The sequence below is a fragment of the Impatiens glandulifera genome, chromosome 4 (assembly GCF_907164915.1).
Source record: "Impatiens glandulifera chromosome 4, dImpGla2.1, whole genome shotgun sequence".
In the NCBI taxonomy this organism is placed as follows: Eukaryota; Viridiplantae; Streptophyta; class Magnoliopsida; order Ericales; family Balsaminaceae; genus Impatiens; species Impatiens glandulifera.
In genome coordinates this window covers 15149175-15221263 of record NC_061865.1, presented here as the reverse complement: position 1 = coordinate 15221263, position 72089 = coordinate 15149175, and the positions used below count along the sequence as shown (strand labels likewise).

The 72089-nt window shown below is 31.5% G+C and overlaps 1 pseudogene; it reads right to left on the bottom strand.

Moving 5' to 3' along the window:
- Positions 1–27016: 27016 nt before the first annotated feature.
- Positions 27017–55702, bottom strand: LOC124934800 (annotated as a pseudogene).
- Positions 55703–72089: the final 16387 nt, after the last annotated feature.

Below are 72089 nucleotides of genomic sequence, written 5' to 3'. Positions count from 1 at the left end.
TATTCATTGACTCTGATAGTATAAATGACGACGACGATGATCCTTTCTTGGCCAAGAAAACGTCATGGTATTACGAACTCGAAAACTTTTGAAGACAAGAATAAATCTTAAAAGATGTTGTCTTAAATTTTTTTTCACAAAAATGTTATCCCCTCCCACTTGTTATGAGTCAAATTTTTTATGCATGCGTTGAAAGAATTGTATATTCTGACGACATTCTCAATAAAGAAATAATTTCATATGACATTGCATATTCAAACGATGCATCATACTATTCCGAATTGTCTTTTGAAATGAAACTTTTTTTAAAAAAGAAAAACGAAATGTCGTTAGTAGAAAAACGATTTAAATTAACTTGAACATGACAGATGATCCTCAAACAATTATAATAGGACAAAGTTTAAACGAAAACGAACGTCGCGATTTAATTGAACATTTAAAATTAATCAATGACGTCTTCGCGTGCTCCTATAAAGATATGTTGGGAATTGATCCTAAGATCGTCCAACATAATATCTCATTATATCTCGATTCAAAACCGGTTCAACAAAAATTTTGCCCAATGTGAGACGACATTGTGGATAAGGTAAAAGAAGAAGTTAAAAAGAAACTAGAGATAGGGTTTCTCGAGGTGTCTGAATATCCAAGTTGTGTTGCAAATGTGGTTCATATTCCAAAGAAATAAGGAAAAACTAGGGTGTGCATTGATAATAAAGATCTAAACAAAGCGAGTCCTGAGGACAATTTTACACTATCTTATATTGAGGTCTTGGTGGATCATGTCTCTGACCATGATGGCCCCTGAAGACAAAGAGAAAATCATGTTTATCATCGAAGTATGCACTTTTTGTTAAAGGGTCATGCACTTTGGCCTCAAAAATATATTTACAACGTATCAATGAGTTGTCACCATAATCTTGCATGACATGATCCACTAAGAAGTAGAAGTATACAATGACGACATGAATTTAAAGTCCAAGAGCAGAGAAGGTCACCTACAGAACCTCGAGAATTTCTTGCAATGAATTTGAAAGTTTCGAATCCAATTAAATCCAAAGAAATGTACTTTCAGTGTAACAGCTAGTAAGATGTTGGGATTTTTAATCACTCAACACATGATTGAGGTATACCCAAGTAAGATCAAAGCGATCACGATCATGCAAGTTCCACGAAATATAAAGGAGGTTATATATTTTCTAGGCTGAATTTAATACATTAGTCGGTTCATTAGCAAACTAACGTCCACGTGCGACCCCATTATTCAAGCTGTTAAAAAATAATCATAAATTCGTGTAGGATGATGTCTATTAGCATGCTTTTGGCCGAGTCAAAGACTACATACAATCGCCACTAATTATCATACCTCCTATGCCAAATGTTCCTCTAATCATGTATCTCACGATAAATGAAACCTCTATGGGGAGTATGCTCGCCCAAAAAGATGAGAACAAAGTGAAAATAGTTGTGTATTATATTAGAAAAAGAATGTCTGGGTATGAGCTGATTTACTCGTTGATCGAAAAATTGTGTTAGACACTAGCATTGGTCACCAAGAGACTAAGACATTACATGCAAGCTCACCAAATCAAAATAGTCTCGAGATTAGACCCCATTAGTTCCTTTTTCAAAGGACGTTGCTATCTCCAAGGTTTGCAAAATAGATGGTGATGATCACAGAGTACGATAACACTTATACTGTCCAAAAGTCTATCAAGGGGAGTATAGTCGTAGATTTTCTAGCGGATTAACCCGTTAAAGTCAAAGACGACAAAGAAATAATATTCTCGGATGATGAGATAATGACCTCTAAGATTGACTCCTGGAGGGTTATGCTTGACGGCGCTTCAGGAAAACAAGGATACGATATTAGAATAATCTTGATTGATCATACTGGTACTATTACCATCCATACGCTTTTGCAGGTTGAATGATAACTTTGGGTAGGTCAAAAAAATTTCTAAATGTTTTATCTATTTGATTTTGTATTTGGTGTCTTGAAAATGAAATCGAAAAAAAGAATAATATGACCATTTCATGTGTGTTAGAGGTTGAAGACAAATAACCTATAACCATCCTTTCGACCGAAGATCTTCACCTAGTTTATTGTCTGGTCGAGTTGACCCATGCCTAGAATCCATCTTGACCGTGAGACATCAACGCTCGACCCTTAAATTGATCGAGGATGAAAATCATGTGTTTGGCGTTCAACCGAGAAGCCAATATCCCCACCCTCGCGCCCACTCATCTGCACCTACGCTCCTACTCATACGTTCTTGTATGTCGCTCACTTGCTCACCCACCTACCTATGCATGTTGACTGAAGCATTCCTCCCGTTGATTTAATCCCCACATGCGCCCATGCATAGATCCGCTAACTCGTGAGCAAGTCGGCCCGACCCAATTACCCTAGGGCCTATTTTCTTGCCCCTTTTAATTTTTTTTATTTATCTTATATTTAAGTGTTTTAAAAATATCAAACAAATAAAAAACACTTTAAATAATTTTTAAAACAAAAATATAAAAAAATATTTTATAAAAGACTCGTTTAAATATATTTTTGAAATCTAACATCTTTAATTTATATTTTTAGGTATCCATTTACGATCTTCGACGTCGACTATAAATATCGACTCACTTTTATCATTTTAAAATTAAAATTTCAATAATATGAAAGCCTTGACACATATTCAAAATTTGGGGAAATTATTTTATAAATAAAATGCAAAATCAAATTTTCTAAAATATAAAAAAAAATAATTAAAAATAGTCGTCCTTTGAACGAGCATAGATGACATAACGTTAATGTCATTTTATGAGTGTCAAAAACATCAAACATATCAGAATTTTCTGAAAATACGTTTTTGCACGCAATATATTTCTTTCTTGGTTTATAAATTAGAAACCATGTAATGACTCTAATAAATTAAAAACTCAGCCTTTTACAAATGTCGATTTATCTTTTTTCAAAATATTTTCTATAACTGAATCTATCATAGTTGTTATTTTCTTTTTGCGAGTTTCGAGAAAAGAGTAAGTTATTAGATTATAACTTTTTTGAAAAAAGAAATATTAAATAATAATCGATGACCATTTTTTGGGCGTTACAATTTTCTTGGCGACTCTACTAGGAATAAAATTATTTAACTTAAAAAAATAAAATTTTAGCTATTTAAGAAAATATTTTTTGCGTTTTCAACCCCCGATAATATATACATTGAAAGGTAGATCGCCTAACAATTTCTAGACTCGTATATATGTTTAGAAAAAGTAAATATCCTTATAGTTGATTAGACATGAATATCAAATCCCCTTTTCTAGCCTACGACAACAAGAGGTAGATATCCTCAGTCTTCCTAAGGTCTTGGGTCCGAGCTCGTTAGACGACAAATTTAGCGTCTAGTTAAATGGTTATGTGTGTTTGCGGGCTATGTGCTTAACTCACGGGGATTAGTCGCAGTCCATAAGAGAAGCGGAACCCAGCATTCTAAAAAAAAGACACGAATAATCAAAATGTAGTATATTGTCAAATATTAACCCTCGGAAATTGACTCGAGTCATTCGAAGCCCCAAAACTTACATTTCTCTCGAATTTTAGAAGTGGGGATGAATAACCAAAATAGTAGGCCCAATTAAAGCTCGATTTAGATGATCGATTTAGACTAGTTTTTTTCTTAAAATCGCCACCCGGTTTTACTCCATGAGAAACTGGAAAAGAAAATATTTTGCGTGTCAATGACACATCTTAAATATTATGTTTTAGTTTGTTGCACTATGTGTCCGTCTGAAGTGCGATCTCTACCATCAATATTTGACAATTTATAAAATATGATATTTACACTTTTTAGAATTAATCAATGTCCCATTAATTTATAAATTTTTAGCATACTTTATTTATATATATTGTTAGGATCTAGGTCGCCGCTGGTGGACCGAGGGTTGGACCGGTTGGCGGTTCTCACTCGTAGGGTGGTGGTTAATCCGGTTAGAGATTAACACCGGGGTTTCAATACTACACAACCTGTCACAAACCCTTGAACTAGGTTCAAGCGCGGAAGAGGTTTGCTTTCAGGTTGAAGCGGTACACGTGTATGATAGGCGGAATCGGTTTCGGATGATGGAGATTTGAAGAATGGTGGGTCGGTTTCGGTTATCTGGATATTCGGTATGGTCAGTATGGAGTTGGTTTGGAGCGGTATGGTTAGGTTAGTCGGTTATGTAACGAAGCCAGCAGAGAGTAAATAACACAACAAATTTTATGGATGTTCGGAGATAAAACTCCTACGTCACCCCTTCCTCTCGAAACCGCGAGAAGGATATTCACTAAGGAATACAAATACAATCCGATCGAGACTTATTTTCTGCTCGATAACACTCTTACAATTCACACCGAAATTGTAGAACACACTTAGAATTTAGCACTTAGGCTTTCTTAGAATACCACACTGTTATTACTTGTAGTAAATGCTCTCAACGCTTCACTTGTCTCACTTAATGTCCCACTTCGTAACTCTTTGTAACTGCGTTTTTCTCAATGTTTTGTCCCGCATTTACTCTTCTGCAACTGCCTCCTTTTATAGGTGAAATATGCCAACGGTCATATTTCGAAACCTTGAATCTGATTGGCTGATCAGAGATGCAGTGATTCAGTGTCTGAGACCTGCGGTCTTCTCCTCAGACCTGACGGTCAATCTCAGACCTGGCATCCTGTTTCAGACCTGCCGGTCTGTAAAGCAAACCTGCTGGATTTGTCTTTTACTCAATGTAGGCACTGTCTGCTTGGACAGTTGTCTGTACTTTGAAGATTTCCTTTCTGGCTTATCCCGAAGTAGAAGGATCCGGTAGTACTGTTTTCTGCAACCTACAGTCTTTCCTCAGACTTGCATGGATATGGAAATATTCAGTCTGTTCCTTTGGTATCATTCTCAACAGATACCCAAAGTGTCTTCTTGTACTAGTCGGCCTCTTGACTTGGCCTAGGTTGGCCATTTGACTTGGCCGAATGTCTTTTGATAGTAAAGTAACCGGACTTCTTTCGGTTATTCTTGTCTTGTGGATGATCGGCTGTTTGATGGATCTGGCTTTTAGGCTTTGGCCGATCCTTCCTCTGTGCGGTCGCGTACCGAATATTCTTGATCGGTTTGGTAGCTTGACCGGTTCGGTTTCTTCAGTTGGTTTTCTTTTGTTCATCCGGTCCGGTTTCTTGTTCCTGCGTAGGAAGTTTGTTTAAGTTAGGTTTATTTGAACCGGTATGAATTTATCTAACAATTTCTCCCTTTTTGATTATTTTATTTAAAATTATCAAAATTATGTAAGTTTGCAACCGTAGGCCGGTTGTTTTGTTTGGCCGATTTTGAAAAAGAGTTAGAGAATTTTTCGAAAAATTTTGGGGGAGGGGTTTTGGATGAATCTCTATCTTTTATCTAACAATTTCTCCCTTTTTGATTATTTTATTTAAAATTATCAAAATCGTGTAGAAATGCAAAATAAGGCCGGTATTCAAAAATAACTTTATATATTCATAGATAACCGGAAAGTACTAAGCAAAAATACTAAGGTAAGTAAGAAGAAAAAAAAGGATAGTCCCTATTCTGAGTCCGTGAATTCGTAGGCACTCTTCTTTCTCTTCGGTGGTGGTGGCGGTTGCGGCTGGGAAGATCGTGGCCTTTTTGATCGGGACCGCAACTGTTCTACGACTTCCTCCTCGATTAGGTCGGCTTGCTGCGAGGGGCCCGTTTCTGCCGGTTCAGAGATCGTGTTGAGCGTCTCGAGAATTCGAACTTTCTTACTAGCCGGCCTCTTTCTTTTCTTTGATGCCGAAGCTGAGGCTGCCGGTGCTGAAACGGAAGTTGCTGGTGCTGAAACGGAAGCGGCTGCCTTCTTCTTTTTCTCATTTTCCTTTGCAAAGTCGGCCAGCCTTCGTGCTTCCCGTTCCAGTCGTGCGGCATCGTCCGCAGCCAGTCTGGCCGCTTTCTCAGCATATCCTGGGAATAAGGCCTCGCCCCTTCTTGCTCTTTCGGCCTCTATTTCTTCGTCGGTCATCTGAGATACTCGCTGCGGCTCTTTGTCCTTGCTGGCTTCGGCGTCCAGCCTTTCTTGGACCCTCTTTGCAACTAGAGCATCGGCCTCTATGGCCGCGGCATCTGCGTTTTCCTTGGCCTTCAGAATTTCGGCCATCTGCTCAGTTAGTGCCTTTACTTCGGCCACGAGATCATCGTTTTTCTTTTCCAGTACCGAGACTCGTTCAATTGTCGGATCAACCCGTTCGAAATCCTTCTGTAATTTCGAAGTGAGACTCTCCAGAGCTAAAATATGATGAGCACAGTTTTCTCGCTCACCGGCCTCTTCCCATAGTCCGGTGCTAAGTTGCTCCAGGCGCGTTTGATGGTAATCCACAACGTTCTTTGTCACATCGGCGAACTACATGGCCGAATCGAAAACGGTCTCGCATCTATCCTTGAGCGGTTGAAGCTTAGAGACGTTGTGGTCAAGTATGCGGTCATCAATCTTCTCTGATATTGAAGTGTCAAACTGCCGGAGTCGGTCCTCAATCCGCTTCGAAACAACTACTTCAAATTTTTGAAATAGGTCATCAATCCATTCCTTAGAAGGAACTGAGACGGTGGCTGCCGGTGGAGGAGTGGGAGCGGACTGCTCGGTCTGATTAGGGTCGGTTCTCTCAACATCGGAGTCTAGTATTTCAACAACCTCAGTAGGTGTTTCTAATGTGACCGCATCCACCAAGTTTAGTGCCGCATTTTCCAGGATCGGTACCTCGACATCCTCTAAAGTTTGTACCTCAACAGTTCCTGGAGTCGGTACCTCGATTGTTCTTGGAGTCGATATCTCAACAGTTCTTGGAGTCGATACCTCATCATCTTCTGGCATCGGAGTCTCGATGTCCCTCGGTGTCGCGGTATCTTCTCTCGAAGTTGATGCCCAGTCCATTTGAAAGTCTTCGATGACCGGAGCAGTATACACCGGAACTTGTTTCTGAACGCAAATTGCTTCTAACCGCGCTATCTCTTGGCGTACTTCCCATTTGCCTTTTTCAAGTTTTTCTATTACTCGCGGTGCTACGGTAGACACCGATCCCCCTTCGGCATATTCTTCCTTAATCTTTCTGATACGCCTTCTTATCTGTCGAAGATGACTTCTCGGTATCAGTAGGCAAGTTCGGCACTGTACCTCATGAATGGTACCGGATTTTGTGAGGCTTAAGATATTGTCCTCTACGTCCTCCAACCTGGCGAAGCAATCCTCTTGGTTCAAGTCCGTCATCATGTTATTATAGTTCGTGTTGAAGCGGTGCTCATGCCATTCCAAGTATAAGTTTATAACGTCCTCATTCCGCCTGATGATGCCCTGAAAGATATTCTGGGCTAATCTTTCGGCCTCGGCATCATCGGCTTCTTCCCTGCTGAGGCCTTCATTATCGGCTCCCTCATGATTCCCTTCCCCACCCTCGGTGGTCTCAGGATTGAAGCTTTGTTCGGCATCGGTCGGACTCCGAGCCGAGAGATCGTCCTCATGGACCGTTTCATTTTCGGTTCCCTCTGAATCGGCTTCCTCATCGTCCCATTCTTCATCCTCTGTTTGTTGAGGTAGGTCTTCGAAAGTCACTTTTTCTTTTCTCTTTCCTCCGGTGCTTGCTTTTGCCGGGGTAGTTTTCTTCGCGGCTTTCTTCTTTCGGCCACCTGTGGAACTGGAGGCCGACTGCTTTCTTGGAAGAAAATGCCTTGATCGAATGATGCTGCGTTTTAGTATTCCAACACCGGGACCGACATTGATCTTTAGATGTAAGAAGATCTTGCCGAGTTGAACTGCATACCCCCAAGACCTATCTGAGTCCGGTCTCACCATTTCCATAAGATTGCCGAAGACCGATCTTGCCCAGTTGATCTCTGTGCCTTCCATTAGACGAAAAATCATTCTGATTTTGTCCTTGGTCAGATTGCTGAAATTTCCTCCCCTTGCCAGTATCGCCCTAGCAAATACGTCACACGCCGGGATGAGCTCCGGTTTCAGCAGTTGTTTCTTTCCGGATGTGGGAACCGGCTTGTTTGTTGCTGATACACGGCGGCAAGCCATCTTAAAAACGTCATCGTCCATCTCTGCTGTTGCGTCCATACCGGTGGTTGGGAGATGCAGACTTTCGGCCACTACTGCTTCGGTAATTTCTACTTGAGAACCGCACACCGTTGCGAGGATCCTGTCATAGGAGATGGTTGCGGTTTTGAAGAACTCTTCAACCGCGTTCTTGTAGATTACGTGAGGTCCCTCCAGAAAATATCCCAGACCGGTTTTAATGAGTCGGTCAATTACGCCTTTTGCCTCGGTTGTTCCATGTTGCCGAATCTCATCAAAGTCCACTTGAGAGTATAGTTTGAACAATACCGCATCACGACCCATGTTTGAATAGTTTGAGAATGAGAGAAATCGGTTTCGAAGGATTTAGTAGCTTAGAGAGAGAAAGTGAATTTCTGTGAGAATGAAAAATATGACGAAGGCCCCCTTTTTATAGGCACGGTTTGGAAGCCAAACCGTCCCATCATGAATGGGCGGGAAATTTCCCTCCAAAACGAAAGGACGTGGTTTCGTGCGAAACAGTGTGCGGTGTCTTTGGGCGGGAGATTTTCCCTCCAAAGTTCTTTGCCTATGTCATCGGTCACGCAATCATTTCTTTGAGACCGAATGGCAGATCGGTTTCTAATAGTGTTTCAGATTTTTGATTGATCGGTGTTTAACAGTTTTAAGCATATTTTATGAAACCGGATACGAACGGTGTGAAGCCGGTTATGTTAGATAGATGCAAAGAGTAAAGAGAAGCGATCAAAACTGAAACAGTATTTTATTAGAATGGAAACCGATAGGATCGAAAGGAAGACATTTAAAATAGAGTTGTTTAAGCAGTAAACACCATTCTGGAATACTTTTCCACCACGGCATCTCTATCGAGAATGTTTGAGGGGGATGCCGGTGTACCCGGTCCAAAATCTGGCCGGTACTTGAGAATCAGCCTGCTGATGTGGGGTGCAAAGCCGAGACCCTTCTTGGTCCGCACCATTTTCCTCAAAGTTTGAAAGAGGATCGCTGCCCAATTAATGGGCGTGTGGTTGTAGATGTGGGTCATCATATTGTAGGTATTCTTTGAAAACCGCTGATTTACAGATTGGCACAGAATGGACCGAGTGACAATCTCAAGAAGTAGCTGAGTGCTACGACCGAGACGGGTCTTTAACCCATGAGTTTCCACCGTATCGAAGGTTCCAAGACAGCGGAACACATAGTAGTATTCATCAGTTCCCTCCATGGCCGGAAAGTCAGAGAACCCTTCTTTAGGCAGATTGAAGAGGGAGGCAAATTCGGCTTCATCAAGCCGGAAGGTATGATTCCTTACAGTGGTTACAATGCGGTCTCCCCAGTTGACAGCATTTCTAAAAAATTCCTTGACATCCTCAGTCAGTATGGGACCGGATTCGTCAAGGAAAGCTTGTAGACCGGTAACAATGAGGCTTTCAAACATGTGTTTCTTTGGGTGGTCATAGTCCCATTCGGCCAAGCAAGAGCCGAAGTCAACACTTAGAAAATTTCCCAAAGTTCGGCTTGGCATGATTATGATGTAGAGAGAGAGAGATTCAAGAGAAGTGCAAGTGATTGTGGATGTGAGAAAGTGAAGGGAGGATGGCTCCTTATATATAATTGTTTTTGGAGGGAAAATCAGAGCATTGATGGTTGGTTTTGTCTTATTAAGGGAAAGAATCTTTTCCTTTCCAAGGTGCATTGGGAAGTGGTGGTTTGCAGATCTCGAGGTAAATATTCGTTGGAAAGTAACTAGATTAGTTGGGAATTAAATGAGCGGGTGGTTGGGAGTTATCTCATTAAATTGGATTATCTCATTAAATGCATTTAACGCATAATGATATATATTAGATGAAGACCGAAGACGGTAGAGACAACACCGAAAATGACATACATAAATGATGAAGTTAAAGAAAGCACAAATAAAACCGAAGTGAACATGGATGAGGCCGATATGGTTAATGATGCATCCGGTACATGCAGCAAAACGACCGGATGCCAGATGAAGTGACTTAACGAGGAGGGTTGAAATTTCTCCTCCTCCATTCTCTTTCAAACCGACTGTAGAAAGAGTCGGTCATTTCCCTAGTTAGGACTTGAGCCTGGTTCAGGCTTTCGCCAGGGCAAGTTGGAACGCCGAGTTCCACCAGAAGGGTGCTCATTTGGGGAATGAGACCGACCGACTGGACGTTAATCATCCAAACTAAGGTGTCGAACAGCACCCGGGACCAGTTTACTGGTGTGCCAGTAATGATGGCGGCCATCATGTTGAAACTTGCCACACAGTAGGTGTTAGTGACATCTCTTCCAAAGATGCCCCTTCCTAACACATCATTGAGGAGCTGGTACTCAGCCCTCAAGAGAGATTTGGAACCATGATCATTGACAGGTTCATCCGACCGGGCAAAGGCTAGGGATACCTCAGCCTTAATGTCCGCAGGAGGATTGAGATCTGTGATCCCTTGCTTGGGCAGACTGAAACACCGACCAAAGTCCTGCTCGGTGAAGTCGAAAATTACCCCCCCAACTTTGGATTGGATGTGGGTCTCGAAATGGGGTGTTCCCCGGAATACTCTGGCATTGTAGTAGAATTCCATAACGGATGCAGGGTAGATGATTTGCTTATCATCCAGAAAATACTGGAGACCAGTATCTTCTAACTTCTTAATCATCCGATACACTTCATAGTGTTCGGTACCGGTACAGGATTCAAAATCTACTTGGAGGATGTTTGGGAATTGAGACATGGTTAGTTTGCCTTAGTGAGAGAGTATTCTTGTGACTTGTGAGTTTTGTGGTGAGTGTTGCCCTCTCTTAAATACTAGTTTAGGGGTTATCCTATTGTCCAGACATTAAATGGAATGACATGTATTAACTGCAGGATAAAAGGTTTTTCACCAAAATGGGTATGTTTGCAGTCTAGGTGTCGGTCATAGGCCTGAACCATGAAAGATATCAAAAGATCTTCACGTCTTTTTAGGCGCGACCAGTTTTCTTTGAAAAGGCAACATTTCAGAACAGATATCTATAAACATTGGTAGTTGTTCCACATCTGTGAAATTCAAATAATCTAGGATGACCTTCTTCCGAACCGGTCAGTCATCAGTTGTTCATCCCGATGCGGTTAGCTGGTGTTTCCACCAGGTAGCCGGTCGGTTTACTCTGTCTGATGAGCTGGGCGGTTCTTCCATAGGCATCTTGAGAATTCAAAGATCAGCAGCTTAAGAAGAACTACCTATTTTATCTGTCGAAGCCGGTTTTCCTTTTAAGTATCCTTAGGAAGGATCTGACTGATGTCGGTTAAACCGAGAGTAAGTCTAAATTGAGAGAACTTAGCTTCCTGTAGAGGCTTTGTGAAGATATCGGCTACTTATTGATCGGTGGGTACGTATTCCAGCCGGATATGCTTCAGCGTGACATGCTCTCGAATGAAATGATGCCTTATGTCGATGTGCTTGGTTCTGGAATGGAGAACCGGGTTGTATGTAATCGCAATGGCACTTGTATTGTCACAGAAAATTGGGGACTCTTCGGCTAGGATGCCGAAATCCTTCAGTTGCTGTTGGATCCAGAGAAGTTGAGAACAGCAACTTCCGGCCGCCAAGTATTCAGCTTCTGCGGTTGATGTAGCTACGGATGTCTGCTTCTTGCTATGCCATGATACCAGTCGGTCACCAAGGAACTGACATGTTCCACTGGTGCTCTTTCTGTCAATCTTGCAGCCTGCATAGTCTGCGTCTGAGTAGCTCGTTAGATTGAATGATGAGTCCTTTGGGTACCACAGACCGACATCAGGTGTGCCCTTTAGGTACTTCAATATCCTCTTTGCGGCTGTGTAGTGGGATTGCTTTGGATTTGCTTGAAATCTCCCACATACACCCACTGCAAACAGGATGTCCGGTCTACTTGCTGTCAGATATAGCAGAGAGCCGATCATGCCCCGGTATGCAATCTGATCTACTGATTGCCCTTCATCATCTCTGTCCAATTTAATGGATGAACTCATTGGAGTAGCCGCCGAGGAGCAGGTATCCATACCGAATTTCTTCAGGAGCTCCTTGGTATATTTAGGTTGACTGATGAATGTTCCTTCCTTGAGTTGCTTAACCTGAAGACCTAGGAAGAAACTTAATTCTCCCATCATACTCATTTCAAATTTGTCAGTCATCATTTTTGAAAATTTATCACAGAGCTTTGGATCGGTGGAACCAAAGATAATATCATCTACATAGATTTGAACAAGTAGGATATGTTCCTTCTTTTCAAATTTGAACAAGGTCTTATCCACCGAACCGATGGTGAAATCATGCTCTACTAGGAATGCGGTCAGTGTATCATACCAGGCTCTTGGTGCTTGCTTTAGACCGTATAAAGCTTTGTTTAGCCGGTATACATGGTTTGGAAGTGCAGCATTTTTGAAGCCGGGTGGCTGTTCAACGTACACTTCCTCACGTATATCACCGTTCAAAAATGCACTTTTAACATCCATTTGAAAAACTTTGAAATTTTTGAAAGCAGCAAATGCAAGAAAGATCCTAATGGCTTCAATCCTGGCTACAGGAGCAAATGACTCTTCAAAGTCAATGCCTTCTTCCTGTTTGTAGCCTTGAGCCACTAATCTGGCTTTGTTCCTCGTGACCAGACCGTCCTCATTGAGTTTGTTTCTGAATACCCATCTTGTTCCTATGACCGATTTATCTTTCGGTCTGGGAACTAAGTACCAGACTTTACTACTCTCGAACTGGTTTAGTTCTTCTTGCATTCCCAAGATCCAGTCCGGATCTGACAATGCTTCATCTATTCTTTTCGGTTCAATCTGGGATATAAAAGCAGAGTTAAAATATCCTTCCAGAAGTTGACTCCTAGTTCGAACAGGTTCTGAAGGGTCACCTATAATTTGCTCAGGAGGATGTTTACTATTTCTTCTGAGATTCAGTTCAAGGGTGTCTACCAAGTTACCGTTTAATTGATCAAGGCTAGACATGTCGGTAGGCTGACCAAGATTGTCAGACCGACCGGCTTCTTCGGGTTGGACCGAAGTGTCAGCTTCCTGCTGTAAAACAGCTTGATCCGGCTGGGTATCAATATTACCCATTAGATCATGGACAAATCCCCTGAAGACCGGGGTCTCATCTTCGCTATCAGAATGAATATCGTTATTTTCCAGTCTGTTATGTAGATCAAAGCATGAAGCAGTGTTGCTTTCAACCGATTCATCGAAAACAACGTGAATTGTTTCCTCCATGGTTGCAGTTCTATTGTTATATACTCTATACGCTTTACTTACCGACGAGTATCCTAGCATAATGCCGGTGTCGGTCTTTGCATCAAAAGCAGTGAGTTGGGTTTTACCATTATTATGAATATAACATTTACAACCGAAAATCCTGAGGTATTTAAGTTTGGGAACTCTGTTAAAATAAACCTCATATGGTGTTTTGTTGTGAAATCTGTTTATCAAAGACCGATTTTGTGTATGGCATGCAGTGTTGATAGCTTCAGCCCAATATTTCTGAGCAATGCCGGAGTCGGCTATCATGGACCGTGCGGCTTCCTTGAGAGTCCGGTTTCTTCTCTCGGCCAGGCCATTTTGTTGAGGAGTCCTAGCACTGGACAACTCGTGTCTAATGCCGGATTCATCAAGATATGCAGTTAGTGTGCTATTAGTAAATTCGGTACCTCTATCGCTTCGAATGCAATTTATGCGAGTTGATTTTTCATTTTGCAAACGCTTAAGGAGGTTGATTAGGTTTGATACCGTTTCACGTTTAGATGGTAAGAATATTACCCATGTATATCTAGAGTAATCATCAATAACTACCATGGTGTAAAGCATACCTCCTAGACTAATGACCTGAATCGGTCCAAATAAATCCATGTGAAGAAGATCTAGGCATCGGCTAGATTGGAGATTTCCTTTGCTCTTAAACGATGACCTAGTTTGTTTACCCATCTGGCATGCTGAACAGACCTTATCCTGGTTAAATACTATATCTGGGATGCCTTCAACTAATTTCTTACCACGAATGTAGTTTAAGGTTTTCATGTTTAGGTGGTTTAATCTTTTGTGCCATAGCCAGGTTTGATCAGTTTTAGCTATCATGCATATAGGGTGTTCTACTCTAGTTTTCCAGTCTACCTTGTAGATGTTACCTATCCTATTTCCGGTTAGTAGTACTATTCCTTGAGAGTTCTTAACTAAGCATGCATGTTTAAGGAATTCTACTGTGTATCCGGCATCACACATCTGACTAATGCTAAGTAGATTAAAACGTAGGTTTTCAACTAGAAGTACATTGTCAATAGTTAGGTTTCCATGGACAATCTTACCCTTGCCCACGGTTTTACCTTTAGAGTTGTCACCGAAAGTGATTGGAGCACCGGTTACTGATCTGATGTCGATTATCAAATTGCTATTTCCGGTCATGTGCCTGGAGCAACCACTGTCCAAGAACCATTCAGAGTTTCCTAGCCGTTTCTTTGGATCCTGCAAAAAGTACATATTTACAACTATTTGGTACCCACATTTACTTGGGTCCACATGAGATTAGTCCCTTAGGTACCCAAACCTTGATAAATCGAACGGTCTTCTTTGCTAAAGTTTCAACTGTTCTCCTCACACTTGGTCTGGTGTATTTCGGTTTCCCTACAGATGACCTAAATGATGATGGTCTTTGGTTTGATGATCTATAGTTTGATCTACGTGGTTCAGGGAAGTCTTTCTTATATTTGAGGATTTCTGCTTTCCTTTTCTCAAGGTCAAGCCATGAATCGGTTGGGCCAACATAGTCATACTTTGTCTTTTCTTCCCTATAATACGCGGTCTCCTCTTCTTCAGCTGTACAGGTGCTCTTAAGGAATTTTATAAAGGGAAGGTTTCCTTTTGTAAGCTTTGCTTTCCATATGGATTTTCGGTTTTTAGATCTGTTCTCTATGTATCCTAGGCCATTCTTACAACGTGGATGCCTGTATTCTTTATTCAGGTTCTTTACTATATCGCTAGATCTCCTATAGGCGGCCATCGTATACTGAAATCTGGCATTCTCTTTCTCGGTTAGTTCTCTAGTTGACTCACTGGGTTGTTCGATCTTAAGGTCTAATTCGGTTTCTAGGGTATGAGTTTCATCAGGTTGTATGGCTTCCGGTTCGGTTATGATGGGTACCTCTGGTTCTACTGGGATAGGTACTATGGGATCGGTTTTGATGTTGAGGTGCTTAGGTAACATGGTCAATAGGTTCTTATATTCTTCTACCATGTCATTCAATGCTTCATATAACTCATCTTTAGTAAATTCATCACAAGGAGAGTCAAATACCTGTTCCTCATTTGCCATGAGGCATGTGAGGTCATCGTCACTGTCACTGTGAGCCCATAGGCTTCCTCCATCATCGGCTATCAGTGCTTTCGGTACTTCACTTCCTTCACCGGTTTGTTGATAGTTGTTCCGGTTATTTTGGTAGTCTGGTTTCTGTGTATCTCTCCTTGGTTTCCTGCATTCCCACTTAAAATGTCCCATACAGTTACAGTTATAGCATCTTACATTGGATTTGTCACCATAGTAGTTGTTTGTCGGTTGGCTCCTTTTCATGAACCTCCCAAACTTCTGTGCAAGCATTGCCATGGCGTCCTCAGTAAACTGTTCGGCGGTTCTGATCGGTGCAGGTGCAGGAATCGGTACCGGTGCAGATGTAGATATAGGGGCAGGAACAGGTGCGGCCGGTTCCGTAGATGTGAACAGTGCTCTGGTTGACGTTGAGGCCGAGACTTCCTCTTCAGTTCTGGAATTCATCTCGAACTCATATGCCTTAAGATCTTCGAACACGTCGTATAATTTCATCTTACGTAGGCTCTTTGATTCTCTCATGACCATCGTCTTTATATCCCAAGCACTCGGAAGAGATCTCAAGACCTTCATAATGACCTCTTTGTTGTCGTATTTCTTGCCCAGATTTGCTAACTCATCTAATACACCAGTGAACCGGTCACTGTATTCCTTCATAGTTTCCCCTGGTTTCATTTTGATGCTTTCAAACCTCTGTGTGGCCACCATTATTTTGTTCTCCTTTGTTCTTTCATTTCCCTCAAAGATCTGGATGACCGTGTTCCAAGTCTCCTTCGCGGTTTTGCAATCTCTGATCTTGCAGTATGTATTTCTGTCTACGCTGTTGGAGATCCGATTTCTTGCATGGTTGTCCAGATTGTTCCTTCTCCTATCTTCAGCCGTCCATTCTTTTCTATCTTTATCAATGACTATAGGTCCTTCGGTTAGAATGGATTCCATTTCATCATCCAAGGTAACTAGATGCAGGTGCATGCGTGCCTTCCAGTTGGCAAAGTCATCACCTTCTAGCATTGGAGGCCTGTCCTGATACATGCTTGCTTGAGTATTGAAACTAACTGCTCTGATACCAATTGTTAGGATCTAGGTCGCCGCTGGTGGACCGGGGGTTGGACCGGTTGGCGGTTCTCACTCGTAGGGTGGTGGTTAATCCGGTTAGAGATTAACACCGGGGTTTCAATACTACACAACCTGTCACAAACCCTTGAACTAGGTTCAAGCGCGGAAGAGGTTTGCTTTCAGGTTGAAGCGGTACACGTGTATGATAGGCGGAATCGGTTTCGGATGATGGAGATTTGAAGAATGGTGGGTCGGTTTCGGTTATCTGGATATTCGGTATGGTCAGTATGGAGTTGGTTTGGAGCGGTATGGTTAGGTTAGTCGGTTATGTAACGAAGCCAGCAGAGAGTAAATAACACAACAAATTTTATGGATGTTCGGAGATAAAACTCCTACGTCACCCCTTCCTCTCGAAACCGCGAGAAGGATATTCACTAAGGAATACAAATACAATCCGATCGAGACTTATTTTCTGCTCGATAACACTCTTACAATTCACACCGAAATTGTAGAACACACTTAGAATTTAGCACTTAGGCTTTCTTAGAATACCACACTGTTATTACTTGTAGTAAATGCTCTCAACGCTTCACTTGTCTCACTTAATGTCCCACTTCGTAACTCTTTGTAACTGCGTTTTTCTCAATGTTTTGTCCCGCATTTACTCTTCTGCAACTGCCTCCTTTTATAGGTGAAATATGCCAACGGTCATATTTCGAAACCTTGAATCTGATTGGCTGATCAGAGATGCAGTGATTCAGTGTCTGAGACCTGCGGTCTTCTCCTCAGACCTGACGGTCAATCTCAGACCTGGCATCCTGTTTCAGACCTGCCGGTCTGTAAAGCAAACCTGCTGGATTTGTCTTTTACTCAATGTAGGCACTGTCTGCTTGGACAGTTGTCTGTACTTTGAAGATTTCCTTTCTGGCTTATCCCGAAGTAGAAGGATCCGGTAGTACTGTTTTCTGCAGCCTACAGTCTTTCCTCAGACTTGCATGGATATGGAAATATTCAGTCTGTTCCTTTGGTATCATTCTCAACAGATACCCAAAGTGTCTTCTTGTACTAGTCGGCCTCTTGACTTGGCCTAGGTTGGCCATTTGACTTGGCCGAATGTCTTTTGATAGTAAAGTAACCGGACTTCTTCCGGTTATTCTTGTCTTGTGGATGATCGGCTGTTTGATGGATCTGGCTTTTAGGCTTTGGCCGATCCTTCCTCTGTGCGGTCGCGTACCGAATATTCTTGATCGGTTTGGTAGCTTGACCGGTTCGGTTTCTTCAGTTGGTTTTCTTTTGTTCATCCGGTCCGGTTTCTTGTTCCTGCGTAGGAAGTTTGTTTAAGTTAGGTTTATTTGAACCGGTATGAATTTATCTAACATATATATATATATATATATATATATATATATATATATATATAAATATAAAGGATATTTATTAAGCATTCGTTTAGGTGTTAGTGCATGATAAGAAAAATTTGACAATTTATAAAAATATGATATTTACACTTTTTTGGAATTAATCTATGTCCCATTAATTTCTAAATTTTTAGCCTAATTTATATATATATATATATATATATATATATATATATATATATATATATATATATATATATATATATATATATATATATATAAAAGGATATTTATTAAGCATTTGTTTAGGTGTGTTTAGGTGTGTTAGTGCATGATAAGAAAAAGCTAAAAGAATTGAAGTCATAAATGTTGGTTGAGAAGACGAAAAAATAGCAAATTCAAATAATTCTAAAATAACTGAAGTTAGCATATTAAATGATGAGGTTTTGTATAAAACTATTTAATATTTTTTCTCGTATTTTGTTTGAATGATGAAACTTAAGTTAAGCACATAAAAATTTAAAATAAATGTGAAATTTGAAATAATTGTGGATTTGATCCAAATAGACCCGCTAAGATTTAAAATTTTATTCTGATTAAGAAAAACATTCTAAGTTGTTTCTATTTTTTTTTAGATTTTAAAAAATCAAATAAAGACTCAAAATAGGAGAAAGAAAAATAATTAAAAATAGAGAATAGAGAAATAAATAGGCTATAAATTAGCCGTGGTTCGTGGTGACATATAAATAAATAAAAAATCTAACAAATCATGTATAACTGGTTAAAAAACATATTTATATACCGCACATTATTTAAGAGGGTATAAAACTGATTAATTTTCTATACAAAAATATGTCATAAGAAATTATTTATAACCAAATAAATTTTAACATCTAAACTTTCAACTCTCAATAAACAATGATATCAACAATAGATGTTGAATTCAACATAAAGGCGAGCAATATCATTAGATTGGAGGATCTTCTTGAAAACATACATCAATTCATTGAATTCTTCTCCTTTCTTTGAGGCTTGGACATCATTTTGTATAATTAATTTAAGAAGTATAGAAAGAGCACCACCAGATTTTAAATTTTCAGTAAATTACTTTCAATAACAATCATGGTCTTTTGGAAGTTAAACAACCTCTTAATGTAGTCCACAAATCTTGTAGCTTTTTCTTTTATCAAATACTTGTGAGTTATAAATTCTATTACATCAAAATAATAAAGATGCATTTGCTAATTCAAATATTATTTATAACTTAGAAATAAAATCAAACTTAGAAAAAATTTAAAATATATATTCAATAAAAACTTGTGAAATAAAAGAGCAAGAGATAAAACATCAATAAAATATAAATAAATATAGGTCAAATCATACATTTTTTTAATGAACCCGACTCGTTACTTTAACAAAATGGGTCGGCATTATGGTGTGAAGACCAATGAGAAAACTGTGTTTATATATATCAAATAATTGAAATTATATAGACGTAATATCACATGTTTATAAAAAAAAATTATTAATTTTAAAATATAAAGTGTTTTTAGATTAGTTAGTAAAATTATTGAATGTGTAAGTTTAAGACTTATATGTCATTTTTAATCTTATTTTTAAAATTTAATTGTTTTAGGTTTTATACCCGGGTCAACCCGCAAATTAACAACCCGACCTGTTTATTCTAACAAAACGGATCGTGCATTATGGTGCGAAGACCCAATGATTTGAGAAAATTGTGTTTTTATAGATATATAAATTAATAAAAAAAATTATATAAATGTAATTAATGTCACACTCACACATTTAACCAATTTTATTTTGATTTTAAAATATAAAATTATCTGCTTATTTAGTTAAAGTATTGTATTTATATTATTCTGTTGCAAATTTAAAACTTATACATGTTATTTTAATCTTATTTTTTAATTTAACCATTTCAAAATTTATGAACATGTCAACTCGCAAATTAACAAACGGACTCGTTTACTTTAATGAAATCGTTTTGGTGTAGGTTATGTGTTTTGGAGCAAGAATTTAGTGATTTGAGAAAATTATGTTTATAGATAGAGATTAATACAAACAAATTTAAATTATATAAATGCAATATCACATGTTTATCAAACCTTTTGTTGATTTTAAAATATAAAACTATATTATTTTACTTGGTTAAAGTGTTATAATGCATTGTTAAGTTGCAAATATGAGACTTATATGTTATATTTAATTTTATTTATAAATTTAACCACTTCAAATATTTATGAGCGGATCAATCTGCAAATTAACCACAAGACTCGTTTACTCTAACAAAATGGGTCGTGATTGTAGTGCGAAAACTCAATGATTTAAAAAAATTGCATCTATATATATTAATACAAATTTGAAATTTTATAAATATAATGTCACACATTTATCAAATTTTTGTCGATTTTAAAATATAAAATCTAATAACTTAATTGGTTAAAGTATTATAATATGTTGTTAAATTGCAAGTTTAAGACTTATATATATGTCATTTTTAGTTTTATTTTTAAAATTTAACCGTTTTAAATTTTATGGGCAGGTTAACTCGCAAATTGACAATCTAACTCGTTTACTCTAATAAAATGGGTTTACTCTAATAAAATGGGTCGTACGATGAGGTGCGAAAAGTGATTTAAAAAACTATATATATTTATATATATATATATATATTAATAAAAAAAATTAAATTTTATAAATATAACTTTATACTTTTATCAAATTTAAGACTTATGACTTAGGTAGTATTTGATAAAATTAAAATTAATATCTAAATATTAAAAATTGGAAACTGAATTCTAAACATTTAATAACTTAAATATTTTGAAGAAGAATTTGAATTAAATAAAAATATTTAAACTTAAGTATGAGAGCTAATAAGATATAATATATCTATAATATTTCTTTTCTCTCTTTTTATTTTATAATTAATTTAAATATGAATTTTTTTTATAATGTTTGAAATTAGTTCTGTATCATTAAAATTTTGATTAATTATAATTAAAGAGAAAGCAAAAAAAAATGGTAATATTTGTTATAAGAAAAAAAACACGAAAAATAGTCTTTGTTAAAAAAAAATAGAGTAGTTGTTCAAATTTTTTATTTTTTTTTAAGAATAAGTTTAATATTTAAATTATTATTTTTACCTATTTTCATTTAAATTTATAGAAGCATGTGATTAAATTAAGGAACAAGTGAAGTTATTTAACGTTTAAGAATTAAATTTATAACCTTTAATTTTTATACACTCTTTTTTTCACATAAAGCTATCTAAAATTAATATTTTGTGATTATAAAAAATGTACATATATTAAATAATTGTATCCTCAATTTTGTTTGTTTGATTAATTTTGTAACATGTTGAAATAGAATATAAGAATTGAATTTTTAACTCTATTAAGTTTTTCATAAAAAAAAAAACTATAACTCAACTTCAAACAGTTTTTATCTAAGGTTCAATAAGAACATTATATTGTACCAAGAAAAAGTAATGATTTTTAGAGACATATTTATTAATTTAAAAAAAAAACAAAGTAACTAATTCATAATAAAAATCATTTAATGCAAGTCTTCGTATTGATTCTATGTTCACTCATTAATTATATTATTAATCAAAATATTATTATTCATGTTATTAATCAAATTTGGTTGTTTTTCCTATTTATTTTCTTGACCTTTTTTTATATAATCTAAATAGCATTAAATGACCATCTTTTCATAACTCAAAAATTAATTGAAATAAGATAGTTAATAAAGAAACAAGTTTAGGACAAAGCCTTGAGTTCATACAAAACAAGCAATTTATTGAAATTTTAAAAAATAAGTGATTCAAAATCAGCTCCCTTATAGTAATCTAGCATCGAATTCCGCTGGCGATTCAGCTGCTGTCGGCGCTTTCATGGGCTCCGTTTTCGGATACGGCGAACACTTCAACGCTGTCGTTCATTGTTTCCAAACTTAAAAAACATAAATCTCGATCCTTACCAAAACCAAAACCAGCTAAGTACTCTTCTCTCTTCTGAAAACCTCTACCTCTGAAAAATAAATAATTTTGAACAATGAGTTTAACAAGTTTAATAATTAAGTAGAACTTTCTAATCAAGTAATATTGTACTAACACTAGAAAAACTATATTACAAGTTGACAGCATTAAATATATTGAAATAGACACTTTCTAAAATTGTTTTGCCATCTTCAACAAATGGTATATTTGTATATATGTGCAACAAGTTCAGAATGTACAATATGTACCACCTAAGTATAGAAACAATACGTATATAATAGTGTACGCAATAGATTATATTATTTTCACTTATTCAAAACTATCAACCTCAACAACTCACAATAATATAATATCAACTTCAAACCTTTCTAGCACTACCATGAAAAAAAAATGCAATTTTGATGTTAAATCTTATACAGTCTCATTTGGTATCCTAAAAAAGTATTGTTGATACTAAAAGAGTTGTTTGATTTTTGGATTTCTAAGGTGTTATAATTAGTTATAGAATTGTAACTAATTGAAAACATTATAATCAAAACAATTTAAATAAATAGTATCCATGTTATTAAGATATTGGTTATGTAGAGTCATACCTACTCCATATCGCGACGAATTATGCTGTTTCTTGAAGATGAAGCTCCGTTGAAAGCCTTCTTAACTCTCCGAGTTTCCAGATTTGAATCCATTTGAGGTGCAGGGCGTTTTTTCTCATCAGCAGCCTGATTCTGAGCTTCATTATTTCCACTGGCCTTTTCCAGTAGCAGCTCGGCAACACGTTCCATAAGGGGATTGAGTGGGAACAAGGATTGAAGTCCTCGAGCCACTATACATTTCACAACTGCTTGTGTAGCAAGCAGTTCCTTCTCTACAGCTTTGGCTGGATGACACATATTATTAGCATCTTCTATTGCACATTCCAGATAACGCTTCAATACAGGAAGAGGTGGAATCTTTTCAACTAAATCAAACTCGTAAATGGAATTAAAAGCTTGAAGAAGCTTTCCTTGGACAATGACTTTCTGAACGAACTCCAGAGTTCTTTGCTCCAGGCCAAAGTCGCGAAGTGTGAATTCAGGACAACTGGTCTTACAACGATGGAGAAGACGTAGAAGCTCCTCATGATCGAACCAAGATGCCAATTTGAAGAGCGATAGAAACATCAAAAAGCAGACAACTTCTGTTGTATTAGTAAACAGCAACTTCGGTTGCCAATCAACAACCAGATTAAAAGCTTCAGCTTGGATACTATTATGAATGTCAATCTTAACATCTTTGTTTGTCAATTCTTTGAGCAGAGGAAGAAAAACTTCCATATTGCTCTTGGCACCTTTGACATCCTTCAAATTTGAATCAAAGCAACCTCGCATTGCGTCAAACAGAAGACGAATGGGATCAGAAGAAAAATGGAACAGATCAGGAACAGACCTATGTCGAAGTGGATCCATAAGAGCTTTCCCGGGTTGATCAATCTTGTTTTGATCAATCTTAAGGATCTTCCTGACAGGAACCATTTCTGATGAGGAAAGGATTTCAGATAATTGCAGCACAGCTCCACCACAATCATCTGAAACAGAGCAGCAAAGATTGTAAAGCTCGGCTGGATCAAAATCAGCTGCCAGCTTATAAGTGCAAACCAGTTGCAGAAAAGCCAATATGTAAAGTGGATCCTCCATCTTCAAAGGTAAGTTTGCTTTCCATTCTGATGCAACTTTCATAGCTGCATCTAGAACATCAGGAGACTTGATGATCTCAATTGGGATGTTTTGCCCAGCTAATAACATCTCCAAAACAAATAGATAACTCCTCATTGTACATCTTAAGACATCATGACCAAGACACTCCTTCATTATTGTAAAGATCACAATTCTCCTAGATTCAGATGACATATGAAGAAGCTTGGAAACGTTATCTTCCATTAGTCCAAAAAACGTAGAATGTTTGCTTAGAAATTGGAATAAACGCCTTCCATCCATATTTGTCAGGAAATGAGTCACGATATCATTATTCTCCGGTCTTTTCTGGTTCGAAAGCTCTTTCAGATCATTTTCAAGCTCACTGAGGGGGAATTCATTCTGAAGATTGAACTCCACGACACATTTAATAACTTTCTCAATAGAAGCTATCCTACCGTTTAAAGCTTTGTTTTGCGCTTCAACGGTATTGTTTCCAAATTCACAAGATGCATCTGCAATCTTTTTCCAAAAGTTGATATGTTCTTTCAAAAGTGGCACGGGTGGAAACTTGACAACAAGATTTAGCTTGCAGATAAATTTGACAGCTACCAGATATTTGTTTTTCTTGATCAATCTGTCTACGAAACCTGCCATACACAAAAAAAGAAAAGAAAAAAGAGAATAGTTAAGTTCAAGAATAAAAAGAACCAGTATGCATATATTGTCAATTATCAAATAGTACAAATGCATACCAGGAATCATAACTGCAAAAGATGGCACCTCACACAGTTCAAAGACTCGATCATCCTCAGCAACAGTTTCCAGTAAACTTAGAATATTGTCTGCAGCTGGACCATTAATCAACTGTTCTTCTTTTAACTCAAGATCCTTCTTTTGTTTATGAAGATGATTCATTTCCACTTCAATTTCCTTAAATCGTTGTTCTAATGATCCCCTATTCTGCTCAATTTCCTTTGCCTTCTCCTCAATTCCCACTTCTTTCTGCTCAATTTCTTTTGCCTTCCCATCAAGTTCCACTTGTTTAAGTTGCAATGATTGTTGAATCTTCTCAAACTCATTAAACTTCTCCTCAAAACCAACATTTTTAGATTTAACCTCTTTGACATGCCGATTAAACTTTTCAACGGCAAATTTAAAGTCCTTCCTTCTGGAATTGAAATTTTGAACAGACTGTTGAAAGGTGGCCACTTCTTGATCAATATTATTTTTTTTAGAAATGAGTGCTTGGCCTTTCAATTCCATTATCCTTCTCGTCTCCTCATTACGTTTCTCGATTAAATCTAGGCTTTTGGAGCGATCAATAAGTATTTTCTCCTGAAGATTCAAATCTTGGACGAGCCTTCCATGTTGTCTCATCAAACCTTCAACCACCTTCTCCTTCTGTACCATATCAATCCAGCGTTCGTCAAACAGTTTCTCCTTCTGCACTAACTCGTTCCATCGAGCTTGGAATAGGTTCTCCCGGTGCAGCAATGTATTCTGACTTCCTTCAAGTCGATTCTGATCTCCTTCAAGTTTTCTCTGTTTGACATGAATATCCTCCAATTGTTTATGAAGATTTACATTGAAAGCTGTCACTTCCCTATAGTATGAATCATAAGCAGCCACCTTCTGATCCATTTCTCGTTTGCTACTTTTCATCTGATCCTCAATTGTCCTCAAATACTCAATCTTCTCCTGTTGAAACCGAGAGAATTCTGCCTCCCTACGGTCAAGTTCTGCGCATCGAGTCACCAAAGAGATCTTTAACATCTCAACCGCATCTTGAATTTCAATAACCGACATAGCTCTCAAATTCAAAGCATCTTCTTTTGTCTTGAGCTCAAGGATCATTTCATTAATGGCCTTCACCGATGAATCTAGATGCTCTTCAACTTCCCTACATGCATTATTGCAGGAATCAAGTTCTTTGCTAATAAAGGTTCTCTTCAAAGCTATGAGTTTAGAAATGGATGATATCTTCTCCAAAGAAGACATATTTGTTGAACAGTTTCCTTCCATGGACATGCAACAGCAAGTGTGTGTGTTGTGAGAGAGTGAGAGAGTGTTTCAAGAACCCTAATACAAGTTCACTTGAGCGGTGTAGTGAATGAATGAATGAATGAAGGAGGCGAAGTTTTGAATAGGGTTTGAATAAAAGACACAGGATTGATGAGCATGCGGATCAATGGTTACACACTCTATGTAAAACTTTGGACACTCCGAAGAAGCTTGTTTGATCACAAGAGTTATTTTTGAATTTTTTATTATTTTTTTAAAACATTTTTCTAACATTTTACCTATTTTCTCATTCAATAATATTTTTCAAAGATCAAATATGATTCATGAAAAATTGATAAAAATAAACTTTACCTCTTAAACTTTCTAATAATTTGAAACTTATAATAGGATAATAGAGATATTTTTTTAATTATAAACTTTACCTCTTAAACTTTTTAATATTAATTATTTATTTTGTATTAAAATATATATTAATCTTAATTTATTTTAACTATATATTACTTATTTAATGTCTTTACATAAATATATATATATTTTAATTATTTTATCTAGCTATCACATAATCACTACTTTAAAGTCAATTTAATAGGTATATTTATTGTCTGAGTTATTTTAACTACTATCTACTTCCCACTTTCAATATAATTAAATAAATAGTAACAATAAAATAAAATAAAAAATTTAAATAAACTTGTGCATAGAAAATTGAGAGATATCTTTGTTAAAATCTTGAATAAGAAGAAGTGTAAATTAAAAATTGTATTATTAAAAGTTGTTTTCAAACAATTACATATCTTCCTTATATAAGAGTTCAATACTAATTAATTAATCAAACTAACTAATCAGTTACTAACTAATTAACAGTTTAATAAACCGTTAGTTATTATTTTTACATCCTCCCCTTAAGGAGAAACGTAGTAGAAACAAAGTTTCACCTTGACAAAATAAGTCGATGAAACATCAAGCTACGATCATGCAACCATCGTCTTCAGCAAGCCCAATTCAGCAAGCTTCATTTTTTTAGCTATCCAATTTAGACAGCCGAGCAAACCCAATTCAGGAAGCTCCATTTTTTTTCAGCTACCTAACATAGACAGCCGAGCAAACCCAATTCAGCAAGCACCATTTTTTTTCGAACTACCCAATATAGATAGCTCAATCTTCGTTAGTCCAATCCACAACAATCATCATGAATTGTTTTTTCTTCATTAGCCACCAGCTTTCAACCTTTGCAGCTTTTTTTTTCTTCAAAGAAAGTCAATTTAGCATTCTTTCATTTTCAACCAGATTGATCCACCAGTTAAGCTGCCAATATAGACAACCCAATTCCTCACATTTTTCACAAAAGATCAGTTGCGGTATTCTCCAATTACTCGAATTCGTCACAACAGAAAGCGATGTTTAAGAAACTTATTCTTATTCTTAGTTGTCGTCGCAGAAGAACAGAGGACCTGAAGAAACTTATTCTTTCTCTCCTAAAGCAACCATATGCTGACAAAAATCTGAAGAAACACTTCCAAGGTACGTAGTCGGAACAAAACCCATTTTTGAGCAGTCAAGAAAATTTTTGTTTTTGAAAACACCATTGATCCTAGTAAGCTTCATCTGGGTTTGAATCCAGTTTGAATCCAGTTTCAGATCTGTCATGCCCATAATCACCTCATCTATCGAATTTGAAAATCCATTCAAATCTAAGTCATCTTCTTTAATAGACTGTAAAGAACTATCGACAAGGGCTTTGTTCAGATTTGTCAATAACTCATCTTCCTCGTCTGGAATGTCCAAATCCCATACCTTAAAGATTTCACCTGCTGATGGTTCAAATATAGACTCTGTAAAACTGAAATTCAATCCAAAATCATAAGTGTTTTCCTGAAATTCATGGATTACTGAACAAATGAGTTTCCAAGATTGTTTCTTGATCTAAATTTATTAAACTTCTTCACTTTCACTACAGAATGAGTGTTGTTTTCATCTTCTTCATCATCACTTGAAGTTGAAGAATTATAATTAATGGTCCCTTCAGCATCATCATCAAACTTTAATGGAGACTCTTCATCAAGAAGATTAGCCTCTGCATAAAGATGATCAGTATTAACTGCAGAAGGTTCGACAGAATCAAGAATCTCCAATAAAGAATTCTTGAGAGAATCTCATTCATTGTCTGAAACTTTAACCAAACAAGAATTAGCCCAATTTACATCTTCTATAGAATGATCATCTTCAGCAACAGAACAAGAAGCAGCACCGTCCATTATTCCTAAAACATACAGTTCCGATAACTTCTAGCAATCGATCTTCCGCACAAATGTCTATCTATCGGTTGCAAATCAAATCGGAAAACTTCTTCAGTCGAGAACTCTTTACAACGCCTCCTTCTCCAGAAAGCAATCACCTTCACTTGGAAGAAAGATAATAGTAAATAGAATAAAGCCCTCCACTAGTGACTACTCCGGGCCACTAGTAGAGGCAGCGGAAACTCTCTAAGATCCTTAACCTTAAAGCTCTGATACCATGTTAAAATCTTGAAGAAGAAGAAGTGTAAACTAAAAATTGTATTATTAAAAGTTGTTTTCAAACAATTACCTATCTTCTTTATATAAGAGTTCAATACTAACTAATTAACGGTTTAATAAACCGTTAGTTATTATTTTTACAATCTTAGTTTTCATTTAAAATATGTTTCAACATTTAATTACAATTCAATTCATATGGAAAAACTTAAAAGTGTAATTCAATCTCAATTCTTATGTTGGTAAAAAAAACATAAAAAAATTATTTTAATATACATTATTTATTTTATTAAAATATTATTTTAACACACCTAACCAATTAGTATAGTTCAAGGGATAAGCAAATTTTAAAGTTTCAATTTTCTTAAAAAAAAAAATCAATTAGTATAATTCAAGGGTCAAACAAATTTTGAAGTTTGATTTTCTTTAAAAAAAATATATTTCAACCTATTAACTTCATATATTAAAAATAAAAATATTTGTTCAATATTTTATCTTTTTAAATTTAAAAATAATAATATATATATATATATATATATATATATATATATATATATATATATATATATATATATATATATATATATATATATATATATATATATATATATATATATATATTAGTTCAAAAGGATAAGTTATTGAATAAAGAAAACAATGTCTATATTTTAACATCTTAAATTTCAAAAAAAAATATTAATTGAAAACTTTAATATTGTTTTAAATAATAAAATAATAAGTTATTTTGTTTAAAAAATATTTAAAAAATTAAATTTAGAAATACAATTCTGATTAAAAAGAATGGTACTGAGAACTATAAAATTACACTAATATAAAAAAAAATTATAATATTTTTATTTTAATTTTAATTTTTAATATTAAAATATTTATCAAACTTAAAAATTGATATTAGACCCTCCAATTCTAATGTTAATTTTTATTTTAGTTAATGAGGGTGGGAGATAATAAAGTAGGTAAAAATCTGAAAATTATAACTTCCAAATTAAGTAAACTATGTATGATGATTGTTTTCTACATTTAAATAAAAGAGTACACATTATAAAAGAAAATGTATTAGGCTTTGGACAATTAGCATAAAGAGGGTAGTTTAATCTTGAGTAATTTTGGATTTTTTTATATTGTTTTTTGTGTTTTTAAAAAAATAAGTTTTCTATCATCTTATTATCATTTTAACACTTAAATTATGTATCTTAAATAAATCTTAAATAACCTATTTTTTATCAAATAATATTTATTAAAAAAAACCTGAAAATCCAATAACACTAATTGCATATTACATTAGAAAAGGCAAAATTCATAAAAATAATAGCAATAATAAATATGTATTACTTACTTAGTTCATAAAATAAATTGTATCTATTAAAGTTTCTAATAATTAAAAAAAAATTAATACAATACTAGTGAGATTATAATATTAATTTTAAAATTAATATTAATTATTAAATTTGTATTATAATATATATATATATATATATTAATCTTAATTTATTTTTAAAAATCATTTATTTATCCCTTTAAATGCCTTTAAATAAGCATATTATTTATCACCTAATATTTTTTTAAATAACCTTATGCCTATGGAAAATATGGAACAAAGAGAGAGTTTTTCAGTTTTTCATTTAGAGGTTTTTTTCATGTAGGTTTAAAGGAAGAGATAAGTAAAGAAGCAGATAAAATCTTAAAATATAAACTCTCAAATGAATTGATTACACTATTTTGAAAAAATTTCATTAATTAGTCAAATAAATAACAAACAAAACCAACAACAAACAAAAGTTTAGTAAATCAAAATAATAAACAAAATTTCTATAAGATGGATAAACCTGATACTTCATATGCATTCAGAAAATACGAACATGAGAGAGTCTATAAAAAAAATCAATAATCATACTCACCATAGTTATACTTGCAAGCAAAGGAAGAAAGTAATAATCGATAATCGATTAGGGTTTTCTCCTGAGTGTTTCTTCCGAGTGATGTAAGTGTAAATGGGGTTTATATAATTTTTATTTAATTAATTATAATATTTTTATTTAAAAAAATAAATTATAAATTACTTAATAGTCCAGCCAAATAAACAATTAAAAATAAACCATTCCTATTAATAAGTTTAATTATTAAAACTTATAAATCACTTTATAACAATTATATAGGAATATATTATTAATTATATTTAATTATTAAAAGTAAAGTCTATATTTAATCATGAATATATTATTAATCACAATTGTTTATATATATAATAAAAAAAATATTTGTTATAATTATTGAAAGAAGTTAAATAATATCACAATTGTCATTCATCAGTTCTATTTTGTTAAGGGAATTCATCTTATTTTTTAAGTAATATATTTTTTTTCAAAATTAAACGTATGAATTTTTCAATACTAAATTTTTTCTAAAAATATAATGTATGAATACAAAATTAAACTATATCGTAACCACCTATCCTAATTGTCTATTTTATTTTTCTTATTGATTATTAAGAAATATAAATAAAAAAAATTATTATATAAAAAAAATTAATTGAGTCAGCAACATGATTTTTGTGATTTTAAATAAAAATATTTGAATAGTCATGACTTGTTACACGTAGACTTGCATGTTGTGACATGTGTCATAAAATGGTGACATGTGTTATAATTAATTTGCATGCATTTTTATTCTCTCTCCTCCTCTGTCCCTATTCTCTCTCTTCATTTATATTTCTTTTGTTTGTTTTATATTGCTATAAAGATTTGTTGATCTTCTCTCCAGCTCACAAAGAGTCGTTTGATGGGTGGTTATTCGGACTCTTATTGGGCGGCGCACCTTCATCATTTCATCAATCAGTTTTTTAGCTGTCATTTTTTTAAAATTTAAACAATTTAATGTGACCTCTTTTTTACACATCATCATTTATTTATATATATTTTTTTATTTATTTAAAATTATACATCTCTCTTTCCTCCGTCTCTTTTATCTTCAATTCTCTTGTCCTAAACCTTAAATCTTCCCGACCGACTTGACTTTCATTTGACATCTTTAGGGCCATCCTCTTCGGTCTTTTGTATTGTTGTATTGTTTTGAAGCATTTGAGAATCACATCTCCTTTAAAATGGTTTCACTATATCTCATTTGTGATTGAAAGTTTCCGTCCATGACTGCTTCACATGATACAACATAACATGCAACGGTTAGCACAAAATAACCATTACAACAATGAACTTGACAAAATTAACTGAATCCAATAACCGGGTTTGTCGGTTTGACATAAAAATAATCGAGTTAAAAACTCGAAAAAACTCATAAAGATAAAAAGAAACTATTTTGAAATTCTAGAGTGAAAAATGATGAGACAACTTGTGGAAAGGAATTAGAGTGAAAAAATATATTTGGTTGAATATTAAACTATAAAACCATTCATCAAAATTTTAATTCAACAACCACTAATTCATTAATATATAGTAGTTAGTCTTACTTGCATCTTTCTTACATTCATGAGAATGTAAGTTACATTTGTTGTAACGATAAATATTTGCTAGTTACATTAGCAATTAACAATATTTTTGTTAATAGCTTTATTAAAGACATTAATGTTAATTATAACCGTTAATAAATTCATTTTTATTTGTATTAAATTTCACCTTAATTTATATTTGAATTTAGTGTGAATTTCATTTAAATTTAGTGTGCATTTAATTTGAAATTAAATTCCACTCTCATTCTCGAATTTGGTATGAAATTCATTTGAATTAAATTTCACTAATAATTCACATTTGAATTTGATATTAATTTAATTTACTCAAATTATCATTTTCATTTAATTAATGGAATTAGTTTAATTCCAACATAATTATTATATATCCGATACTCGTGGGTATGTATTAATGGTTGAGTTCAAACATGAAAAGAGAACAATGTACTAGATTGGGTTTGTGGTCGGGATGGAGAGTTTGGATAATCCAAATTCAATGCTCAATTATATTAACTAACATAAATCTCGTGCATGGATAAGAATATATATATAATATTATTTATCTATAAATATTTTAGATAAAATTTATATTATTCAAATTTAATCAATTTAAAATTAGTTTTAGTTTATAAAATTAAGTTTAATCTTAAACTTAATGTTAACAAATATTTATCCTCTCGGCATCCTAATTAACCCTTAATTGACCATCATTTTGTGACTCACACTTTTTCATATGTCTTTTTTATCCCTTCGACAAATCACCCATCAATCTTAGTCGATTTCAATTGATGACACATCTCTTATCTCGCGTCAAACTTAACCACTAATCCCTCAACTGACCCTCATATTGTGATTCACACTTTTTCATATGTCTCTTTATCCCCTCGACAAACCACTCAATGCCCTAATCTTGTGACTCACACTTTTTCAAATGTCTCTTTATTCCTCGACAAACCACTCACAAATCTTAGTTGACTTCTCTTTTACTCACACTTCAACAAATCAACAAAAATTCTCAATTGATCACAGACCTCTTATCCAACGTCAAACTAACCACTAACCACCACCCGACCTTCATCTCGTGACCTCACACTTTAAAATTTTTGCCAAACCAACCATTAATTCTTACCTCACACTCGACAAACCACCCACCACCCGACCTCCGTATCGTGACCTAAAACTTTCAAATGCTCGTTAAACCACCCACCACCCGATCTTCATCTCGTGACCTCACACTTTCAATTTTTCAAATGCTCGCCAAACCACTCACCACCTGACCTCCATCTCGTGACCTCACACTTACAAATATTCGCCAAACCAACCACTAATTCCGACCTCACACTCGACAAACCACCCACTAATTCGGACCTCACATTCGACAAATCACTCACCACCTGACCTCCATCTCGTAACCTCACACTTTCATATGCTCGCCAAACCAAACACTAATTCCGACCTCAAACTCGACAATCCACCACCACCCGACTTCTATCTTGTGACCTTACACTAATATTCGTCAAACCAATCACTAATTCCGACCTAAATCTTTTAGATGTCTTGTATCATTTGTTTAAAAGTTTTAGCATTATTGAGATTCGAACAATGGTAAGCATTAAATGTGAACATTTTAACTTCTAAGATTATTGAAATAATTATATTATTTTTTATATGTATATATATATATATATTGTATTTAATATCTATTACCTTATATTAATAAAAAATATTTATAATAATAAAGAAAGTATGATATATATATATGATGAGAAAAAAATGTATAATAAAAGATAAAATGTATTTATATAAAATTATTGATGAAAAATAATATAATATATATATAAGGTAAATATATTTAATGTATATATTATATATATAAATTATTGATAAAAAATATATATATATTTTATATGATTGAGAATATATATATAATTAATAAGAGAAAAAATAATTAAAAAGAAAAAAATATAAGATAAGATATATTTATAATAAAAAAATGCATTATTTAAATTTATAGGGATTATAATTCTGGTATTAAGCATGAAATGTGAACTTATTAACTGATAAATCACTTGAAATTATTAAAATAATTTTATTATTATTTTTTGTATATATATATTAAGAGAAAATAATTAATGAAGTGAATTATTGTGGTGCCTTGTTCCCTTTAAGCATTATTAAATATATATATATATATATATATATATATATATATATATATATATATATATATATATATATATATATATATATAATACAAATATAAAGTTTTTATTTATTTTTCAAAGTCATATAATAACGAACATGAAAATAAATATATTGTTCTTATTGAGACTTTCTATAATATATATTTTTTTAAATTATGTTTTTATTATTAGTCATTACTCTTAATTTTACTTTTCCTAATAGTAAAATATTTGTTTTTCTTCGCTCTTTATCTTCGATCACTACTTTTTCAAAAATTTCTTTACAAATTATATATATATATATATATATATTCAAAATAATTTATCATCTTTTTCAAAAAAAAATATTGGATCTCATGCATATTAATTTATGACATCCGACTAATAAAATACAAATAATTTCTTTATAGCAGTTAAAAAATAATTTCATGAAATGTTTAAATAATCTAAATTTATAATGGAACATCATTTATTAATTCTAAATATTTAAAAAATTATTAATAAAAAGATTTGTGTTTACAGTAGAACGTATAAATATGCATTAATACTAGTTGTAAAATACTTAATGAAACATTCTTTATTAATACTAGTAAATAAAAACTTAATTGAGAGAGATTTACTAATAAATAAAGTTATTTGTAAATATTTCAAACAAAAAATTAAAAACCACTTAATAGTCTAGTCAAATAAACAATTAAAAATAAATCAATCCTATTAATAAGTTTAATTATTAAAATTTATAAGAATATATTATTAATTATATTTAATTATTAAAAGAAAATTTTATGTCACTTTTTTTTTATACATCATCATTTATTTATTTATATTTCTATTTAAAATTATACATCACTCTTTCCTCAGTCTCTTTTTATCTTCTATTCTCTTCCCCTCTCCATCCTAACCCTACTCCACTATCATACCTCTAGACCCGACCCGACTTTAATTTGACCCGGGCCGGCCGTGGGCAACTGCTAGGACCATCCTTTTTCCTGACATCTTACAAAATAACGTATTTGTCCTTACAAAATTTAAACCTTATGAATATAATATACACTAAGTTAATAATCTAAAACAAATTACTTTTTATTAATCATAATACATAATTATTCTATTTTTTAATATAACTTTTTTTTTTCCTGAGGAGAAATCAGAAGACATTTTTTTATTAATGAAAACTATTTATAATAATTTCAATCTTGTTAAGTTATAATTAATTGTCAACAATATTTTTTGAAATAAGTGCTCATGATGTTAATACACTATAATGATTTCATAATAATGTTATGACTTGAATTATATATTACCAGAACAGAAAAATGCTTAGAATAATTTTTGAATTGACTAGTTTGTTGAGAAGTAAATGTCATATTACCCATCAAAGTTGTAAGTGTAGTTGATTTTAGTCGATACTCTTTAATGTTGTTTCGACAAATTTGAGAAATACAAACTAGAGATGTTCAATATTTGGCTTACCGAATTTGAATTTCATTTTTGGTTTCGAATTGAATTTTAAACCAATTCGAATTCAAATACGGTTTCGAATTAATTTCCGAGTTGAGACTTTAACTCAAAAACTAAACCGATTGAAAACCGAATTCATTTTTATTATTTATTTTAATCATATATTATATAATTTATTAGATATAATTAAATAATTATATATTTTATTATATACTAAATTAGGTCAACCATTAACCCTTCATAATGTGGGGTCTGAATATTCGACATAATTTGAATTTATCGAATTCGAATTTTAGTATTTGGTTTGATTTTTAAATTAGCTTAAAAAAATAAAAACTCAAAGAATTTGAACCGAGAAACTCGAATAATCTGAAAATCGAACCAAATGAACACCCTTACTAAACAACATTTGTTTGTATCGTTTGACACATGAATATAAATTTGCTTGAAAATTAATTTTATTATGTAGTTTATTGAATTATTGTAGTCTATGTATATTTAAAAGTAAGCATTAATTTCATGTTAATGACACCATATCATGAATGTCCCAAATAGATCTCTATTTGGGATTGAACTTGAGTCATTTTTATTAAATGAGTTTGAAATCTATATATATAAAATGATACTTTATTTTTAAAGTGTCCGGATTGCCGGGTCGAGAGCTGTGGTTAATTTGGATATATGTGAGAGTAAATGGATATTTTAAAAATGTTATAGGTATGGTTCGAACTTGCAACCTAACAAAACAATTACAACCTTTTAACTAATTAGGCTAATAACACTTTATATTTTAAATTCAACCCAAAATTTGATAAACACGTGACATTTTAACAATATAAGTTCAACTTTTTAACTAAAAAATCTATATATATATATATATATATATATAAAATGATGCTTAATTTTTAAAGTATCCAGATTGCCGGTTCGAGAGCTGTGGTTAATTTGGATATATGTGAGAGTAAATGGATACTTGGGTCGGATTTTGGGTTGACCCGCCCATAAAATTTTTACCGTAATATTTTTTTCACGATTTTTTATATTATTACTCGTGCAAATGCACGGGATACATGCTAGTTGGAATAATAACATATATGTCTCAAACTATAATAATTTTAGTTATTTAAGATGTTTTTTTCAAACGAATAAACATAAACGCATGTTTTCTTATTTTAACATAATTTTTTTTTCTAAATTAATTTACCACATTTATAAAAAAATATATATACTCTAATTATTCTTGCATATTACATATTTTTTTAAATCATTCAAACCGTATTCGATAATTTTAAACGTGTATATGAAAAAATACTAAATTTAAAACACAAACACGTCATCCAAATTGTTAGGCAGCACACAAAGTTATATCGTTATAATTTTTTATAAAGTAAATAATTTTTTTATATATATTGAAATTTTCTCAAATCATTTAGTAGATTAGACGTACATTTTTTTATTCATTAGAATATATAAATCTCAATACAATTTCTAAATTAAAAAAAAAATACTTTTAAATTATACAAACTAATTAGAAAACAAAAAAATAATAAGTTAATATAATATGATGGACATTTTATTAATTTGGAAACTAAAAACCTCTAATAATTTTTTTTTGAAGGTACATAATATATAATATATATGATACTGGTAGTGAATGGTTAGGTTTTAATATTTTAAATTGAATTGGGTATTATTAATATTAATAAAACGGGATAATATCTTATTAATAGGATTGGTTTAAGACTTAACTAATAATAAGTTATATTTTTTTATCAATCTTATTAATAATATTAAACGGGATAATATCATATTTTATTAAAAGATAAATTGGTAGTCAATAAAGCTGAATTTGGGGAAATTTGAGGAAATGATCTGAAAGATACTCTTATTTGAGCGGGTGGTAAATTATAATTTTAATTGCTTTCGTGGTCGTTTATTTTTTTTGACGAAATTGTCCTTTTCACGAAACGCTATAGGGCTTAGCGTTTCGCGAAGTGAATTATGTTTAGTATAAATACTATAATTTTTTCATTTTCTTTCTCTCTCTTCTCTTGTTCTCTCTTTCACGGCGGCGGCGACGACGGCAGCTACGGCGAAGGAGGCTGCGGGGCGGCAGTTCAATTCATATAAATTTACAAGATCTTTATTTTTAACCCTAACCTAAATCGATTTATGTTTTTATTTACACGATCTTCATAAACTCTAACCCTAAACCTATTTTGCATGCAAGTCTCCGATTCTAAGGATTTGAATGTCGAAGAAGATGTTCATTTCAAACCTAAACCTAATTCGAGTTATGTTCATGTTTCCATTTTCTTCATTTCAAACCCTTCGATTTAACCTGTTCTTATTTGGTTCATATTGGTTATTTGGTTCATATTTGTTCATATTTGTGGATTCATATTTGTTATTTGGTTCATATTGGTTCATATTTGAGCATTTCGTTAGGTTCATTAATGGTTTTTGCAGAAAATCTCGGATCATATGGGTTTCCGTTTCAGGGAAGATTCGCTAAGTGTTTAGCGTTTCGCTAAATGCTTAGCGTTTCGCTAAGTGCGTTTCGCTAAGTGCATTTCGCTAAGTGCGTTTCGCTAAGTGCGTTTCGCTAAGTGCATTTCGCTAAGTGCATTTCGCTAAGTGCTTAACATTTCGCTAAGTGCATTTCGCTAAGTGCATTTCGCTGAGTGCTTATTTATTTTGATTAATAAATAAGTAATGTAATGCTTATTTATTTTGCTAATGATGTTTGAAAGATGAATATTGTGCTAATTTAAAATATATTTTAAATAATTTAGTGCAAAATTTTAGAAGAGATAAATCTGAGAAGTTATCGTCAAATATTCAAAGAAATTGGTGTAAATGGGGAATACTTAGAAAGCATGTCAATGTTCACGATAGAAAAGATACTTAGGTTTATAAGACGATGTCACATGAAATGGGGTGACTTTATAACCTTTGCAAGGAACTGAGGCGAATTAAAGGTTGGTCGATTTCTTGTCCTTCCTTTACTCTCTTCCAAAACTATAATCTTATTAGCTTTAGTTTGTTGATAAGAAAATGAACTTTTTTCAGTGGCTTGTTTGAAAGGAGAACAAAGGGTACGAAGGCCATGGTGGGCACCTCCTTGTTTGGCAGTTGTTTTTGTCAAGTCTGCGAAGAGTAATCGGCAAGCCAAAGTTGTGTCACTGAAGCTTAAACCTTAATAAATTTTTCTCTTTTCTATGTATGTAATAATATGTATGTATGTGTATAATTCTCACTTGTTTCATGGCTTTAATCATCTAAAATTCATCTTTTAGTTCTTCAATGAAGAATTTATGTGAATTTCTTTCCTATTTTTATTAGCTTTTTTGGTTTTATGTTTGATTTTATCAGTGTTTTCTGTTTTAAATACATGTATACAACTTTATAATGAAAGAAGTGCATTATGATCAGGATATATATGATATATCTAACCGATAATAGTCTACTTTCTTTATATGAATCTTTATTGGACTCTTTTTCTTATGGATTATTATTTTCATCTTGATTATGATAAATGGGTAAATTTTTAAAAAAAATTATGTTTGTCAAAATTAAAGTATAAATTAAATTACACTTTAAAATAATTTTTGCACCAAATTATTTAAAATATATTTTAAATTAGCACAATATTCATCCTTCAAACATCATTAACAAAATAAATAAGCATTACATTACTTATTAATTAATCAAAACAAATAAGCACTTAGCGAAACGCTAAGCACTTAGCGAAATGCACTTAACGAAATGTTAAGCACTTAGCAAAATGCACTTAGCGAAATGCACTTAGCGAAATACACTTAGCGAAACGCACTTAGCGAAACGCTAAGCACTTAGCGAAACGCTAAGCACTTAGCGAAACGCTAAACACTTAGCGAATCTTCCCTGAAACGGAAACCCATATGATCCGAGATTTTCTGCAAAACCATTAATGAACCTAACGAAATGCTCAAATATGAACCAAATAACAAATATGAACCCACAAATATGAACAAATATGAACCAAATAACAAATATGAACCAATATGAACCAAATAAAAACAGGTTAAATCGAAGGGTTTAAAATGAAGAAAATGGAAACATGAACATAACTCGAATTAGGTTTAGGTTTGAAATGAACATCTTCTTTGACCTTCAAATCCTTAGAATCGGAGACTTGCATGCAAAATAGGTTTAGGGTTAGGATTTATGAAGATCGTGTAAATAAAAAGCATAAATCGATTTAGGTTTGGGTTAGAAATAAAGATCTTGTAAATCTGTATGGATTGAACCGCCGCCCCGCAGCTTCCGTCGCCGTAGCTGCCGTCGTCGCCGCCGCCGTGAAAGAGAGAACAAGAGAAGAGAGAGAAAGAAAATGAAGAAAATGAAAAAATTACAGTATTTATACTAAACCTAATCCTCTTCGCGAAACGCTAAGCGAAAAGGGCAATTTCGTCAAAAAAAAATAAACGACCACGAAAACAATTAAAATTATAATTTACCACCAGCTCAAATAAAGGCATCTTTGAGGTCATTTTCTCAAATTTCCCGAATTTGGTAAGTTTCTAAATCCTTAAAGCGGGATTCATAAACAGCCGGTTTCTAAATCCTTAAAGAAGGGAGCTCGTTTGATCAAGAGTTATTTTGTATTTTTTTTTTTGTTTTTTAAAACACATTTTTCTATCATTTTCTTAATCATTATATTTATATCTATCAAATTTAACTCAAATTTCAAATAACCTATTTTCTTTTCCAACAATATTGTTTTGAAAGATAAAAAAGGATGCAGCAGAATTCTATTAGTCTATTAGTAATATTAATTATTTACTTTGTATTATAATTATATATACACATATTAATCTTAATTTATTTTAACTATCACTTATTTACCTTTTAAAATCCTTTATACAAGTATATATATATATATATATATATATATATATATATATATATATATATATATATATATATATATATATATATATATATATATATATATATTTATTTTAAATATTTTATCTATATATCTCCTAATTACTACGGCAATATAAATAGGTATATATTTATTGTCTTACTTTAAAAAAAAACAAATTATTATCTTAGTTATTTTAAATATCACCTACTTCCCATATTAAATGTAATTAAATAAGTGGTAACAATAAGAAAATTAAATAACCTTGTGCCTATAGAATAGGGAGAGATAGTTTTTCATTTAATTAAGGTTAATGGAAGAAAGAGATATGAAAGTAAATAGAATTTGAAAATATAACCTTGAAATTGAAAAAAACTTCATTCTTTTAATAATGCAAGGGAGGAACTAGGATATATCGTGTTACATTCCTACAATAAAAAAATTATAATAATTAGAAGATGTAATGCTTTGGACAATAAGGAGTTAGTTTGATCATTAGTAAAAAGTAGTGTTTTAACTGCTGTTTTAATTCGATCTTGAGTTATTTTGTATTTTTTGTATTTTTTTTAAATTATTTTTTCTATTATAACTATATCAATCAAATCACTTATATTATGTTATCTTAAACAAATCTTAATTAACCTATTTTTATCAAAACAATATTTTTGAAAGTAAAAAAAAAAACCCTGAAAAACCCAATATCAAACTAATTGCATGTTCAATTCCATTAAAAAAAAAGGCAAAACTCATAATAGTAATAACAATAATTAGAAATTTTAAATACAATACCAGGGAAAAGATAATATTAATTTTAAAAATAATATTAATTATTTACTTTGTATTATAATATATATTAATCTTAATTTATTTTAATTTATTACTTTAAATGCCTTTAAATAAGCATATATATATATATATTATTTTAATTATTTTATATATCACTTAATATATATTTTTTAGGCAAAATAGATTTTTAGGATTTTTGGATAAAGACTAATAAGGAAGTAGATAAAATCTGAAAATATAACCTCCCATAATAAAATTTGGAATATATGTAATAGGATTACTGATTACACCATTTTAAAAAACTTTGATAAATTAGTCAAACAAGCAACCAGTAAAACCAACAACAAACAATATATAGTTCAGCATAATATCAGAAAAAAAACTATAAGATCAATTAATTTAAAAAAAAAAAAACTCATATCTAATATTGTAAAGTGAATTCTAATGAAAAAAAATATTTTATTTCAAATCTAATATTGTAAAGTGTTTACCAATAAAGAACAATTTAGTAAATTAGAAAAATAAACAAGTTGATCTCAGATCTATAATATTTTGGTAAATATAAGAGGTATAAAACCTGATAATTTACCTTCAATGAGGAAAAATCGACAATAATAACTTATATGAGAGATTTTGCCAAAAAATTGCTTTCAAATACAATCTGCAAATATATAAATTAAGAGTAATGACTTGAACGGTACAAAAAACGAAATCATCAGACAAAAAAAAGTTGCGATTAACGATCACAAAAATCAATATATATACTCACAATAGTTATATATTGCTACTCACAATCACAATAGTTATATATCTTGTAAGATTATCTAGGAAGATAAAGAAGAGAATAGAGGGCTTGAAGAAGAAGACTACAAAATGAAACGAATTAGGGTTTTCTGTTTTTCGGGAGACTAGAGGTTCTCAATAGATATATAAGCCTATTTTTATTAGCGAGAATAAAAAATGGGACTTATATAATCATTTATGTATAAATTATATATTTAATAAATTCTAATATAATTACTTTCTAGAAAATAATTTATAAATCACTTAATTAATAGCCTATTCACATAAACAATGAAAATTTTAATTAACATTTTATTGTTAAAATAATATAAATTAAAAAATTTAGCAGGTATAAATTTTAAATTTATATAATATTTTAGTTAATAATTTAATTAATTTAAAATAATAATAATAATAATTTTAATATTATCTATTAAAAAAGTTCATAATATTTAATCACAAACCAATCTTACTTAAAAATATCTATTAATATTACTCAATTTCTTTATCTAATATTTTGAATTAATGGACAATATATATATATATATATATATATATATATATATATATATATATATATATATATATATATATATATATATATTATAGGAGGAAATTAATAATATCTATTGTCACTAAGTTAAAAATGATAATATAAGACTATATACTTTTAAGTTCATTAATTTTTATTTTCATTTTTATATTTAAATTTAGTTTTATAATTTATATTAATTTTAATTTTTGTAACTAAATTTATAATAAATATATTTATTTAATTTGTAGTAACCATATTAAATTATTTTATAAATAAATATGTTTTTTACGATATTAATAATATAATTTGAATATTATTTTAAAATTAAGATGGAGTGAAATCAAGTTATACCAAAATTAAAATATATATTCTAATTGTCTTTCTAGTTGTATTTTATTATTAATATTTTTCTCATTGATTATTGTAAATTATAAAAAAAAATTATTATGTATTTTTTTTTAATTGAGTTGGCAATTTGATTTTATTTGTGATTTTAAAAAAAATATTTTAATAGTCACATGACTAATTACAATTAGACTTGCATGTTGTGACAGTTATAGAATGGTGACATGTGTTATATATAATTAATTTGCATGCATTTTTAGTCTCTCTCCTCTGTCCCTAAACCCTATTCTCTCTCTTCATTTATATTTCTTTTGTTTGTTTTATATTGCTATAAAGATTCGTTGATCTTCTCTCCCCTCTATCTCCTGTCCTTATCAATTCACAATATAATAAATATAATAAATATTTGGTCTTCTTTGGAATCCAGCTCATAAAGAGTCGTTTGATGGGTGGGTATTCGGACTCTTATTGGGCGCACCTTCATCAGTTTTTTAGCTGTCATTTATTTTTATTATTTAAACAATTTAATGTCACTTTTCTTTTTACACATCATCATTTATTTATATATTTATTTTTTACACATCCTTTTATCTTCAACTCTCTTACCCTAAACCTTAAATCTGACCCGACCCGACCCGACTTGACTTTCATTTGACCAGGGCCGGCCGTGGGCAGCTTTTGGGCCATCCTCTTCAGTCTTCCCTCACGTCATACATCAAATATTTGCCATACAAACTTTAAACATGAAAACATATAATATATAATATTAACTTAATAATTTAAATTAAATTACTTTTATTAAATTATAATACATCATTATTATATTTTTTAATATAACTTCTTATTTTCTTTCTTAAAAGACATTTTTTATTCATGAAAACTATCTATGATAACTTTAACCTTGTCAAGTTAATCGTTTGTTGTCAACCATGTTTTCTTAAATAAGTCTGCTGTTACCTGCTTGTTTGAATTTTTTTTTATAAGAAAAAACTGCTTCAAAATTGAATCAACTTGAAGCTGAGAAGTAAAAAAAATGCTTAAAAATTGAATCAACTTTTTGCTGAGAAATAAAAGTCATATTAGTGTTGATTTTAGGTTCTTCGATTGTAATTGAATATATGGCCCATCTCGGGCTGCCCATTTAATAATAAAGAAGATATTTATATTGTTTAGCTGGACTAACGTTATTATTTTATAGAGAGTCTAATAAATATATATATATATATATATATATATTTAAATGTATATATTAATATTTGATTTTATTTATTTTGAAATGATTTCCATGTTTTTGATAAACTTGAGAAATACTAAATAGCATATATTGTTTGAATCTTGTGACAATAAATTTCAATATGAGTTTAATGTGAAAATTAATTTTGTTATGCACTTTATTGGATTTCTTTATACCAATATGGATATTCAAAATAATTGAAACATTAATTTAATATTAATAGTATTATTAAAAGAATAAGTTGTTAGTAATTTTATCTTGTAATACAACTAAATGATAATATAAGAAATACAATATGTTATTAAAGAAAATAAAATGAATAAACTCTTATTGATTATTCTGAGGTCGGTGAGGATCACAGTTCTCTTAAAATATTTTCACTTTCTCTCATTTGTGATTGAGAATTTTTATCTGTTGGTTGCTTTCTAGTATCAACGGAACCTGCAATGATTTAACACAGAATAACCACTACAACAACGAACTTGATAAAATTACCTGAATCAAATAACCGGGTTTTACACAGAAATAGTCAAGTCAAAAACTCAAAAAACACTCTAAAAAAGAAAAAACTATTTTGAAATTCTAGAGGGAAAATGATAAGACAATGTGTGGAAAGAAATTAGAGTGAAAAAATATATTTAGTTGAAAATTAAACTATAAAATCATTCATCAAAATTTTAATCCAACAAACTAGTACTTCATTAATCCAATAGTTAATCTTACTTGCTTCTTTCTTGCATCTTCTTTACATTCATTGACATTTATTCAGAGTATATGTAAGTTACATATGTTATAATAATAAATATAAATATTTTGTAGTTACATTAACAATTAATAACATTTTTGTTAATTATCATTAACAAATTCATTTTCATTTGATTAAATTTCACCTTAATTTATATTTAAAATTAAATTTCACACTCATCTCTCTCTCTCTCTATATATATATATTGACCCTCATCTTGTGACTCGCACTTTTTTATATGCATTTTTTATCCCTTCGGCAAACCACCCACCAATCTTAGTCGACCTCAATTGATGACACACCTCTTATATCTCGTCAAACTCAACCACTAACCCTCCAATTGACCATCATCTTGTGACTCACACTTTTTCATATGACTCTTTATTCCCTCGGCAAACCACCCATTAACCCTAATCTTGTGACTCACACTTTTAATATGACTTCATCCCTCGACAAACCACTCACCAATCTTAGTTAACCTTTCTTTTACTTCCACTTCAACAAATCAACAACAAATCCCCCAATAGATCACACACCTCTTATCCAACGCAAAACCAACCACTAATCACCACCATTCACCTCGTGACCTCACACTTTCAAATGCTCGTCAAACCACTATTAATTTCAAACTCACACTCGACACCCGACCTCCATCCGACCTCCATCCACTAACCCTCCAATTGACCCTCATCTTGTGACTCACACTTTTTCATATGCCTTTCTATCCCTTCGGTAAACCACCCACTGAACCTAATCTTGTGACTCACACTTTTTCATATGCCTCTATACCTCGACAAACCACTCATCAATCTTAGTCAACCTCTCTTTTACTCCCACTTCAACAAATCAACAACCAATCTCCCAATTGATCACAAACCTCTTATCCAACGTCAAACCAACCATTAACCACCATCCAACATTCATATTGTGACCTCACACTTTCAAATGATCGTCAAACCAACCATTAATTCCAACCTCACACTCGACAAACCACCCACCACCCGACCTCCATCTCGTGACCTCACACATTTAAATGATTGCCACACCAACCACTAATTTCAACCTCACACTTGAAAAACCACCCACCAACCGACCTCAATCTCGCGACCTCACACTTTTAAATGCTCGTCATACCAACCAATAATTCCGATAGCACACTCGACAAACCACCCACCACCCTACCTCCATCTTGTGACCTCTGACTTTCAAATGTTTTCCAAACCAAGCACTAATTCCGACCTCACACTTTCAGATGCTTATCATTTGTTTAAAAGTTACGTCACCATATAATGTAGTCAATAATACATCCTTGAAAATATAAATTTGCATATTTTGGGATTCGAAACCTGGTCTCCCGCATGAAATGTGAACACTTAAACTGTTAGACCACTTATGATTGTTGAAATAATTTTATTATTTTGTGTATGCATATATATTTTGTATTTAATATTTATTACCAATTAGTTAACCACCACCCGACATTTATCTCAGGACCTCATACTTTCAAATGCTCCTCAAACCAACCATTAATTTCAACCTCACACTCGACAAATTAGTTAACCACCACCTTACCTACATCTCCTGACCTCACACTTTCAAATGCTCTTCAAACCAACCTCTAATTCCGACGTCACACTCGACAAACCACCCACCACCCGATCTCCATCTCGTGACCTCACACTTTTAAATGTTCTTCAAACCAATCATTAATTCCAACTTCACACTAGATAAACCACCCACCACCTCGTGACCTCACAATTTCAAATTCTCGCCAAACCAACCACTAATTCCGTTGTCAAACTTGACAAACCACACGACCTTCATCTCGTGACCTCACACTTTCAAATTCTCTTCAAATCAACAATTAATTCTAACCTCACACTCGACAAATCACTCTCCACCTGACCAACATCTCGTGACCTAACACTTTCAAATGCTTGTCAAACCAACCACTAATTCCGACCTCACACTCGACAAACCACCCACCACCCGACCTCCATCTCGTGAACTCACAATTTCAAATGCTCGACATACCAACCACTAATTCCGATACCATACTTGACAAACCACCGACCACCCGACCTCCATCTCGTGACCTCACAATTTCAAATGCTCGTCATACAAACCACTAATTTCAATATCATACTTGACAAACCACCGACCACCCGCTCGTGACCTCAGACATTTAAATGTTCGTCAAACCAACTACTAATTCCGACCTCACACTTTTAGATGCCTATGCATGTTTTGGGATTCGAACCCTAGTCTTTCACATTAAATGTGAACACTTAAACTGCTAGATCATTTATGATTGTTGAAATAATTTTATTATTTTGTGTATGCATATATATTTTGTATTTAATATTTATTACCAATTAGTTAATTTTTATATTAACATAAAAATTATATATACTCATAAAAAGTATTATATATATATATATATATATATAAAATTAATGATGAAAACTAATATAATATAATATATATATATATAATGTAACAAATAAATATAAAATTATAAAGGTATATGCATTTTAAAAATAAATAAAATTGTTTATATTTATATATAAATAAAATAAATATAAAAATTATGAAGTTAGGTTCATTTATAACCATTTTTTTATATATTGAATTAATATTAATATAGATAACTTTTTAGATAATATATGATAAAGAAATGAGATGTTTGATTGGTGGTTTTGATTTCAGGATATTGATTTGATTCCTAAATTAGGAGGAATAAATCCCATTACGGACACTTTCTCTCCCATTATCTCCACATTCCTATTTTCTCTCTTATAATTATAATTATAATTATAATATCATATATATTTTATAATTATATTATACATTATTTTATAATTAACATAATATATAAATAAATAATTTCAATTATTTAAATAATATTAAGGAATCATTTAAAATAAAAATTTAGTAATAATTACAATAATTAATAATAATATAATTGATTTTATATAATTAATTTTAAATATTATATATTAATAATAAAATTAAAATAAATTAATTAAAATATAAAAATATAAAACTAAAAATAAAATAACAATTTTATATAAAAAAATATTAAAAAATTAAATATGAAATATTTTAATAAAAAATATTATTAATAAAATTATACCATGTTATAATACATTATTAAATAAAATATTATATTTAATTTAAAGTATATAATATTTGAAAGGACTTTGTCTTATATTATTTATATTTAATAGATAATTATTTATTTATAATTAGTAAAAAATTGAAACATTCAACATTTTGTTTGTTATAAGTATTTTTATTTTGAAAAAATATTAGAGGTTTATATTTTATTAAATTATGTCACTTAAATATTTTATATATTTTAAACAATTATGTTATAAAAATAAAAATAAAAATATTTTATATTTTTAATTTAATAAAATAAAATTAAAATTAATCATAATTTTAATAACAAAATTATATTTATAACTTTTTTATTATAAATCCAAACGTTATCAATGGTAATGAGAATGATTAAAACTCTTAACCAAACACTACACTTCTATCAATCATACTCATCATACCCATTCTCATTCCACACCTCTATCCATCCCAATCCTATTGTCATTCCTTTATTTGAACCAAGCACCCATATATATATATATATAATGTATTATATATATATATTATATAATAATGAAAATAATTAAAAAATAAAGAGGAAGAGAGAGGAGAGAGAAAATATTTGATGACGTAGATTATATATCTAATGAGTAAATTAATGTGGTGTTTGTTGAATATAAAAATAATTATGTTATGTAGAATTATATATTTTAATATAAAATTATTGATAAAAAAATATTTTATATTATTCGTGCCAAACTAAATATTTATATGGGATGAGAGGGTAAAAAATATTTAATAATTAAATTAAGTGATGGAAATATATATATTTGGAAAGAAATTTATATATATATATATATTAACAGAGAGAAAATAATTAAGATAAATAATTATTAGGAGAGAGAAATTACTTTATTATGTGGATGATTGTGGAAAGAGCTTGTTGTACACCTCCAACATATTAAATTAAACGTTATTATATATATATAGATAATGATGCTTAATTTTCAAAGTATCCGGATTTACGGGTCGAGAACTGTGGTTAATTTGGATATATATGTGAGAGTGAATGAATACTTGGGTAGGATTGTGGGCCGGATTGACGGGTCGAGAAATGTGATTAATTTGAATATATATGTGAGAGTGAACGAATACTTGGGTAGGATTGTGGGTTGACCCTCCCATAAACTTAAACCGTTTAAAATAAAATAAAAAAACACTATATGTATGTTTCGAACTCGCAATGCGCAACATATTTAAACAAATACAACTCTTTAACCAACTAGACTAATAAATCTTTATACTTTAAATTCAACATAAAATATGATGAACCCGGGACGTTTTAACAATATAAATTTAAATTTTTAACTAATTAATCTATATATATATAATGATGCTTAATTTTTAAAGTGTCCAGATTACCGGGTCAAGAGATGTAATTAATTTGGATATATATGTTAGAGTAAATGAATACTTTGGTCGGATTGTGGGTTGACCCGCCCATAAATTTTAAATGGTTAAAAATAAAATTAAAAATGCTATAGGTATGTTTCGAACTCGCAACATAATAAAACAAGTACAACCCTTTAACCAACTAGGCTAATAAGATTTTATATTTTAAAGTGTCTGGATTGCTGGGTCGAGAGCTGTGATTAATTTGGATATATATGTGAGAGTAAATTGATACTTGAGTCGTATTGTGGGTTGACCCGCACATAAACTTAAAACGGTTAAAAATAAAATTAAAAATGCTATATGTATGTTTTGAACTCACAACCTAATAAAACAAGTACAACCCTTAAACCAACTAGGCTAATAAGAATTTATATTTTAAATTCAACACTAAATTTGATGAACATGGAACGTTTTAACAATATAAGTTCAACTTTTTAACTAACTAATCTCTCTCTTTATATATAATGATGCTTAATTTTTAATGTGTCCGAATTACCGGGTCGAGAGTTATGGTTAATTTGGATATATATGTGAGAGTAAATGAATACTTGGGTCGGATTGTGGGTTGACCTGCTCATAAACTTAAAACGGTTAAAAATATAATTAAAAAACTATAAGTATGGTTTGAACTTGCAACCTTACAAAAGAAGTACAACCCTTTACCAACTAGGCTAATAACACTTTATATTTTAAATTTAACACCAAATTTGATGAACACGTGACATTTTAACAATATAAGTTCAACTTTTTAACTAACTAACTAATATATATATATATATATATATATATATAATGATGCTTAATTTTTAATGTGTCCGAATTGCCGGGTCGAGAGCTGTGGTTAATTTGGATATATGTGAGAGTAAATGAATATTTGGGTCGGATTGTGGGTTGACCCGCTCATAAACTTAAAACGGTTAAAAATATTGACAAAACAAAATCTAAACCATCCGGGCTCCATGCAATGGCAAGACGAGTCCGGAGAAATATTCAACTTGACCTCATTTACTATTGAATTCCAAAGAACCATTTCGCTTTCCATAGCCGTTTGTTTCCTCAAGAAACGGAGGAAACGGGCTCAAGTTCATCCAAGAAAACAAACACGTATTCCCTTTCAAACACTCTATTCCGTACTCCCTCAATCTGTTTACCATAAGTTGTTGCCTCTTTAACAATCTTTCGCGGTTCACTTTTATATACTTCTTTGTAAAAAAATTGTCCGACAACATGCATGCGAGCAAATGTTGTGTTTGAGAGGAGATAAGAGTGAAACTAGACATTCTTCTAGCGATTGTCACAACTTTGTCGTTGTACGAGTATATAGTCCTGGCCCTAAACCCTGGGAGTCCGAGGTCTTTTGAGAGACTATAGACTATGTGAACTCTCTCAGCTTCTTTGCAATTTTTGTATACCAAGATCTCGACTATGCTAACAAAATCAGGCGATGAGAACACAGATCCTGAGTAGATTTCGTCCGAGACGAGATGGATGTTCTTTTGGACAACAAAATTGAAGATTTCCTCGAGAGTGGAGCGAGGGATAGTTACCCTAAAGGGTATGAGCGATTTATTATGAGCACCCCTCTCACTTTCATGGATTGTGCATTTTGGTATGCAACTAATTCCATGGCTTTGGGTGTTACTTGGTAACCGTTCGAACTTTCACAATGTACGTATTGGTATGATTTTCGCACATGTTCTCCATCGCAAATCTCTATCGAATCTAAAACAAAATTAACAAAATTAAAACAAGTTAGTAAAATTTTGTGAGTATTTCATTTTTATGTATTTAGACTATTGCTCCCATCTATGCATAAGCATATAGTCACCCACAAAAAATAGATTGTTTCATTTATTAAGGTTTGAACATATACCATTTAAAAAACACACTACTAGGAAATAGTTATAATAATTTATACACTTATATAACTTTTGCGCTACAAATGAAATTTACCTAGGATAATAAGGTGTGGGGACAAGTAAAGCATCGCCGAGATTGGTTAAGATCAGGGTCAACCCTAAGGTAAGCTCGACAAGCCCTCGGGCTAGGGCAGCTCATATAATAAAATATATAATTTATATATAAATAAATATATAAGATATATAGATAAATATATAATCTTTAAAGATATAATATTGAAGTATAGTGGTTCCAAATACAAATTTAAAACTTTGCTTAAGTTAGTGACTAATTGATCAATATATATATAATAGTGTTTTTTTATTATGAATAAGTGAAAGTAAAGAAGAAACGATAAAGAAGAAGAAAATGAAAAAAGAAGAAGAAACGATGAAGAAGAAGAAATGGAAAAAGAAGAAGAAACGATGAAGAAGAAATGGAAAAAGAAGAAGAAACGATGAAGAAGAAGAAAAAATGGAGAAAGAAGAAGAAACGATGAAGACATAAGAAAGAAGAGGAAAAAGAGACGAAGAGTCACTTAAGATTTTGATATATTAGAAAATAGGGTTTACAATAGAATATAAAAATGTGGATTGTGGGCCTTCTATATGGGTTTTGAAAAGAGAGAGAAAAGAAAAAAATGTTTTAAATTTTAAGTTTTTTTATATTAAATAAATAAATTATATATTATCAGGCTCGAAAAGGCTCGACAAGTCATCGAGCAAGCATTATATGAGTTTGAGTTCGGCTTGAATATTAAAAGAGCCAGCTCGAGCTCGGCTCGAACTCGATCAAAGTCAAGCCGAGCTTTGACCGAGCGGCTCGTGAACAGCTCACGGAAAGTTTAACTCATTTGCAACCCTGATCTATCCCCTATCCTCTCTCTCTTCACAATATAATATATATTTTGTTTTGATTTATATTGTTATAAGATTCCGTTGCATTGGCCTGTTCCAATGTTAAAAATTATAATTAGTATAGATGTGCTCTCTATAATTTCTTACCTTACCAAAAAAAAATTGTATACTTTTTTTTCATTTGATGGGTCACAAAATTTCTATTTGAATTGGGTCATTGTTAGGGAATCCATAAATAATCTGAGTAACCCTAGCTCTAGCTGGTATTATATAATTAATTAAATAGTTCTCTTATTTTATTATTATATTTTAAAAATAATATTTACTAATTTTATAAAAAATCTGCTTTTAATTATTAATAGATTTTTAAATTACAAACAAATTGTTAGGATTAATTTTGAGTGATCTAATAATAGACCTTAATTAGATGTGAGTAAACTTTCACCTTAATTAACAACAAAATTCTAATAAAAATTATGATTTTTTTAACATTTTTTTTTAAATGTATACAATATATCATCCACTTATATCATGTTAAATTAGTCAAATTAGGGGATCGTGCAATGCATACACATAAAAATATATTGTTACAAAATACTATATTTATCAAATTTGGTATTAAATTTAAAATATAAAATGTTATTAGCTTAGCTGGTTAAAGAGTTGTACTTTTTTTTTTTGTTAGGTTGCGAGTTCGAAATATAACTATATCATTTTTTATTTTATTTTTTACCGTCTTAAGTTTATGGGTCAACACAGAATCCGACCCAAATATTCATTTACTCTTATATATATATCCAAATTAATTACTCTCGACCCGGAAATTCGGACACTATCAAAATTAAGCATCATTATATAATATATATTTTGACCGAACAACTCGCGAGCAATTCACGAGCAACTTGACTCATTTGTAGTCCTAATCTATCCCCTATCCTCTTTCTTCACAATATAATATATATATATTTTGTTTTGTTTTATATTGTTATAAGATTCGGTTGCATGGCCTGGGCCTATTCCAATGTTAAAATTTTTAATTAGTATAAATGCGGTCTCTATAATTTCTTACCTAAAAAAAAAATTGTATAATTTTTTTTTTCATTTGATGGGTCACAAAATATTTATTTGAATTGGGTCATTGTTAGGGAATCCATAAATAATCTGAGTAACCATAGCTGGTAGCACTGTATATTTATAAAATTAATTAAATAGTTCTCTTATTTTATTATATATTTTAAAAATAATATTTACTAATAAAAATTGTGCTTTTAATTATTAATAGATTTTTCAATTAAAAAAAATTGTTAGGATTACTTTTGAGTGATCTAATAATAGGAGTGTTTGAAACAAACACTAACGAGATGTGAGTAAACTTTCAACCTTGAATTAACGACAAATTCCAATAAAAAATATGATTTCTTAACATTTTTTTTAAACATGTTTTTTAAATGTATACAATATATCATCCACTTATATCAGGTTAAATTAGTCAAAGTAGGAAGATCCCACACAATGTACGGATAAAAATATATTATTATAACGTCCCACGTTCATTAAATTTGGTGTTAAATTTAAAATATAAAATGTTATTAACCTAGTTAGTTAAAAATTTGTACTTGTTTTGTTAGATTGTTTTGTTAGATTATAAAATGTTATTAACCTAGTTAGTTAAAAATTTGTACTTATTTTGTTAGATTATTTTGTTAGATTGCGAGTTCGAAACATACCTATAACATTTTTAATTTTATTTTTTACCGTTTTAAGTTTATGGACGGGTCAACCCAGAATCCGATCGAAATATCCATTTATTCTCACATATATATCCAAATTAACCACAACTCTCGATCCGACAATTCGGACACTTTCAAAATTAAGCATTATTATATAATATATATTTTGATCGAGCAACTCGCGAACAGTTTGATCTATCCCATATTCTCTCGTCACAATATAATATATATTTTGTTTTGTTTTATATTGTTATAAGATTCAGTTGTATGGGCCTATTAAATGGACCTGTTCCAATGTTAAAAATTAGAATTAGTATAGATGTGATCTCTATAATTTTTTACCATACAAAAAAAACATTCTAGGGCTGTCTTTCATTGACTACTAAAAAAACATAATAAAACATTACATGTTTTTAATTGCATTTAATTATCATCCAAATCAGTTATAGTAAAACTTCTACAAATTAATAATGTTGAGACCGAGATCTATAATTAGTATAGAAGAGGTCTCTATAATTTACGTTTTTAATTTTTAGCTTTTATTCAGAATGTTACGACTTCAAAATCATCTAGGTCTGTCTAGAATGATCTCTTAAACTCGTGGTTTTTTTTCCCATTTTTGGGAATTTTTAATGAAATGACGCTAAATCGTTTTCTCCCCCAAAAAATATCCAAATTAACCACAATTCTCGACCCGGCAATCCGAACACTTTCAAAATTAAGCATCATTATATATATATATATAGATAAGAAACGAATATATCATATTATAAGAAAACTAAGATTTAATATATATATATATATATATATATATATATATATATATAGAAGAGATAATTTAAAATAGGGAAGGGTGGAGGAATAATTTGTTACAATCTGATTGATTGAAAAATAAAAATTATTTCACTCTTCTCTCATTTTTTCCCGCCAATGAAATGATGACACATCATTTTATCTCCAATTTTCTTCCATATATATATATAATTTTTACAATGAAAGTTGAAAAATGATTAATTATTTTTATAAGACTTATATAAGTTTTAAATAATTAATTAGGATGCGTTTGGTTCAAACAAGGGAATCAGAATATGAATATGATTGATAAAGATAAGAAATAGGAATATGAATATGATTGATAAAGATAGGAAATATGAATGTATATGATTGATTGAAGTGTGCTGTTTGGTTGGAATTAGATAATTATTACTATTTACCATGGATAGTGTTTGGTTAAAAAACAAATATTAATATTATTTTATATTTATTTATGATATATAATTTTTTCAATATTTAAATTATAGTGTTAATTAATTTTAATTAGGCTTATTTTATATTATATTTTATATTTATTTATTAATAGTATTATATATTTATTTTTAATTTAGTACTTGCTTTGTTGTGGCTATTGGAAGAATGGAAGCTAAGAAAGAAATTACTGCTAAGTTGAATCATTTAATCTACAAATACACATCAACTATTAGTAAAATGAGTGTATTACTGACCAGTGACTTACCTGAATCAAAGATTTATGTTTTGGATGCATTGAAGAGTATTATTTCTCTTAACTCTCTCAATGATTTAGAATTCAAGACAAGATGGAATAGAAAAGAAAAACAGAAACTTGATTATAAAATTAGAATCGGTCTTAATCATCCATGTCAAAAATATACAAAAGCACATTAACCATTTCATCATTACATTCACCGCTGTTCTTCAAAATATAAAAAAAAGTAGTGAAATATCTAGATACAACAAAATCCAACATTGGATCTAGATGCTAACTGTTTTTCAAAATTACTAGTAATTACATTATGTTCGAATGTGCACAAAAGCCAACAAACAAAAAGCTAACATAAACTGTTGATTTCATACCTAATTCACGAATGAGAAGATGGATGAACAAATCCAAACAAAAAAGATCGTCTCAAATGACTTGGAAATGCAAATATAACTTCTACTTTCACATGGTCCTTGCAGCAAATTTCAAGAGCTTTACCAACATCCATTTGAGGTATGCCAATGCTAATTAATTCATCAATAACCTCCTGCATCTTTAAAGCACTTAAAGATTCATCAGATTTTGGTTCTGCATTCAAAGCATTTATCACAACAGTATATTGTGATGCCATTTTGTCACAAATGGACTCAAATTTGGAACTAAAGTTGTCAAATTTTGAGTCAATCCTTTGTTGAAAAGTTGTTGATCTTTTCTTCTTGTGCAAAATTTCCCTTATTGGTGAAATTTTCTTTCTTTTTTTGAATGATTTGTTGTTTGTTGCATGTAAACTTTGTGAGTGAGAAGTGACAACAACTTCATCTTCACCATCTGATGAAGAACTCACAATCACAAACATTGAGGGTTCATTATCATGGCAAATGTATGCAACAAAATGGTGCTATAATGGATTTTTTTCATTCTCCATCTCTATTATACCAATTCTTTCGTTCTCCTTCTTTTATCACTCTCAGTTCCGTCTCACTATCATTCTTCTACCATCTCGAATTCTCAGCTTCAGTCCTCTACTTTAGCCGTGACATGACATTCATCTACAACTAATTATAATGACAAACTAAATGAGCATCACAGCCAAAAGCTGCAATAATTTGCAGTTTTGTTTTCACTTCATCATCTAAAATTCAAAAAGAAATGATTCATTTAAATCTGGTTCACAAAGAATACACATTTCATCATAGAAAACAGGGAAAAGAGATTGAATGAAAGAAAAAGAATTACAAATGAAGCCCGTAACTAGGAACCAATTTGAGTATAAACAGGCAAATGATTTGAACCTGATTTTTTAAGGATGAAGTTCAACTACCTGATGAATATTTTCCGTTTATCGATGAGTAAGAAGATTATCGCCGATCGGAAATCTCCTTCATCTGCTTTCAACAGTCCAAAAAACCCTAATCCCAACAAATACAAATGTAAATAAAAAGTTCAATCTTTGGAATATCTAGTCTTGATCGAAGATATCATCAGTAATATATACAAATTTTGGAGAACAACTAAATTCACAATAAAAATAAGAAAAACTTACCAGATAGGTTTATGGTTTGTGTTATGCTCACGCCAATGGTAGAAATACTAGGAGAACTGATCAACTGAAGAAGAAGATCGTAAATCTAGAGAGGAAGTTGGAGAAAGTGATTGATGAAAAGAAGAAAATGAGTAGAGAAGAAGACGAAGAGAGAAGAAGGCTGAAGATGAAATGCAAAGGAATGAAAGAGTAAAAATTGGATAATCCCAAATGAGAGAGGATTGACCGAATCCTTGGAATAAATAAATGATTTTACTATTCATTAATTATATACTATTACCAAACATCACATATTATTTATTTTTCCATTACCTAAGACTATCTCTAACCTATAAACTCATTCTCAAACCCAAAATGCAGTAAACGTCACATCAAACAGCAATTCATCTCCAACCCAAAAATTCATTCTTAAACCCAAAATAATATTCTTATTATATTTTTTTCTTACACTAACTTTTTAACCTTATTAATATTATCTATATATTTATCAACTTTACATATTTAACCCCAATCTTTTCTCTTTCATTTAATAAAATTAAGATAAAATTAATTATATATCAATAATTCATAAACAACCAAATAATTCTAATACATTTAAATAAACAAACATATTATATTGAAGCAAACATTATTAACATATTATAAGATAATTTATAAAATATAAGTTAAAAATATAAAATAAATTAGATTAAATTTCAAGTATAATAAATTTAATTATTTAATTATATATATATATATTTTAAAATAACGTAAAAAATAAAATATAAGTTGAAGGATTAATTTAAATGTAAAAAAATTAAAAATTATTAAAAAAAAAATAACATGGCCATTTTTTAAAAATGCCAAAATGCAGTATCTACCGTCCAAACAAGAAGAGATGACAAAAACTCATTTTGCAAAACAGGGCACGCAAAACTCATTATGCGTGCCCATTACTGATGGCCTAATACAAAAATCCTAATACAAAAATCCTCAAACAAGCCTACCGTAAGGTTTATGATCGGTCCTTCATGTTTAACTGTTATTTATTTTCACAATTAAATGTGATTTATTTATTTTCACAATTAAATATGAAAATCACATTTTAAGCTTCGAAATAACTCAATTAAAATCACATTTCAATTTATTTTCATTAATATTTTTCAATCTCCTCTCTATTATTTATTTACCTAATAATTTATAAATATATATTTATTTATTAATTTATTTATTTAGAATAATAATAGGGAGATTAAATAAATTAAATAAAAAAAGTATTATATATTTTAGAGTGAATGAAATAAAACATTATTGAAATAATTGGTTAAGTATAATAATGTTTTGAAGAGAAAGATTTAAAAAATATAATAATTTCATATCTTTAAATTCCATTATGCTAATAATAATTGGTTACATATTGAGAAATAATTTCAAAGTATGTACACTAACTTTAAATAGTTTTAAAATGAATGAAGAAAGGTTGATGTTTTGCAATTCCTTGATAGTAAAATAATAATGAATAACTTTGATATTTGCATTAATAAAGATTATATTTTTAATGACTCATTATGTTTTAGACAGTTATTTTTAATATTAAATTATATTATTTTTATACTAAATAATAGTTTGTTTCTAATTTATTTTTAAAAAAATGTTGATTATGGAAGATTAACGAAAAACTACACAGAATTTTTATAATATATTATTTGATTTTGGTAAAAGTAGATATATAATACACTTTTGAATTATATTTTTTTTTGTACATGTATTTCATTTGTACTATTTAATTAATTTTTTCAATTTATTAACTTAAGATGGTAGTATATTAATAAGTGAATATTTTTAATAAGTGTATAATTAACTATTATTTAATCTAATTTAAATTACTTTATTATTAATTTTTTTTAAGTTTGTAATAAATGCAAGAGAATAAAATATTGATCCCAATAAAAAAATAAATAATTAAGAAAATTATACTTTTTACTTTCTTTATATATATATATATATATATATATATAATATATATTAAATTTAAAAAAATACATATATTTTTATAATTATAAACATATTTAAATAACAAACTATATATATAATAATAAATTTATATATCAAAATATATATATATATATATATAAGAGAAGGGATTAGCTCCCCATAACTTACCTTTTCTCGAGTCTAGAGTAAGATGATGAACAAAATAATAGGCTTGATTATTTAAAAACGTCGATTTGGACTAGGTTTTATTTTTTAGATTCGCCACCTAATTTATTTTTCGAGAAATTATGAAAGAAAAAATATTTTGCGTGTTCAAAGACATTTTAGAGTCTAAAATTCTGTTTTTAGTTCGGTGTTTGGTTACACCCGAGAAAGGGTTATCGCGCTATATTTCACGTGCCTATTGCATGACCTTATTTGTTTTTATCATTTAAAAGATAATATAAACATAAACATGTGCCTAGTTTTGTATCATTCTGTTTCTAAGGCATGTATTTATGTATTGTATAATATGAAAAAAAAAGTTAGAAGCTCAAATATGATACCTTGTGAATATGCGTTAAATAGATAAACCAAATACTTCTATTCCTTTTCTTTTTCTTCCACCCACACACCCGTTGTTCTATACAATTTGGCCAACCACTTTTGCTCTCTCTGCCCTATTAGTAATAGAAACTGTTGATTTTGGGTTGATTGTTAAAAGCTATTTTCTGAACCAGTGTTTGAGCCGTTTTTGGTCTGATTTAATTAATAATAAAACTAGGTCATTCATTTTTTGTTATTATATATTGATGACAACTATAGGATAGGTAGTTAAGTTTTTGAGCATTCTATTTTTCTTTTCTTGAGTGAGGGTTACTTTTCTTGGGAGATTTTTGGTGAAGAATTCTTGTAGAGAAAGATGTGTAAGAAAAGGAAAGATAGTGTGTGCGTGATTATAATCTGATACATTTTTCTCTATAGGGGAATCAAGATCCAAACTGAGTTTGACGGAGACGTAGGTCCAATTTAGGATGAACTCCGATATCAAATCTTGTGTCTTCTTTTTATGCATCTTGTTTTTATGATTGGATTTTTGGTTTACTTTGTAATATTGTGTTGATCTTAGAGAGTATTTACTCAACAGTGGTATCAGAGCCTGAGTTAGGGAAAGAAACAGATAAATTGAGGAATTTCGTGATGATCTTCAACGTTGTCGAGAGATTGGGAACATGGTGATTCCAGCTCCAGCGAAAGTGAAGATCGTGTTGATAGGGTTCAACAAGAGTCAAGTAAGAACTCAACGAAGGATTCCACAAACAAGGTATTTCTTTGGCAACCAACTACGACGATGAAGATAGATATCGACAAGTTCGATGGAAATGGCAATTTCGAATTTGGCAGCGGAAGATTATAGCACTTCTTGCACAGTAGAGACTTGTGCATACCCTAGAATAACCAATTGCCTGGCCACATGAAATCAGTGAGGATCAAAAGGATAAAATGATCGAATCGGCAATAGGTACAATCATTTTGCATTTATTAGATTTTGCTATTAGGATGATAGATAATGAAAAAAATCCTGCTTCAATGTGGAAACGTCTGGATGAGTTGTTTCAATCAAAGTCTATGACCAACAAGATTTACTTGAAGGAGAGACTATTCAGCTATAAGATGATGCCGAATAAGACTCTTACACAGAATCTTGATGTATTCTTGAAGATCAATATTGAGTTGTCCAATTCTGGAGAAAATGAAGGAATGAGCAATGAGAATTAGACCATAATCATTCTCAATTCACTTCCAGAATCATATAAGAAGGTCAAGGATGCAATCAAATATGGTTGAACTAGTATTACCATTGAAGAGGTAATATTTGTCCTAAAGTCGAGAGAGTTGGAGTTGAAAACTGAGAAGAATATCAGCTGAAACGGGGAAAACTATATGGCTAAAGGGAAGAATTCCAAGAAGTCTCAACCTCGTCCTAGCTGCAACAATTCAAAGGAGCCCAATAACAAGACACTCCAGTTTGAATCAATAGAATCCAGAAAATGTTTTCATTGTGGAAAATTAGGTCATCTAAAGATCAATTGCTATTTGTGGCAAAGTGAATCAAAGAAGAAACAAGGGGGTAATTCAATACTAGGACATGGCAAAGAATCAACGAACTATGGTGATGGATATGATTGTGGAAAGGTTCTAATGGCCTCAATGGAATCTGCAAATTGCGAATGGATTCTTGATTCTAGATGCACCTTCCACATGAATCACAACAAGGATTGGATATGAAACTTTCAGGATAAAAATGGGGGCAAAGTTCTGATAGAAAATAGTAATACATGTCAAGTAGAGGGCATTGGAGATATCAGAATCAAGATGTATGATGGTGTTGTGAGGACATTGAGACAAGTAAGGTTTGTGTCTCAACATACACCGAATCTGATTTCTCTCGGGATGCTTAATGATTTGGGATACAATTATCAATCTGGTTCAGGGAAGATGAGAATTACGAAAGAGAATAAGGTTGTGATATAGGGCATCAAAAAAGGGGATATTATCATTTGATTGGTGAGACAGTGTCAAGATAATATGCATTTGTTGTCACAAATGAAGACAAGACTACATCGAATTCACATATCCAAGGGAGTGTTGGAATATGTTCATTCAGATTTATGGGGGCCAGAGAGAACACCCACACAAGGAGGTAACTCATACTTCCTTTCAATTGTGGATTACTATTCTCGCAAGGTATGGGTATAGCTTTTAAAACATAAAAGTGATGCATTTGAGAAATTCAAAGTTTGGCATGCTCAAGTTGAAAATCTTACAAATAAAAAGATGAAGACATTGAGAACTGACGACGGGTTAGAATTTTGCAATGAAATATTTGATAGCTACTACCGTGAGCAAGGAATTCAGAGACATCGGACAGTTCGACACACAACCTAACAGAATGGTGTTACTGAGCGCATGAATCGGACCTTGATGGACAAGTCACGTTCAATGTTGTTTGGGTTAGGATTGCCTAAGATATTCTGGGGAGAAGCTGTAATGACAACAACCTATCTGGTGAATAGGTGCCCCTCTACAGCAATTGACATCAAAACTCCTAAATAAATGTGGTCTTGAAATCCACCAGACTTATTCCATCTCAGACCTTTTGATAGGATCGGTGTAATCAATAGAGACGAGGGTCTAACTATTGATGACAACTTTTGGAAAACGGTTTGATAGAAATAATGTTAGGGATTAATATCACTTTCTATTCTTCACAAACCCTTACAAACTCTTGAAGCGATTCAAGTACAGAAACATTTGCTCAGGTTTAAAGCTAAGAACCGATGAGAGAAGAGAAGACAAAATGTAAATGACACAGCAGTTTGTTTATGGATGTTCGAAGCAAACTCTCCTACGTCACCCCTTCTTCCAACCACCGGAAGGATTCACTATACTTATTTGAATCAAATACAGTTTCCTGGCTAGCTAACTGTTGAACAGAAAAAGCTCTATTCAACTTACAATATGTTTAAGAATTTCACTCAACTAGACAGATTTTGATTCTCTTTTGAACTTGAAAATGTACAAATCAAAAAGTGCAAGAGTATGAGATTGATAGCAAGTAAGACTTATGAAATCTGTAAGTATGATACGCTTGTAAAAACTTGTTACTCTCTCTGGTTTCGGTATTTGTGTGTATCGACTGTGGTCCTTGAGGATCTATAAATAGAAGATAGATACCAACGGCCGAATCTTCTATATGGACACGTGGCAAGCGCCCAATTGAAAAGCCTCTATAGTACAAGAGTATAGAAGGCTTTGTGCACAAGGATTGTGGCCATACCAAACTAGTAGTGCGCCGAATATTCTTCTAGAACTGTCCTTCACTAAACAAGTAGTGGAAGAATATTCGCGTACGTAGCGTTCATTCATTGGTTATAAATAGTTGGCATACTGGACTGCACGGATGAGTGGAGCAGGAGTAGCATACAACTAGTTGATCGTGGGTAGACGGATACTAACTTCAAGCAGCTGCTGAAGCGAGGCATTAGACGTGCTCCATTAGACTACCAAGTCTAAGGAATTTAGACGTCGACGTCTAATAGCGAGATCTATTAGACTACCAAGTCTAATGGAGTTAGACGACACGTCTAAATACGTATCTGTTAGACTACACGTCTAACTACGTATCTGTTAGACTGCACGTCTAACTACGTATCTGTTAGACTACACGTCTAACTACGTATATGTTAGACTGTACGTCTAACTACGTATCTGTTAGACTGCACGTCTAACTACGTATCTGTTAGACTGCACGTCTAACTACGTATCTGTTAGACTGCACGTCTAACTACGTATATGTTAGACTGCACGTCTAAATACGTATTTGTTAGACTACACGTCTAACTACGTATCTGTTAGACTGCACGTCTAACTACGTATCTGTTAGACTGCACGTCTAACTATCTAACTATCTAACTAACAACACGTCTAATTTGCCTGTTTCAAGCCAAGTCTAACTTAACATATTTTTAATGCACTTGCACAAAAACAATTAGACGACTTAGCTTCATTTTTAATCAAAGTTTTACTAATACATCATTAAAAATAACGTTAGTCAAAATAATTTGACCCAACACCTTTTGGATGTACTGCATATGCACATAAAAAGGAAGGAAAACTGGAGCCCAAAAGTCTAAAAGATGTGTTTCTTGGTTATCCTCAAGGGGTGAAAGGCTACAGAATTTGGTTAAAGTAGTCAGGTGGTTTTAAAACTATAATAAGCCGAGATGTAATCTTTAATGAGGAAGAATTTGTGTACCTTACTCAAGAAACGTCTAGCACCACCCAAGGGTTCAAGTACAAGCAAGCAAGGAACAAGTGTTGACTATGTTCCTATGATGGCTCAACAACAGGTAGTTACTAATTCGGTGGAGGAGAATTATGGAAACATGGATCAGGTGGAGTCATCAGTCTTAGTTCACGATTCAACAATAGCTACCACTGAAACAGAGTTAGCAGATGAACAAAGTGATGAAGCAAGGCAATCTGATACCGACTATCAACTCATAAAGGATCGGGAAAGGAGAGAAATTAAGCCCACACAAAGGTATGGTTTTTCTGCTTATATTGATTTATTAGCTTATACGTTTGTTTCAGCAGTTGAACTAGGTAAAGTGGAGCCAGAAGACTATATACAAGCACTAAACTCAAGGGATAAGTTGGAGTGGATTGATGTTATGCAAGAAGAAATGAATTCACTACATATTAACCAGACATGAATACTTGTTCTAAGACCGTCAAAATAGTCAGTGATTAAATCCAAATGGATCTATAAGATCAAGGAAGGAAATACTTTGAAAAAGGGGTCAAGTACAAAGCTCGGTCGGTGGCCAAGGGCTTCTCTCAGAAAAGAAGGGATTGATTACAATGAGATTTTCTCACATGTTGTCAAGTACTAGACTATTCGGATTATGCTATCACTAGTAACACATTTTGATTTAGAACTGGAACAAATGGACGTCAAAAGAGCATTCCTCTATGGAAATCTAGAGGAAACCATCTTCATGGAGCAGCCAGAGGATTTTGAATTACAGAAAGGTAAAAATATGGTAAATACTATTTTACTCAAGTCGATTATTGTTGTTTATTATTTTCAATTTGGAACCTCATGTATCAGATGTGATATTGTTTGAAAAATTAAGATAGTTAAATTTAGTAAAGAAAATTAACTATCTAAAGAATTTAATCAACTTTTAACCATATGTGCAGGAACGGCCTCAACCGAATCGGCTGAATCCATCAACAAGATCGGCCAAACCGAAATGCTCAACCTAATATATCCTCTCGGTTAAACAGAATCAGCTCAAACATATTCGAAGACAAGCCGGATCGGCTCAAACTCAGACCCGGCTAGAAGTGCTAACTGATGATATTCGGCTGGCTCAATGATTTGAAGATCATAAGGCCAATGGGAAGATTATTCAAAGTGATTAATAATCTGAAGATGATCATAATGAAAATATCTTGGGAATATGCAAAAGAAGGTTCTGATATAAGGCATGCGACAAATCTAATGATTGCAGATCTTACCAAGGTTACAAGCAACCTTCACGGTGCAGGCGACCGCCTTTATGCATGGTTGTCATGTGTACAAAAAGCAAGGCTAGCTACTCTGACTGGCTCGACTACCTATGACCAATCAGCTCAAGAGAAAGAAATATGACTGTTGTCATATTTCCTATATAAGAGGAAGCCAATGGCATTAATTCATATATAGATCGAACGCGCGAGCTATCAACTCAGTTTTCACCTGATCAAACCTGAAAAGCACCTGAATTCATACAGTTTCTTTAATCAAAGTGAAATAGTTGTAAACGTTTAACATTCTGTGAAAAAAGTGTATTACAATACTGTGTGAGTATTGTAAAGTGTATATCGAGCAGTAAATAAGACTTGATCGTATTGCGGTGTGTAATATTCTATTAGTGAATATCCTTCTCATTGCTTGAGAAGAAGGGGTGACGTAGGAGGGTTTTTGCTCCGAACATCCATAAAAATTTGTGTTCTGTGTTCTTCATTTACTTTCTGTTACTAAGCTAACTGAACCGACTATTCCTCATCTCAACCGAACCGAATTCACTTCACTTAAATCGATCTTCTCATACTTCCTTCTATTAACTGAATCGTGTGCAGTTGCTTTAGGTTGAAATAGACACTTCCGCCATTGAACTCGGTTCAAGAGTTTGTGACAACTTGTGTGGTGTTAAGAACGGTTCTAATCTTTAACCGGATTAGTGCCAATTGGTGTGTGTGTTGTAAGTGATTAACCGCTACCCGGACCCCGGTCCACTATCGGCGATCCCGATCCTAACAGATATATTCTTGGTATGAGTTTGGGTAAGAGCGGTACAGGTATAGTAGCTCCGCTAACTGTCACAAGATTCCCCGATACGTTTGTCTTGTGAATTAAACCGGTAGAAGGAGAACAAAGTACATGAAGTAGTGTATTTGAGTTATAATTCATAATCCTGATACTTGAACAAGAGCTTTGTGAGAAAGGAAAGAGACATATTGTGCTTTAATTTCATATAGTCATTCTTTCACCCTAAACCCAAAAATTTGTTATGAGCTTCGAAATCTTTTCAAATTATCCTTATAAACTAATGTTTTTTATCGCATGACTAGGAGGAGAATTGAGGACTGTCAAGGAACCCTCGACGAGCTCGAGAGACATTCCAGGCCAGAAAAGTAGATGAGGGAAAGTAGATGCAACTAGTCGGACCAAAAGTAAGTGAGAAGTGTCCTAAGATAGAACCATCCTAAGGCAATTGATATTCATTGATTCTGATAGTAGAAATGACAACGACGATGATCCTTTCTTATCCAAGAAAACTTCACGGTATTACGAACTCGAGAATTTTTGAAGACAATAATAAATCTTAGAAGATGTTGTCTTAAGAAAATTTTCACAAAAACGTTATTCCCTCCCACTTGTTATGAGTCAAAACTTTTATGCATGCGTTGAAAGCATTGTACATTTTGACGACATTCTCAATAAAGAAACAGTTTCATATTACATTGCATGTTCAAACGATGCATCATACTATTCCGAATTGTCTTTTGAAATGAAACTTTTTTTAAAAAGGAAAACAAAGTGTCGTTAGTAGAAAAAACGATTTAAATTAAGTTGAACACGACGGATGATCCTCAAATAATTATAATAGGACAAAGTTTAAATGAAAACGAACGTCACGATTTAATTGAACTTTTAAAATTAATCAAAGAAGTCTTTGCGTGCTCCTATAAAGATATGTTGGGAATTGATCCTAAGATCGTTCAACATAATATCTCATTATATCTCGATTCAAAACCGGTTTAACAAAAACTTTGCCTAATGTGAGTCAACATTGTGGATAAGGTAAAAGAAGAGATTAAAAAGCAACTAGAGATAGGGTTTCTTGAGGTGGTTGAATATCCAAGTTGTGTTTCAAATGTGGTTCACATTGCGAAGAAATATGGAAAAGCTAGGGTGTGCATTGATAATAAAGATCTAAACAAAGTGAGTCCTGAGAACAATTTTACACTATCTTATATTGAGGTCTTGGTGGATCATGCCGCTGACCATGATGGCTTCTAAAGACAAAGAGAAAATCATGTTTATCATCGAAGTATGCACTTTTTGTTAAAGGGTCATGCACTTTGGCCTCAAAAATATATTTGCAACGTATCAATGAGTTGCCACCATAATCTTGCATGACATGATCTACAAAGAGGTAGAAGTATACATTGACGGCATGAATTTAAAGTCCAAGGACAAAGAAGGTCACCTACAGAACCTCGAGAATTTCTTGTAATGAATCCAAAAGTTTCTACTCCGATTAAATCCAAAGAAATGTACTTTCAGTGTAACAGCTAGTATGATGTTGGGCTTTTTAATCACTCAACGCATGATTGAGGTTTACCCAAGTAAGATCAAAGCGATCACGACCATGCAAGTTCCACGAAATGTAAAGGAGGTCATATATTTTCTAGGCTGAATTTAATACATTAGTTGGTTCATCAAGAAACTAACGTCCACATACGACCCCATTATTCAAGCTGTTAAAAAAGAATCATAAATTTGTGTAGGATGATGTCTATTAGCATGCTTTTGGCCGAGTCAAAGACTACATACAATCGCCACCGATTATCATACCTCCTATGCCAAATGTTCTAATCATGTATTTCACGGTAAATGAAACCACTCTGGGGAGTATGCTCGCCCAAAAAGATGAGAACAAAGTAAAAATAATTGTGTATTATATTAGCAAAAGAATGTATGGGTATGAGCTGAGTTACTCGTTGATCAAAAAATTGTGTTAGACACTAGCATTGGTCACCAAGAGACTAAGATATTATTACATGCAAGCTCAACAAATCAAAATGGTCTCGAGATTAGACCCCATTAGTTCCTTTTTCAAAGAACGTTGCTATCTCCAAGGATTGCAAAATAGATGGTGATGATCACAGAGTACAACAACACTTACACTGTCCAAAAGTCTATCAAGGGGAGTGTAGTCGTAGAATTTTTAGAGGATTAGCCCGTTGAAGTCAAAGACGACAAAGAAATTATATTTCCGGATGATGAGATAATGACGACTAAGATTGACTCCTGGAGGGTTATGCTTGATGGCGCTTCAGGAAACAATGATACAATATTAGAATAATCTTGATTTATCCAACTGGTACTCATTACCATCCATAAGCTTTTGCATGTTGAATGACAACTTTGGGTAGGTCAAAAAATTTTCTAAATGAAATGTTTTATCTATTTGATTTTATATTTGGTGTCTTGAAAATGAAATCGAAAAAAAGACTAATATGACCATTTCATGTGTGTTAGAGGTTGAAGACAAACAATCTATAACCATCCTTTCGAACAAAGATCTTCACCTAGTTTGTTGTCGAGAAGACCCATGCCTAGCATCCATCTTGACCGAGAGACATCAACGCTCGACCCCTAAATTGATCGAGGATGAAACTCATGTGTTTGGTGTTCAACTGAGAAGCTAATCCCCACCCTCGCACCCACTCATCTACGCCTACGCTCCTACTCATTCGCTCTTGTATGCCCGCTCACCACCTACCTATGCCTGTTGACTAAAGCCTTCCTCCCGTTGATCTAACCTCCACATTCGCCCATGTGTAGATCCGCTAATTCGTGAACAAGTCGGCCGACCCAATTACCCTAGGGCAAGTTTGCTTGCCCCTTTCATTTTTTCCTATATTTAAGTGTTTTAAAAATCTCAATCAAATAAAAAAGACTTTAAAATAATTTTTAAAACAAAAATCTAAAAAATATTTTATAAAAGACTGGTTTAAATTTATTTTTGAAATCTCTTCGACGTCAACTATAAATATCGACTCACTTTTATCATTTTAAATTAAAATTTCAATAATATGAAAGCCTTGACACATGTTCGGAATTTGGGGAAATTATTAAAATGCAAAATTAAATTTTCTAAAATAGACAAAAAAAATTAAAAATAGAGAACGTCCTTTGAACGAGCATAGATGACATAGCGTTAATGCCATTTTTATGAGTGTCAAAAACATCAAACAAATCAGAATTTTCTGAAAATGCGTTTTTGTACGCAAAATATTTCTTTCTTGGTTTCTAAATTAAAAAACCAAGTAGTGACTCTAATAAATTAAAAACTCAGTCTATTACATATGTCGATTTATCTTTTTTTTAAAAATATTTTCTATAGCCAAATCTATCATAGTTCTTATTTTCTTTTTACGGGTTTTGAGAAAAGAGTAAGTTATTAAATTATAACTATTGTGATTTTTAAAAAAATAAATTTTCTAAGAAGACGATTTCTTGAAAAAAGAAATATTAAATAAATAATTAGTGACCATTTTTTTAGGCATTACAATTTTCTTGACGACTCTACTGGGAATTAAATTGTTTAACTTGAAAAATAAAATTTTGGCTATTTAAGAAAGCATTTGTTTGCATTTTCAATCCCCGATAATATATACATTGAAAGGTAGATCACCTAACAATTTCTAGACTTGTATACATGTTTAGGAAAAAAGTAAATATCATGATAGTTGATTAGACATGAATATCAAATTCCTTCTTCTAGCTTAACGACAACAAGAGGTAGATATCCCCAGTCTTCATGAGGTCTTGGGTCCGAGCCCGTTAGGCGACAAATTCAGCGTCTAGTTAAATGATTAAGTGTGTTTGCGGACTATGTGCTTAACTCGCGGGAATTAGTCGCAGTCCATAAGAGAAGCGGAACCCAGTGTTCTAAAAAAAGACATGAATAATCAAAAGGTATTATAATGTCAAATATTAACCCTCGGAAATTGACTCGAGTCATTTGAAGCCCCATAACTTACCTTCCTCTCGAATTTTAGAAGTGGGGATGAATAACCAAAATAGTAGGCCAAACTAAAGCTCGATTTAGGTGGTCGATTTAGACTAGTTTTTTTTCTTAAAAATCACCACCGAGTTTTACTCTATGAGAAACTGGAAAAGAAAATATTTTATGATTGACACATCTTAGAGATTATGTTTTAGTCTTTTATATATATATATATATATATATATATATATATTATATATATATATATATATTATATATATATATATATATATTATATATATATATATATTATATATATATATATATATTATATATATATATATATTATATATATATATATATATATATTATATATATATATATATATATATATATTATATATATATATATATATATATATATTATATATATATATATATATATATTATATATATATATATATATTATATATATATATATATATATTATATATATATTATATATATATATATATATATTATATATATATATATATTATATATATATATATATATATATATATCAAGCATTCGTTTAGGTGTGTCATAGTGCAGGATAAGAAAAGGCTAAAAGAATTGAAGTCTTGATTGAATGAAGGAAAAAATAACAAATCCAAATAATTCTAAAATAACTGAAGTTAGAATATTAAATGATAAATGATGAGGTTTGGTATAAAATTATTTAAAAAATTTATTGGTATATTTTTTTGAAATGGTGAAACTTAAGTTAAACACACACCAAATTTAAAATAATTGAAATTTTAAAATAAAAGTGAAATTTGAAATAATTGTGGATTTGATCCAAATAGACCGTTATGATTTAAAATTTTATTCTAATTAAGAAAAATATTCTAAGTTGTTTCTATTTTTTTTAATTTTTAAAAAATCAAATAAAGTCTCAAAGTAAAAGGAAAATAAAAATAGAGAAATAAATAGACTATAAATTACCCGCCGTTCGTGGTGACATATACATAAAAAAAAAAATCTAACAAATCATGTATAACTTGTTAAAAAAAATATTTATTTGTCGCACATTATTTAAGAGGGTACAAAATTGATGATTTTTCTATAAAAAAATGTCATAAACAATTATTTATAACCAAGACGATTAAAACACAATTTATAAATTAAACATCCAAATAAATATTAACATCTAAACTTTCAAATCTATGATATCAACAAATAGACGTTGAATTCAACATAAAGACGAGCAATAACATTAGATTGGAGGATCTTCCTGAAAATATACCTCAATTCATTGAATTGTCTCTCTCCTCCTTTCTTCGAGGCTTGGATATCATTTTGCATAATTTAAGAAGTATTGAAAGAGCACCACCAGATTCTAAATTTTCAGTAAATTAATTTCAATAACAAATCACGATCTTTCGGAACTTTTGGAAGTTAAACAATCTCTTAATGTAGTCCACAAATCTTTTAGCTTTTATCAAATACTTGTGAGTTATAAGTTTTATTACATCAAAATAATAAAAATGCATTTGTTAATTCAAATATTATTTATAACTTAGAAACAAAATGAAACTTAGAAAATGTTAAAAATATATTCAATAAAAACTTGTGAAATAAAACAGTAAGAGATAAAACATCAATATAAATAAATATAAATATAGGTCAAATCATACATTTTTTAATGAACCCTACCGGTTACTTTAACATTGTAGTGTGAAGACCAAGTAATATGAGAAAACTGTGTTTATATATATCAAATAATTAAAATTATATAAATGTAATATTACATGTTTATCAAAAAATTTATTAATTTTAAAATATAAAGCGTTTTTAGATTAGTTAGTTAAATTATTAAACTTATATTGTTATGTTTTAAGTTTAAAACTTATATGTCATTTTTTATCTTATTTTTAAAATTTAACCGTTTTAAGTTTTATACTTGGGTCAACTCGCAAATTAACAACCCGGCTTGTTTATTCTAACAAAACGGACATTATGGTGGAAGACCCAATGATTTAAGAAAATTGTGTTTTTATAAATATATAAATTAATATAAAAAAAATAAATTATATAAATGTAATGTCACACTCACATGTTTAACTAACTTTATTTTGATTTTAAAATATAAAGTTTTATCAGTTTATTTAGTTAAAATATTGTATTTATATTATTATGTTGCAAGTTTAAAACTTATACATGTTATTTTAATCTTATTTTTTAATTTACCATTTCAGAATTTATAAACATGCCAACTCGCAAATTAACAAACAAACGCGTTTACTCTAACAAAATAGGTTATGCGTTATGGTGCAAGAATCTAATGATTTGAGAAAACTATGTTTATAGATAGAGATTAATACAAACAAATTTAAATTATATAAATGCAATATCACATGTATATCAAACTTTTGTTGATTTTAAAATATAAAACTCTATTATTTTACTTGGTGAAAGTGTTGTATTGTATTTTTAGTTGCAAATATGAGACTTATATGCTATATTAAATCTTATTTATAAATTTAACCACTTCAAATATTTATGAGCGGGTCAACTTGCAAATTAACCACAAGACTTGTTTACTCTAACAAATGAGTCGTGGTTGTAGTGCGATAACTCAATGATTTAAGAAAATGATTTATCAAATTTTATGTCGATTTTAAA